At 36.3% G+C, this 72,089-nt stretch overlaps 1 protein-coding gene across 1 annotated transcript; it reads left to right on the plus strand.

Annotated features, from left to right (window-relative positions):
* The first annotated feature begins 13,555 nt into the window (after window positions 1-13,555).
* Window positions 13,556-46,376, plus strand: LOC149083964 (uncharacterized). Its single transcript, XM_089235434.1, has 3 exons — window positions 13,556-13,614; window positions 35,338-36,012; window positions 45,531-46,376. Exons 1-3 carry the CDS (start codon window positions 13,603-13,605, stop codon window positions 45,801-45,803), a joined length of 960 nt encoding a protein of 319 aa, XP_089091560.1. The 5' UTR covers window positions 13,556-13,602; the 3' UTR covers window positions 45,804-46,376.
* The last annotated feature ends 25,713 nt before the right edge of the window (window positions 46,377-72,089 follow it).

Here is a 72,089-nt window from a genome sequence, read left to right on the forward strand (position 1 = left end):
ATCTATACTTCGAACTATGAGTTGAAGTGTGATGATTGTACCGTTGCATATAGGGCTGTCTGCAAAAGCGTGAAAAAAGAAAGAAAAACCATTTTCATTTATTGTTTCTAAGGTTTTCAATTTTAATGGAGTAATTTCCTTTTCCAGAGCCCCTTTAGTTCAGTGATTCCCAACGTGGGCGTTAACGCCCCCTCGGGGGCGATGGAATGTTCTGGGGGCGGCAGAAGCTACGGGTTTAACATAGGATCCTATGGGTTAGATTGTGTTGGGGGCGATGGGAGAAAAAAAATTTCTGAGGAAGGGTCGATGGGACATAAAAGGTTGGGAAACTGTGCTCTAGTTACTAAGTTATTAGTTCTGTGCCTTATTTTTGACTAGTATAAGTGCGTACATGGATAATAAGAAACACAGCTAAAAGTTAAGGTGGATTTTAGGTTTGAAGTATTCACGTTGCGAAAGAATAATAAATAATTATTTTAAGACGTTTAAATTTTTTAAAATCTTTTATGATCCCCCTTAGCTCCTTTACGCAATCCCCAGGGGTTCTACAGTTTGGGAATCACGGGCGTAGAGGATCTGAAAAGCATATAGGTGGGTGAGAGGGACTTCAATCCAAGGTTACTCTTTAAGACCTTTTTTTCCCTCCCCCCTTTTTTGTCGGGAGTGGCTTAAATTCCAAGCCAACATTCGCTGAGCATAAAAGTCACTTACGACTCTACGTTCAATCGCAAAAATTTTCTGGCTTGGCGTATACTTCTGCGGTGGAGTACTGAGACACCCTGCACATAAAAACCGAAAGGAAATCAGTTTGGTCAGACTCTTACAAATCATCGATTGGTAAGGGACAATGCGAGGTTATGGTGTCTCAGGGAATTTTTCTCTAATAGGGTTGCTAATAAATGGAATTGCTTACCCCCGGAGGTAGTAAATTGTAACGCAATTGACACGTTCAAAAAGAAATACGATAAACATGTTGGGGTAAACCGAGAAGCTATTCATACTTAGAATAAGACAACTATAAGTATTCTTTATGGGCATTGTATAATATTTTATCATGTGTAGATATTGTTTATAATTTTTGTGATTGTGTTGTGTCTAAGGGTTAACCTTAGAAGCCGGATTTTCCAAATTAAATTAAAAAAAATATCAATGTGTTCATTGCAGTATAGCCAGATAAAGGGAAAAATAATAAAAAAAAATCACAATACATATTTTATACATTTATTTCGAAAAAAAAGCAGGTATCAATTTTGATACTTTAGGCCTGCGGTTCTGAACCGGTGCTCCGCGGAGCCCTTGGGGCTCCTCGTGCACTCTCCAGGGCTCCTCTCGAGGAAAATAAAAAAAAACCAGTATAATTAAAAAAAATAATTATAAATATTTTTAAATAGTAAAATTAAATAAGTAAGTTTGATGAATAATTAAAAAATTGGCCTACGGGGATCCACCATAGAATTCTTGAAAGGACTCCGCGAGTCAAAAAATGTTGAGAACCGCTGCTTTAGGCATTAAGGCCATAAATATGTCGCACTAACTGTTAATGTACTTAGGCATGAAAAAAATGCGAAACATTGGGGTTTTTTTTTGTTATCGCCTTACCGCAAGAAACCTTACACTTCTTGCAAATCCAAGAGGTAAGCTTTCTACACACAATTGTTATATTTATTTCTCGAAGATTTATTCCGCTAAACTTTTTCTAAAAATATGTCACTCGTTCAATGTGGCGGGAAAACAAAATGTCATGTTATTTGAAACAATTTTGACAGCTGACGTTTATTTCTTTAACTTCTGTTCAAAAGAACATTATGCAATGGTAACATACATACAGCCAAATATTAAAAACAAACCAATCGCAAGCGTACAATTCGATTAAAAAGTCCGGTATCAAATTTGAAACTTAGGGCATTTAAAGGTTAATTGGGTTGCTGTGCTGTATTTTTGAAATATATGCCATCCATATTTGTTATGGGCATCTTTCTCACAGCCAATTCGTATTGTATTGCATTTGTATTGTATTTGTATTGACGGGATTAAAGATAGAAAAAACAAAAAACATCTACCTCCCACAGACATGAACGGATGACTTTTTAACTGGGAGATCGGCCTGCATTTTCGCATCGAAGTTGGGAACTACGAAAAATCAACTTCAACCGACCGCCATTCTTTCGACGGCGCGGGGTTCGAACCCGAGTTCTCGTGATGCAAGTCAAGCTTTTGGGTGATAGTGGGATCGATTTGGCTGTCTTTGTCCTTGTGTAAGGAAGAGAAACGCCATCCACCAAAATGCCAAGAAGAGCGCACTGGAACGTGAGCACTGGTACGGACTTGTATTAATTAACTGCAATGTACACATTTCAGTTCCACTTGCGCATGCGTGGCTTGTACAATCGTGAATAATGAAAATTAGATCAATCTTCAAGTTTCTTGTACAATGAAAAAATGCTTGGGCAAGATTTCCCTACAGACGCTCAATCGTACGTGTGCAAAAAAAGATTCAACATGGGTGGTTGTTAAGCTTCCAGTATATCCAAGTTGAGCGCCAAATGAGTGCTTAAGTCTTCTACGCATTTCTGGGGACACGTCAACCTCCCACGCATTTTTTAGGGAGCAAGGAAGCCTGCTACATATCTCTCGGGGTTACTCATGGCACTTATGTATTTCTAGGGATACCCATGCCTCCTACGCATATCTAGGAATCGATAAATCACCTACGTTTTTTTAGGGAACCGCAAGACTTGTACGCATTTGCAGGTGAACGCAACTTATGTAAAAAATATGCCAAATATATGGAGCTTGGGTGATGATTCAGTCAATTTTGGCTACCTTTGTACAGACGAAAAACGCCAACAAAGAATATCAACACCAAGAAGATCTCACTGAAACGTGAGAACTTTGCTTGTACAAATTTGTACAAACTAACTGCATGGTATACACCTTCAGTTTCACTCGCGCATGCGGGGCTAGAACATGATTACGGATCACCAAGAAAAACATGAAAAGCACACGGATATATATATATATATATTACAGCAAATGATTTACACCTGGGAGAAAAATAAAGATATCACACAACCAGAAATAGTTTCTTTTTGTTCACTAAATGACCAATTAACTATATTATATTCTCTGTGTATGTGTGAGTGAGTGATCGAGGAAATTAGTCCAACATTCATCACGAAAATTGTTCTGAAGAGAGAGATCAGAAATCGAACTCACGTAGAAATAAAATTTCAATTACCCGGAAATTTTCATTTTTAGATAAATTTTTGTATAAATTACACTCAAAAAACTGTCTTTTATCGGTCGAAAAATAAATGTGATAAATATTTTTTCGTGTTGTGAAGTGACATTTTTGTTTTACAAGGGAAGTGATTGATCTTCATGGGCATCTCGATACAATTCGTATGATTCTGAACCAATGATTCCGTGACATCATTGACCAATCAGACGGAACGTCCGGGAAATAGCTCTGATGCTTGGACATTTAATTATCTTGCCCTTCTCAGTGAGAAACGTCTCCCCAAGTCATCAAATATTATCTTACACTAATTTGTTGTATTTTTAGAATCACCGCGTCCTTTTTTTTTTTATCATTTACTGTAGTTTCGTGTGTTTCCAATCAGCAACCGTTGATAGATAATGTTTGAATAGATAATACATAAGTGAGGCATTTGATTGATAATATCGGAACGAATTTTTCTCTTGAAAAAGTTGTGGATCTCAAATAATTGGATTGCCACAAATGACCTTATGTTGAGTGAAGGCGGCTACACGCGTTAACTGCAAGCTTAACAAGCACGCACGTTCAATCTTTTTTGCACACGCATGATTGAGCGTCCGTAGGGAAATCTTGCCCGAGCATTTTGATTGTTCAAGAGGATTGAAGATTGAACGAATTTTGATTATGCATGATTGTACAAGCCACGCGTGCGCGAGTGAAACTGAAGATGTGCACCATGCAGTTAGTTTGCACAAGTTTGTACAAGTCCGTGCCAGTCCCCATCACGTTTCAGAGATCTCTTCTTGGTGTTAGTATCATTTGTTGGTCTTTTTTCTCCCGTACACATGGATAAAAATAACCAAATCGAGGTGCATCATCTCTCTCTCTCACCCACGCTCCGCATTTTTTTACATAATTTGCGTTCGCCTAAAAAATGCGCACACGTCCTGTGGCGCCCTAAAAAATGTAGGACGTTTAACTGTTCCTAGAAATGCGTAGGAGCCACGAGAATAACGCCATAGAAATGCATAAGTGGTGTGAGTAACCCCCTTGAGATATGTACCAAGCTTGTTTGTGTGTGCTCCCAGAAATGCGTAGAAGGCTGGCGTGTCCCTAGAAATGCGGCTGATGCGTCCCTAAAAATGTATAGAAAGCTGACATGTCGCCAGAAATGCGTAGGAGGCTCGAGTACTCTTTCGACACTCAACGCGGCTACACTGGAAGCCTAACAAGCATCCATGCAATGTTGAATATTTCTGTGCCAGCTTGATGGGACATCTGTATGAGAATATTGCGCATTTTGATTGTACAAGTGACGTGAAAATTGAACGAATTTCGATTACACGTGACTGTACAAGCCAAGCATGCTCGAGTGAAATAAAAAAACAGATGTTGTGTAGGTAATAGTGTGCAAGGTAGTAGTCATGCAGGTAGTTTGTGCAAACCCGTACCAGTCCACACGTTTCAGTGACCTCTTTTTGTTTTAATACTCGTTTTTGACGTTTTTCTTTCTCACACAAGGACAAAGGCAGCTAAATCGTGTACATTATCTCCCAAGCCTCCCATATATTTATCATATTTTTATCATTAGTACCCCTAGAAATGTATAAGTGGTGTGAGTAAGCCCCTTGACATATGCAACAGGCTTGCTTGATTCCCTAGGAGGCGGACGTGTCCCTAGAAATGCGTAGGAAGCTGACACGACACCAGAAATGTGTAAGAGGCGTGATTACTCTTTCAGCACTCAAGGCAGCTACACTAAGAGCCTAACAATCATCCATGTTCAATCTTTTAGCACAAGCATGATTTAGCGTCTGTAGGGAAATCATGCCAAAAAAAATCGATTGTACAATGTTGAACAAATCTTGATTATATATGATTGTACAAGTCACGCATGCGCGAGGGAAACTGAAGGTGTGTACCATGTGCAGTTAGTTTATATAAGTTTGTACAAGCAGTTCTCACATTTCAGTGAGCTCTTCTTGGTGTTGATATTCTTTGTTGGCGTCTGTACACAAGGACAAAGGTAGCCAAAATCGACTGAATCATCGTCCAAGCTCCATATATTTGGTATATTTTTTACATAAGTTGCGTTCACCTGCAAATGTGTACAAGTCTTGCGGTTCCCTAAAAAAAAAAAAGGTGATTTATCGATTCCTAGAAAGGCGTAGGAGGCATGGGTACTCCTAGAAATACATAAGTGCCATGAGTAACCCCGAGAGTTATGTAACAGGCTTCCTTGCTCCCTAGAAAATGCGTGGGAGACTTAAGCACTCTTTCGGCGCTCAACGTGGATATACTGGAAGCCTAAAAACCACCCATGTTGAATCTTTTTTTGCACACGTACGATTGAGCGTCTGTAGGGAAATCTTGCCCAAGCATTTTTTGATTGTACAAGAAACTTGAAGATTGATCGAATTTTCATTATTCGTGACTGTACAAGACACGCATGCGCAAGTGGAACTGAAATGTGTACATTGCAGTTAATTAATACAAGTCCGTACCAGTCCTCACGTTCCAGTGCGCTCTTCTTGGCGTTTCTCTTCCTTACACAAGGACAAAGACAGCCAAATCGATCCTACTATCACCCAAAAGCTTGACTTGCATCACGAGAACTCGGGTTCGAACCCCGCACCGTCGAGAGAATGGCGGTCGGTTGAAGTTGATTTTTTGTAGTTCCCAACTTCGATGCGAAAATGCAGGCCGATCTCCCAGTCAAAAAGTTTCGCCACAGAGAGCAACAGGGCTACCCAACGACACACTTCATTCATAGTTAGAAGAAATTGATGCAGAAGGCACAACACTAGACATAAAAAACTTCTCGGAAACAAACTTCACACGTTAGGTTTATAACACGTGCATGCATTCCAACACATTTCCAGTAGCAATTCAGTAAAAGTTCCGCAGAGGAATATGGACGACGTGCACACAAACGTGTGGTTTAGCAGTAGTATCATTTAGTAAGGGAAACCGTTGTATTCTGCGATGTCTCTGGGAGTTTTTCCTCTAATAACGTTGTTAATAAATGGAATATCTTACCTCCGGGTGTCGCGTTAGGGCTTGGATTTTTATGACGTCATATTTATTTTTTATGACCAGCCATATTTTGGACATTTTTGAGGAATCAGTCATATATTAGAAATTTTCAAACAAGTGATCATATTTTCTTTGCAGATTTATGAAAAGTTTCAAAATGAAGCTCAAACGGCAAGATCAAGAAGGGAAAAAAAATCCCTTTTTTGCTTTCTTGATAGTTAGTACTTTATTCCTAGGGGAGGGGGGGGGGTGCGCAATTGCTATGCTTCTGTAGGGGAACCATGGATGGCACGCCAGCACTATTGAGAAAGATCTTAGTCATTTGGACGCATGGAAGCTTTGAGTTCAATATGTTTTTCTATCATAACTAAAGTCAGAGAAGAGTAAATGTTTCTTTCTTTCTTTTTTTTCAAGATGGGCTAACTTGTTTTTGCAGCCGCCCTCCCCTCGTTATGTGGTTGTGCGAGTATTGTAATGGACTTGTATTACGAGAACCCGGGTTCGAATCCCACTGACGGTATGGTGGTGATCGGCTGAAGTTGGTTATTTCCATCTTCAAGGCGAAAATGCAAGACGATCTCCAATTCAAAAAGTCTCTTCGCAGGGAGCAATCAGGCATATAACATTTGAAATTCACGTATACTGAAACAGGAAAAATAAATAGATAACAAAAATAAAATGAAAAGGCCGAGGTATTTGCTTCCGAAATCAGAAGCCAGATGACAGCACTTGCATAACATGCATTCCACAGAAAAAATCTTCACGTTAGGTTTGCAACACATACACGGAATATTCTGACATGAACCAATTTGTTAGAAATTCCTCAGAGGGATGTGCTTACGAGGAAGATCACTTTATTCCCCCCCCCCCCCCGCCGGTGATTTACAAACGCCAAATATCCCTGGGCTAAAAAACAAATGTATCTCCTAATAATTTCTAAACTCCGAAAACTTTTACACACTCGTGGTCCAGAGTATCACTTTGGGCACCCCCCCCCCCAATCCCGGTGATTCCTAAACGCCAAAATGTGAGACACACTTTTTTTCGGAAAATGCCGTAATTCTCGTGATAATACTTTTGTAGAAAAACAAATAATAATAACTTTTTTTTTAAATAAGTACCTCAGTGAACACAAAGCTTCGGGGGTGGGGGAATGGCGAATGCTGATTCGAGAAGCGTAGGGATGTGTACACATCCCTGACTTGGAGAGTAAATTAGTTGTAAGCGGCCTGGAAGATTCACTATTCCTCCGGTGATAAACGCGAAATAATTTACACGCCCCTGTCCTAGATCACTCAATTCCTTGATAATTTCCTAATGCCAAAAAAAAAAAAAAAAAATTTAGACACCGCTGGCATAAAACAGCACCTAATCCAGTGTCGTCGGAAGTTTTTCAGACCTGTAGGTGCTGATTATACTTTTATTTACGAAAAACCTCTTAGAGTGCTTAACACAGTGTCGAAACATATGAGCACCTACAACACCTTCGGTTCCAAAGCTGACTTGGCCGAAGTGCTGTGTTGCTGCGTATATATTTGAATATACAGGGTGATTATAAAAAAACTATCCCGACATATGGGCTCCTAACTATCATACCATTCACAGAAACTGAATGAAATTTTGGCATAAGGTATTTTGATGTATGCGCTCAAGAATGATATGGAAAACAACAGTGTCACTCTAACAGTTACGGTTACAGTGAGAAAATTTCGAAAATATCAAGTGGCAACACCAAGTTTTTTGTATTGGAATGTGATTTCCATTGTGAAAAACCCTAAATAGCGTTCGAACGGCAACTGTAGCATGAAAATCACCGGTGGTAGATAGGCTAAAAGTGAGGACAACCAATAAGGACAGAGAAGCAGCATAAAATAAAGCATTTTATTGTGTTTCACAAATTTTCCACATGACCTTGTGGAGGACTAATCAGGCCTTGTGGGATCTCAGCCGAAGAAACGGTGAGACGAATGAAACGAACATTAATGCTCTGGTGCACGGCAAAGTCCTTTTTCCTTGCCTAGCTCCGGGGATTTTCGTGCTACAGGTGCCATTCCAACGCTATTTAGTGTTTTTCAGTATGGAGATCGCATTCCAATACAAGAAACTTGGTGTTGCCATTTGATATTTTCGAAATTTTCTCACTGTAACAGTAATTGTTAGAGTGACACTGTTGTTTTCCATATCATTCTTGAGCGCATACCTCAATATACCTTATGCCAAAATTTCATTCAGTTTCTGTGAATGGTATGATAGTTAGGGGCCCATATGTCGGGATAGTTTTTTTATAATCACCCCGTATATTTGAATATACATGACAAATACATAGTAAAAAAGAACCTATTCCAACAATTTATTTTCTGAAAAAAAATTTTCAGTACAAAATACGACTTTATAAGTACAATACTTTTTATTAATCTATATAGAGCAACGTTTCTCAATCATTCTCTACCCAAAAGGGCCAGTAATATTTCTCAAACCATACGACGGACCACTAATAATTTGCAGCATGAGTGATCGCATATGTCCAGTATTTTACAAGATACGTATGTGGTTTCAGATACTTTTGGCTGTTTCGACCTTCTCTACACCGTTGTCCCGTTTTTCCAATGAAGCTTATCTGAATTTTTAATCTTTAATAAAATCGCGAATGGAGATAATTTTCATAAATTATGTTAATGATAATACATATAATTATTGCTATATATTATAAATATTCGTCACACGTATTTGTATTGCTCAACACATTTTTTGCAGCATTTAAATTCCAGAAACTCCTTCATTTCTTACCCATCGGCAATTTTCCAGCAGTTTTAGCAACTGGTGATTTTGCCAAGTTATGACAACGTCTTCGGTGACAATTGGCGATGTCCCGTTTTTTTTTCCTTCTTGTATTTATTCTTCTATTGTATGCATCTTTCAATAAAATATGGTCACTTCGTCACGATGAAGTTTTTCAATTGAAAGACAATTTTGTTTGTTTAGCCATTTGTATCAGCTCTTCATTACCCCGTGCTTTAGCAATAATTATCAAATTTTTTAAAAACTGCATTTTTTAGCTGCAATTTAGTTATTGAGGATAAGTTTCCAAAATAATTTCTCAATAAGATATTGTTGCAATAAGTATAGAGGTCTAATTTTAATTAGGAACCCATAAGTTATATATACACTCATTGCCATAAAAATTTGCGCACCGAAAAATAATTGTGGAATCGAAACGAAAGTTGGCCTGAAGGTACATGTCGGGCAGATATGCAAATGATTAGAAATGCAGCGTGATTGCGCATTGCGTAATGCCACTAGAGGGCGTTGAACTTCGTTCTCCTTGGAGTATAAAGCAGGTAAGCAGAGCTTGCTGGAGTGTATTTAATCGTTTGCAAAGGAAATGCTGTGGTAGACATGCCGTTACGCCGCCGTCGAAGACCATATGAGCAGTTGTCAGAGTTCGATAGGGGAAGAATCATCGGGATGATGAAAGCTGGGTGGTCAGCTCGGCGAGTAGCTCGTCAACTAGGCCGTTCTGATTTTACTGTGAGGAGGAGTTGGGACCAGTGGACAGAAGAGACGTCATTTACACAGCGACCAGGTCCAGGACGCCCTCGACAGACCAGTCGTCGAGAAGACCGTCACATCATCCGAAACGCACGCGTAGAGCCAACTGCCTCATTGGCCGCTATCCAGACACAGGCAGCAGCTTCACTACGGGCCCCTGTGTCTTCCCGAACCATCGCAAGGCGCCTGGCTGAAGGACATCTGGTATCGCGGCGCCCATTACGTGTGCTGCCAATGACACCCACCGCCCCCCCCCCAACGCCTCCGTTTGGAGTGGTGTCGAGCACGACGGGATTGGACTGCAACGGAATGGAACCAGGTCGTCTTCAGCGACGAATCGAGATTCAACTTGAGCAGTGATGACAATCGTGTTCGTGTGTGGAGGCCCCGTGGTGAACGCTTCAATCCTGCCTTCGCTTTACAGCGACACACCGCTCCCACAGCTGGTGTCATGGTATGGGGTGCCATTGCTTACGATACACGGTCACCCCTAATATTGATCCATGGCACAATGACAGCCCAGCGGTACGTCCATAACATCCTTCAGCCACATGTGTTGCCACTCATGGCAGGGCTCCCAGGAGCCATTTTTCAACAAGACAATGCTAGGCCACACACAGCAAGGATGTCACAAGACTGCCTCCGCCACATTACCACCCTTCCCTGGCCTGCTCTATCTCCAGATTTGTCACCAATCGAGCATATCTGGGATCATTTGGGACGGCAAGTTGGACACCCTACGAGGTTGGTCAAACTAGAGGCGCATTTACAGCAACTGTGGAACGAGATGTCTCAGGACATCATGCGGAACTTGTATGCCTCAATGCCCGCTCGTATCGCATCGTGCATTCGCGCTAAAGGGGGTCCAACAGAGTACTAAAACTTCTGTTCATCTGTACTTTTTTCTGCAATAAATGATCCCTTTTCTTGGATTTTCTAATCACTTACTTATATCAACGTAGTACTTACATAAGTAAAATTTCGTTTCATTTTGACGACTTCTTCTGGGTGCGCAAATTTTATGGCAATGAGTGTAACATAAATTATATAGAGCGTCCTGTACGTGCTAATGCGGCCTTTATCTCATAAACTTTCCGTCCTAGAGGTATGATTCCAATTTAAAAAATGCTCAAAAGTCATTCAAAAATTATCATGTACCAGTTTCGAGAGTGAAAATACAGTGTGTAACAAAATTAAGAATCTAATTTTCTATACGACTATACGGTCCCCCATCCACTAACTTCCAATCAAAAAGTTGTTGCCAGGTCTCTCCTGAGGTCAACAGAAAAAATTCCATGTTTCTGAGCGCAATATTCTTAAGATATTTGAATTCAAAAAGTCTGAGAAAAGTTATGAAAGAACCGAAAAACGAACCGACTCCTTTTCCCTCATTTATGCTGCTCTTTCCCAACTTTTCTCCGATTTTTGAATTCAAAAATATATCCGCAAATATTGCACTTAGAAACATGGAATTTTTCTGTTGGCCTCAGGGGATAAAGGGTAAAAACTTTCTAATTGGGAGTTAGAGGTATAAAAATTTCGATTTTTTTTTAAAAATTTTGTTACACACTGTATTTTCGCTCTCAAAACCGGTACAGGGTTACTTTTTGAACGCTTTTTGATCATTTTTTAAACCGGAATAATTTCTCTACGTCGGGCGGTTGATTAAATAAAGGCCGTAAAAACTCGCAGGACACCCTATATATACAGCAATTTACTATTGTTTCATTCAATCAGAACTATCAATTCTGATCATTCAATTCAGCTATCAAGTCTGCCTGCGGACCACCTGCGCCATCCTCGCGCACCGGACGTAGGTTGAGAAACGGTATTAGAGATTGTTTTTATGAATTTTTAAACTATTTACGAATCTATTCAACACCCACTGCTGTATGCATCTAGGGGAGGTACAGTAACACATGATTGATTATTGATTAGTATCGGACACCCTGTACATTTGTTTTTGCAGAATTTTTTTTTTCATTACATTTTTACGGGAGTGAACCGTAGAGGTTTAATATCATGTGATTTATAACAGTGGTACTCAACCACTTGAAGCCCGCGGCCCGGTTGAGTATTTTTTTTTTCGCGTTTAAGACCCGGTAAAAAATACGACTAATGGAAAATAAATGGGTAAGAATTAAAAGATGAATCACTCACGACTCAGCTTGACAGATGCGAGGGCCCGACGGTTGAGAAGCACTGATTTATATCAATCACACTTTGCGGAAGAAGCATACCAAAATTCTTATAGATCATACTTGTCTTTAACCGGGAATTGACATGCTGTTATGTTGCTATTTTGTAATCGAAACGTAACTATAAACGCGAAATTTTTTTTACCCACCACAAACTATGTCACTTTACGAGTCACTCTTTGGGAGCATCTTTAACATGATACATATATCATACATTGCGACATTTTATTCCACCAAGGTCAACATCACAATTAAAAATTTATGTAAGCGTCAGTAACATGAGAAAATTCAAATATATGAGCTGCAAACCGTACACCGTGCATTTTACAGGACTACGGTTTGCATATTTCCATTAATTTGATGCTAATTAATTAATTTGCTTAAGCTTTCTTTTCCACCTATATTAATAACCCAATATGGGTAATATTAAACTCTAAGTAGTTTAAAAATAAAACATATACAACCATGGCGAAAATCGAGTCCAGGATGGCTAAGACATGACTCAGGGGTATGCACTGTTTGCCAATTTCAGTCGGAACCCACAGGCCATAATGACATATTTAGGATTTAGGATTATTATTGTCATATTTGCCAAAGAAGTATTCAGAAATGAATATTCTTGTAGATCACATGTCTCTTAGTGTGCTCCGAACATCCACAGATGATAAGCGTAGTAGTTAGATCAATCATCCTGTGACGATTAGATAGGATTTTTTCAAGTTGAAATTCTCTAAACGACTTGTAGATGGCATACTATCCTCTGAAAGTTTTGCTTGACTGTGTGGGAGGCTGTTCATGCAATTGAGTAGTGGCAAAGTGTCTGGCTGCAATAATTAGCGTGTAAGTAATTTTGGGTACAGAAGATTGGTACCGCAGGAAGTTCCACAACGAGGGGTTAGCGCACCAACCTTGGTATAAAAGAAGGCAAAATGTCTATCGCGCTGTCGTTCGGAATCGGGGCTAAATTGTAGGTCCCGGTGTAATTAGCAGTTGCGTGCAGAAAACCATTATAGCGCGACGAAAATTACCAATGGTTTCGGGTTCGAACCCAGACTATTGCGTTTGCATCACCCCTATTTTTTCCCGTTTGAATTTGCAACGTCCGAATTCGATCGCCAGCCCTCTTTCACATAAGAAAACTGAAAAAAAGGAGGAATTTTTTTTCACGCTTCCGCAGTGGGAGAGGCATTTTCCCGACTATTTCCGCGGCCAGAGGTTAACCTGGAATCGGCATTCTATTACGTTATTTAAAAACGTAACTATGAACTTGAAATTTCCTTTTTCCTCATCATCCACCCCAAACTATGTCACTTAACCAGTCGCTCTTTAGGAGCATCTTCAACACGAAAAAAAAAAAGAAAAGAAAGAAGACAATGGAATCATTTCTCTTTCGTACAACGAACGACGAAGACGTTTTTATTGCGACGATCTTTCATGAAAATAATAATAATAATAATAAAGAGGAACGAGAGAGAGAGAGAGAGAGAAAAAACGTTTGAACGTTTTCTTCGGCCCACTTCAAACAAACATTTAGGGCAACGTTTGTTGTCTCGTATAAAAACGCTGAACTCGTATCAAAACCCACCCATTCCAATCAACATGCTTCTAAAGGTAAGTTCCGGCCGTTCCTCTCTATTTTTTTCATCTTCAGGCCAATCATCTATATTATTATCATTTTATTTTTATTGATAACAATCCATAACAATCTTTATTAATCCTCCCCAACCCCCCTCGGGTTACGATTCTCCTTTTTATAGCTTCAGGGGGTGAAACAGCCATTTCCGACTTGGGCACGAAATCCAATCTCGGAATGAAATTGAATCATTCATTTTATTTTTTTTTTCAATAATAATATTGAAACACACACATAACAATATTTATTCATAAATTATTCAGAACTGATGTATCATGATTATATAGTAAAAAAAAATGTGATCGTTTTTTTTTTATTTGTGATTATTGGAGATTGTTATGCGATGGAATATTTTATAAATTATTTGGTTGGTGCTTTTTATGACTGAAATGATTGGATCCGGAAAAGAAAGGGGAAAATAATTATTTAATGAGATATTTTTTGGAAAAAATAATTTAGCATCCGCATCGCAATAATAATTCAATATCCGAACTTATATAAAATAATAATTTAAAATTGGTGCTGAAATAATTTAATATCAGTACTGGAAAACAATAATTCAATATCAGTATTGTGAAAAATAATAATATATTATCAATACTGTATGAATCGCTACATAGTATTGGAAAATAATAATTCAATATCAGTATTGTGAGAAAAATATTAATGTATTACCAGTGCTGTGAAAAATGATGATGTGCTATCAGTAATGTGTGAAAACAGTAATTCAGAATCACACATAGTATTGGAAAATAATAATTCAATATCCGTACTGAAACTGAAAATAATAATTTCATATCAGCACTGAAAATAATAATTTTATATCAGTATAAACTACTGAAAATAATAATTTTATATCAGTATAAACTACTGAAAATAATAATTTTATATCAGTATAAACTACTGAAAATAATAATTTTATATCAGTATAAACTACTGAAAATAATAATTTTATATCAGTATAAACTACTGAAAATAATAATTTTATATCAGTACTGAAAATAGTAATTTTATATCAGTACTGAAAATAGTAATTTTATATCAGTACTGAAAGTAACAATTTTATATCCGTCTGAAAATAATTTTATCCGTACTGAAAATAATAATTTAGTATCAGTACTTAAAATAATAATTTAGTTATCAGTACTGAAAATAATAATTTGGCATCAGTACTGCAAATAATTATTTTATATCAGTACTGAAAATAATAATTTGGCATCAGTACTGCAAATAATTATTTTATATCAGTACTGAAAATAGTAATTTTATATCAGTACTGAAAATAGTAATTTTATATCAGTACTGAAAATAGTAATTTTATATCAGTACTGAAAACAGTAATTTTATATCCGTCTGAAAATAATTTTATCCGTACTGAAAATAATAATTTAGTATCAGTACTGAAAATAATAATTTAGTTATCAGTACTGAAAATAATAATTTGGCATCAGTACTGCAAATAATTATTTTATATCAGTACTGAAAATAGTAATTTGATATCAGTACTGAAAATAGTAATTTTATATCAGTACTGTAAATAGTAATTTTATATCAGTACTGAAAGTAACAATTTTATATCCGTCTGAAAATAATTTTATCTGTACTGAAAATAGTAATTTGATATCAGTACTGAAAATAATTATTTTATATCAGTACTGAAAATAGTAATTTTATATCAGTACTGATAATAGCAATTTTATATCAGTACTGATAATAGTAATTTTATCCGTACTGAAAATAAGAATTTAGTATCAGTACTAAAAATAATAATTTATTTGTTATAGATTTTATTGATAACAATCCATAACAATCTTTATTAATCTTCCCCAACCCCGAGGTTAGGAGATTTTCCTTTTGATACCTTCAGAAGATGAAATAGCCATTTCCGACTTCACAAAATCCAATCCCCAACCGAAATTGAAACATTCATTTTTTTTTATTGAAATTGCGACATAATATTTCTTCATAAATTATTCAAAATCGATGTATCATAATTATATCATAAAAAATGTTATAATTTTTTTTTATTTGTGAATATATTGGAAATTATTCATGCGAAGGAATATTTTATAAATTACTTGTTTTATTCTTTTACGGTGGAAATAATTGATTTAGAGCGAAAAAGAAAAATAATTATTGAATAATATTTTCAAGAAAAGTAGCTTCCAATCTAACGAAAATAAATTTAAAACTTTTAGATGACACTTGATTTGATGGATTTTGCCGGAATGGGACTTATTTTTGAATAACTCGAATTTATTTTTAACTGAATATAATGATGTTTAGTGAATTGTTTTCACTTCAAAGAATTTTTATGCATTAAAAAAGTCAAACATGTAAATCCACTATTATATTCGAAATAATCGACTTTCTATTAAATTCATATTATAGAATATTATGCTCCACGAAGTGTGCTTGAAAATAATAATAATAATAAATCTCTGATTGATTATAAGAATATCAAAATGTTATAGTACCATATATGGAGGGCTTAGACGATAATCAATGTAAGTCAATGAACATTGAAAAAGAGATAAAATGATTTTTATCCTTGAATCTCCATGAATTAAATAAGAGTATCTTCATGTTCAATGAGATAAATCATTTTCAAATACAGTGACTTGAGAATTTTGCAACTGAAAATTTTAACAATGAAGAGATTTCTGCAATGCGAATGTGTCATTTTTAGAAAAATTGAATTACGCTGATTGGTTTCTGAGCTCTAAATTTTAGAAGGAGTATCAAAAAATGAATTACAGTGGAATATCAAAAATGATCATCGAAGAAAAGAAGAAAAAAAAAATTTAGCTGTGAGATAGTATCGTTCCCGTGGAAAAATAATTGGGAAAATTTTAAAATACATTAAAATTTCTTTAAGACTCCGAATCAAAATTGTGTGTGTAGTGCTACAGTGAAACATCCCTAACCGACAGTCCCTGTTAACGGGCACTTCTCTGATCGCCGGTCCGGTGGAATAGGGCTTTAATGTATGTATTTTACTCCCCGTTAACGGACAGTAAAATTACGCACACACACACACACAAACTCTAATTTATTAACTTTTGGCCATAAACCGAGAATTTATCATATTCAACTAAGATTGTGTTTAATCCCAAGCTCGTGTTGGCAAATATGATAAATAGCCGATTAATTAATTAATTAACTGAACATAACTATGTTCCAGGATGGTGAATTTGAATGGTATTGTGTTGATTTTCTTTGTTGATGCGTGTGAAGAAAGCCAATATTACAGGATTGATAACGTTATGTTTTATCTTCACGCTTATTTTAATTTTTATTACAAAATATGTGAAGTGCACGTATTATATACGGATACAAATAATTAATTGGTTTAATTATGAAGAGAAGAAAGGTTATAAATTTTTCCATATTCAACAGACTTTCCAACTCTATTTCAGAAGTATGCATAATCGCCGGTGAAAGTAATAAATGTAGTGAAGTTCAATCAAATTTTCATTATACAGAGACGATTGGGAGATTACGCATAACCACCGCTGTATCACTTTTACACAGATACATTTTAACATTAATAATGTATAGGGATCAGTGGCGACCGTAGCCAAGCGTCGTATATCGTACCTTCTATTAGCGGACAAAATTTTTTGCCCCATATGTGTCCGTTATTTAGAGTTCTACTGCCTCTTTCAATGTATCGAAAGAGATTTATCATGTTTAATTTGAAAGAAAATTCTCCAAATATCGGTGATTAAATTGTAGATTGCCATTTTTACGTGCTAAAATAAATGTCTCAAAAGAGATTCAGGGATTGTCGTAAAAACTGAAAAAGTAAACATTTTAATTAATGATATATCGATGCATTTTTCGTTGTACGTTTCTGGATATATCTCTTTCGATACCATAGATAGAATTATTGAAAGATTATTTTTCAGAATCGTGAAAATTCAGAATTTCTGAAAATTCAGAATTGGGGAAGAGTCAATATTCAGAATCAATAAAGAAATAATTTAGAAATGAATGAAAGTTCACAGAATCAATGAAAGAAATAATTTCAGAATTAATGGAAGAAATAATTTCAGAATTAATGGAAGAAACAATTTCAGAATTAATGAACAAAAAATAATTTCAGAATTAATGAACAAAAAATAATTTCAGAATTAATGAACAAAAAATAATTTCAGAATTATTGAAAAAATGTATTTGAGAAATTTTGAAAAAAATAATTTGAGAATTGTAGAAAACTGAGAATTGAGGAAATCAAGAATTGTAATGAAACACATAATTTAGAAATGGATCAAAATTTAGAATGAATAAAAGAAATATCCTCAAAATCGTTGACAATTCAGAATTAATGGAAGAAGTATTTTAGAAATGAATGAAAACGTAGAATTGCTAATAGAAATAATTTAGAAATGAATTAAAATCAAGAATTGATGAAAAAATAATCTAGAAATGAATAAAAATTCAAAATTTCTGAAAGAAATCCTTCTAAAATTGCAAAAAAAAATATTTTACATTGCTACTCTTACTAATTTTGCATTATTTCTCTGATTAGTTTTAAGCTTGAACAATTCATATTGGTCTTATCAATTTTCATTAATTTCTCGCGATAATTTCCAATAATATATCTCATTGATTTTATGTTATTGTGCTCATTAATTTATTATGATTTCGCTCATTAATTTATTATTATTTCGCTCATTAATTTATTATTATTTCGCTCATTAGTTTTATATTATTGCTTTCATTAGTTTTATATTATTGCTTTCGTTAATTTCAGGTTATTGCTTTCATTAATTTCAGGTTATTGCTTTCATTAATTTCAGGTTATTCCTCTCATTAGTTTTATATTATTTCTCTCATTAAGCTCAAGTTATTGCTTTCTATAACTTTCAATAATTCCGCTCATTAATTCTGGAATACTTGCATTAATTACGGAATTATGCATTTCTTTCATTAATTTCAAATTATTATCAATTATGAGTCTTTGTTAATTTTTGTTTTGTGGTGAAAGGGTTCTGAACCAGGGGTCCCTAGAGACATTTTAGTGATTTTGTTAACTTGAATGAGAAAATAATTAACTTATGATTTTTAACATTGCTATAAATTGAATATTATTTTGTAAAGGAGTGTCAGTCCTTGGCCTTTATTTTATTTAGGAAGGGGGGGGGTTCGTGTTCGTGGACCACAAAAGGTTAAGAACCCTTTTGGTTCACCGAACTCGTGTTTTTTTATAAGTATTTTTCAGAATTCCTGTGCATTTTGTAATAAGTTTGTTTTTCATGCTGAATTTTTAGTAAAAATGTATAAAATCATAGCTCAAAAAAGACTGCCCTCCCCCCAAATAACTCTGGGTTTTTGTCCACAGGGCCGCAACTGGGGGGGAGCAGGCGGGTCTCGTGCTCCGGGCGCTGGACCCGAGGGGGCGCGAATTTCATTCTGAAACCTCTCCTTCAACATTACATTACGAGGGAGCGTCAAAATGCGCGCTTTCCCCGGGTGACCAACAAATGCATTTTATAAATGGATTGTATGTGTATTTGTACGACCCAGCTCAAGAAGCTCTTCCGATCCAGCCCATGGGTTGAAAACCCTCTTGTTAGTCCCTCTCCTTGTAAACGTCACGCTATCGTATAAAATCGACCTAAAACGCTTTTAGCTCGTTAATACAGGGTGAGTGGAAAGCCTTGGATGCATTTCATAAATTAACAAAAAAATCGACCGATTGACATGAAAAGGTACGATTTGCACTAAAATACAGTGTGATTATAATTAAAGTTCCCGTACCTCTGAGTAGTTTTTCTCAGAAACTGCTTATCCGAATACAGTCAAATTTTTAGGATATCTTAATGAGAGCATGGGAGAGAAATCTATGGGAGAGAATCTAAAGGTGAAAAAGTTGCATTTTTATCTCTTGAATTTTCTCTTTTCTTGTAGACCATATAGCGTATATATACATGAAGTGTTACAATGGAATACTATACATATACTATATATTCATCCAGAACGGGCGCTACATATGTCGAAGTAGTGTCAGTATACTGAAACTACTTAGACCTATGTGGTAGACGTATTCCATTGAAACTTGGTACAAGCTATATGGGCTATCGGAAAATGTAAAATGCAATCAAAAAGCACCACTTTTCACCTGGTGGTCGAAAATTGAACTATTTCTTTTAGTTCATAAATCTCTCTCCCATGACCTCATTAAGATATCATAAAAATTTGGTTCTATTCGGATAAGCAGTTTTTAAGAAAAACTACTCAGAGTACGGGAACTTTAAGTATAATCAACCTGTACTTATATGCTGTACTTATTACCTGCCTATATATTTATTTTTGATAAATTTATAAAATTTCTTCAAACTTTGACTCACGGGTAACAATGCATCACGGAAAAACTCGGCGTATGACATAGATTGCAACACAAACAGTGAATAATTATTGTTTTTTGACGCGATTTTTGAGTTACCTATTAATGCCACATTTCAACATGAGCACCCATTTCACTCGCTCAGATGTAGCGCGAGCTGCAAAGGGCGCTCACAATAAAATATACGGTAGTAGTTTTATGTAACGCAACGGTTCTCTCCCAAATAATTTTAGTCGTGGATCCCCCTTCCCCGGAAATAATATCGAGGTCTGCCATTAGACCCCAACTTTTATAGTCGTGGACCTCCGCAGATACTGATGTATGCCATGAACCCGCACCTTCCCCTATTTATAGCAGCAAAAACTACAGCGAGAATGTTCTCGGACAATGAAGGGCATTATATCCAGTACAAGTAAATATGATGCGAGATAGTAATATTATCTAATGTACTGCATAATAACTAAAACGACATTTCATACTTCTATCGCGAGATGTCGCCACAAGTAAAATTTTTGTCAAATCATAATATTATTACTACTGCAGTCTACCAACGTTGAAGCGGTGCTTTCGCACGTTAATTAAATTAAAACTTTTCATGTAATTTATTTATATTATCTATATTTTTTCAACTTGGCTTTGTTTTTTTTTTATAATTTTACTATTGGGCCGTAGGGACAACCACCTTAGCGATTTAGGCACTCCCAACTTGGAACCACTGATGTAACGCAAATCGTCATAAACATTAATAATACCTGCTTGTGTTGTATTTTGTTATGCGATTTTTTTAAGGTACATCGCCATCTGTGAATGAAAATCTTAACTATTTCTTAGATTTAAAAAAGAAAAAAAATCTGCGCCTTGATAAGTATTTTAGCACATACTGCACTTTTTTATATCAATTGTGGGTAATTTTTAAAATGTGTCCAGAATTTTTCGCTCAACCCTGTATTTCCAATTTTTTCCGCCATTTTTGACCGCTCCTCAAATTCATGACCTAATCGCACGATTTTTTTATGTATAGTAACTGTGGTTACTTATAAATAACGTATTTCAGAAGTTTCAAAAAATTGGATATAAATTTAGCATTTTTTTATTGTAGTTAATGCAAGTTTGGGATTAATAAACTTTTTAATTTATATCAATTAATTAACTTAATTTAAATAATTAATGATTACGACATTGCAAAACCTCATGTGTCATGCAACAAAAAAAAATTTAAAAGAAAATTTTTTCTTCTATTTTTAAGAAATTAATTTCTGTTCGTAGTTATGAAAGAAAAAAAAAATTCCAGACCGAAAATCAGGATAAAATTTCCAAAAATTTTTGAAAAAAGCCATAAAAAATTTAATTTCTTTGTAAAGAAATTCTAAAAATTACCCCATGGCACTCATTGAACCTTTTAATTTCCAAAAATGCCAGTTTCATACAAAAATTTAATCAAAAATTAATTGAAGACAAAAAAAAGAAATTTAACAAAGCGTTCCGCAAATACAACGTCAGTCAAAAACGGGTGCTCCGAGAAATACGCAAGCGTATATTGCAAAGAAATTTTCTTTACATGAATACCGTTCTTTCTGGTTGAACCAGTTTTCCTTGAGCATGCAAATTATGACATATGGGAAATAAATTCCGTCAAATTTCTGTATTGTCAGTTCCTCGATGTTTTTGGCAATAATGAATAACCGATTCGAAAAAAATCGAAATAATCTATTTTTAAGAATCCGAAAATAAATCCCATTCAACAACGACAATTCAGTAGTTATCAGTACCAACAAAAAAAACTGAATTACCCTCGAAATCATTCATGTCATTGACATGACCATAAAATACATTAAATCTATTTATTTATTACGAATAACAATAGGTCAATGACGGATAGAATGGTAAATAAGATTGGATGGGTTTTGAAATCATTGGGATATATAATGGTATTTCTCGAGCTGTAATAATCTTGGAATGAAGTGGTCATTAGATGGTAATCGTTTGGCACGTTTTACCGGGATATTATCGACTCAATAAACACTAACATCATCATCATCGTCACTTGGTGTCTGTCACTTAACCCTTTGAGCCTCACCCATTACTCATGTCTCTTTTCTTTCCCATGAGCAATATCATGAGTGACCTTTATATATCATTTTGAACCTTGACTTTTTTATGGTGTCTGATCGTTTTCTCTTGATGCAATGTTGCTCAATCCACATCACGACTCTAGCAGCCTGATACTTGTTAATTTTTTTTAATCGACTTGAAGTAAAAGTTGCTAGGCTGGGGCTTGAGATTTCCAGACCGCGTTGACTAAATTGGATTATTTTGCAAGATTATATACAGGGTGTCCTGTAAGCGCTGACGCGGCCTTTATCGCATCAACCGTCAGATCGTAGAGGTAGTCGTATCTGGGACCTCTTCCCTTCTCGTACTTTTCAGGTGATAGTGATAGGATAGTGATAGGAACCGAGAGACACCCAGGCTCTGTCACACTCAGTGATATAAGCACATTGTCCCTGGGGACTCGGGTGCCTCCGGGGAAACCTAACCATTTATTGATCTTGAGAAACATATATTACATACATGGGCAGGTGCCATTACGCACCTCGCCAGTAAACAAGTATAAAATTTGTAATCGAAAAATGGTGATTCTGTAAATAAATCACAATTGTAAATCACAGGTTATAAATCTCATAATAATCGTCATAATTGGGAATAGTTCTTGATAAAATTTGATCTGCTTCTCTTCAGGGATTTTCATTGGATCAGTGACTATCACATCAATGAAAGCTGTCAATCTACTGCTGGGTTGTGCTAATCGCTGCACCGTGTAGTTTGATTTGGTCCTCAGTAATTGCTGCCTGTATCCATCTTTTCGATAAGCCAGCGTGGATCAAACTATTCTCGACTACTCAGACTCCTCTTCTTCTTCCTCTTCTCTAAACAGATGTACGAGATCGCTGTCTGGGTGTAGTTGACGTCGTAGTCTAGTGGATCTCCTAACTGGCATAGGTGGCTCTCTATCTGGTTCTGGCTCCGGGACTGTAGTTCTGATATCCTCAGGGTGCTGCTCTAGAAAGCGGACCAGTTTACGTATTTTACTTTTCGAATCTTCCCGCTTCAGGATGCACTGAAGCCAAGGTATTCGCAGATGTTCAGCTGGCTCTCTGAAGTGGAAAGCCGTTGTCTTGGGGCATAGAATTGCGTAGTGAAGAGGCGTGCCTATGGCCAAACATGAGCATTTATCACTGGGGATTGATTTGAACCTATGAAGGTTAGCCGGAAATGGACCATGGCCCGTTACGAACATAATCATCTCACGTGACCATTTATGGTTCCGAGGCATTACATGTCGCAGGATCCTATGAGTTGATCGACCGGGCTCTGCGTTGTCATCCCACCTCTGTTGCCATTTATTCATTAGATCCTTCCATAGGATTGCTTTGGCGTGTGATGCGGGAAGCAGCAGATCACCTGTAATGATTTCGCATTCGGTAGCTTCCTTCGCCGTGGTATCCGCCAATTCATTACCCCATTGGCCTATACGTGCTTTTACCCAAGAGAGGCTTATTCTGGTGTGATTGCAGAGAAGCTTTCTTATTGTTCTAGCCATTTCATGACTAGACTGAATATTAGAGACCGCCAGTATGCTGGAGCGACTGTCAGATCTAATTAGGGCAGCTTTTCGATGTAAAGAAGCATCTAAGACTGCGTTGTAGATGGCGAAAAGCTCAGCCTGAAACACTGAGTTATCATCCTTTAGTTTGACCGACCATCGGGCTATTACGTGTTTACCTTTAGTCTTAACGTATGCCGCTCCAGTCCCTTTTTCCGACTTTGATCCATCCGTGTAGTATATAAGTGTGGATGACTGAAGCAGCTCACCGTACTTTTCAGGTGGGCTTTGCGGCGGATGCGTTGGGTTCCTGCGCCTAATGGGGTGCTCTGGGCCCCCGTGGGAGGTTTGACTTCTTTCCTACATGCTCCCTATACGTTAAAGGTTCCTGTTGGAATGTTAACGTGGGAGTATGTGTGTGTTTCCCAATCGTAGAGGTAGCATGATTTTGGTTTAAAAAAATGCTCGAAATTCGTTCAAAAATTGCCTTGTACCAATTTTGAAAGGAAGAATACAGTGAAGTGTTAGAATCGAAAAATAATAGTCACTGGTCACACGGACCAGTGAATACGGGAACCTACTGGTCCACAGATATCGTGACTGGTAAATTGAACGAAATCTGTTCTAAATAATAATAATTAGTTTTCTCAATTATATTAGAATTTAAAAGAGTGATATACCACCAAGGGGTTGCAAAAGAACTATAAGAAATCCACTGCGGATCGGTGATTCTCCCATGGGAGAGTTTTCTGCGATCAGTGTATCACCGCGTGGGGGGAGGGAGTTTATCACTACTGGTGTCGTGGACCAGATTGTTTAATCAGTTGTTTCGGACCACCAATCATTTCGAAGGGCTGCAGTGTGTCACAAAATAAAAAAAATCTACATTTTTATCCGTCACCCCGTCCTCTAACATCCAGTTAGAAAGTTGTTACCCTGTATCTCCTGAGGCCAACAGAAAAATATTCCACGTTTTCAAGTGCAATATTCGCTGAGATATTCGAATACACAGATCGGAGAAAAGTTGGAGCATAAAAAAGCACAGGATAACTGAGGGTAAAAGCGTTGTGTCCGTTAGTTTTCACTGTTCTTTCCATGACGTTTCTCCGAATTTTTTAATTCAAATATCTTAGCCAATATTGCATTTAGAAACACGGAATTCTTGTTGGCTTCAGTATATACAGGGCAACAACTTTCTAACTGGAAGCTAGAGGACGGAAGGGGTACCATATAAAAATTTGGATTTTTTTTTTCATTTTGTGGCACACTGTATTTTCAGTCTCAAAACTGGTACAGGGCAATTTTTGAACGCGTTTGGAGCATTTTTTTACTTTGAAATCATACCTCTACGACGAACGGTTGATGAGATAAAGACCACATCAGAACTTACCGGCCATCCTGTATATATATATATATATATATATATATACAGTCAAACCTCGTTAGTGCGTCACCCGGTTAACACGTCACTCTGCTTACCGGGTCACTTTTTGGAACTCCCAATTGGAATTGGCACAGCTATGGCTTACTCCGCTTAACGAGTCACTCCGCTTACTAAGTCATATTTTTGCGCTCCCAAGAGTGACTCTTAACGAGGTTTGACTGTATTGCGTTGAGCCTTCATTCGTATACCGGGGTGCCGTGGATGAGACTTCAACAGCTCATACCTCCTTCATCATCGCTCTGTCAATTAAATGCAGTTGTGCATTCAAGCCATGGTTGGTATATGACAATAGGGATGATGACAATTTAAGAGTCATCTCACACTATCTCTATGAGGAAAAATAAATCAGAAATGTGGCTCTGGAGAAGTACATCTTTACCCCATGAATTAATAGCCATATAGAGTCAGATCCCGTTTTAACGAATACCGTCATAGCTAAAATCTCGTTTTAACGAACACATTTCTAATTAACTCCCCTGGATGAATTTGCATAGGAACATTGCAAAAGCCTTGGAACTCCTTTATAACGAAGTGATTTATATTTTGATTCTTATTTTGGCGTATAATCTTCCTGATTGGCTCACAAATACCGCGTAGTGATTAGATGTGGAGGGGCATAGAAATCGCCAGTTCTGAGCCCGATCATTTCTTTTCCTCACAACGATGATACTGGCGCGAGCAGGAAATTTTTTTCCCCTGGATATTCTGAGAGGGAAAACGGACTACTTACTGACGTCACAAGCAGACTGCGGAGATCTTCTATCTCTTGGAGGTGCTGATTGTATGCCCATACAGAGTTGGTCTCTGACCTTGACACGCGAAGGGAGGGTTCATTTTCCAAGGAGGGGAAACGGGGGAAAAAAGGAAAGGAAAAACTAGCTAAAATAGCGCAAAAGACGCCAACGGAAAATACCAACCTGCTCCTTTTCCCTGTGAACATTTTACCGAAAGATGAATGAAATTGCCTATCGGGACGTTTCATGGCATACGCAGAGGACAACTCAGCGTGGGTGTACAATATCGGAAGCTCACCGATTCCGCTATGTTTTCTCCAACCTCTGTGATATTCTCTATGGTCTTTCTTTGTGAAGCATGAAGAGTCCATTCATTCTCATGAAAATTTGTCTTGAAGTGTCATGAAAATGACAAACTTAAAAAAGCTTAAAGAATTTTTTTTTTTGTACAATGAACTCGTTGTTCAAAGCGCATGCATGCTATTGACGAAACTGGAGAAATCGCGAGAAACCCAAGCTCTGTCGCGAGAAGCAACGTTAACACTTCCGCCCTCAGGGAGGACCCGGGCATCTCCAGTAAAACCAAAATTTATTGATATGTCAAAGATTACATATAGTTCATCATAATTAAAATTATGTGAATCGAAGTATCAAATGAATCAAGTGAAAGTCAAAGTGGCACCGATAATAAACGATTATAGAAAGTGTCGTAAAATCATATCGCAAAAAAAAGGCGCAATCAGAAGTTTGATCGATCAAGGATTCCATGGCAGAAGGGCGGAGCACCCCGTTCCGCTCAGACACTTCAGTCCACCCAGTCTAGTTCGCTCTTGAAGATCCTGAAAGTTTCTTCGGGGCTTCATTAGATCACGGATTCATCCTGATCCTCGCTTGCAAACAGTGCCACAAGCGCTTTGTCAGGGTGAAGACGTGGCGGTCTCTTTAACGGGGGCGCTGGTAATGTGCACCCAGTTGGCCTCTGGCTACGTCATGAAAAGTCACGAGGGGCGATTCCATTTATCTACTTTCGGTAAAAAAAAGTCGCAAGGAAAAGGAGCAGGTTGGTATTTTCCGTCGGCGCTATTTTAGCGAGTTCTTTTCCCTTTTTCCCCCGTTTCCCCTCCTTGGAAAATGAACTCCCCCTTTGCACGTCAAAGTGCAACGAGTTGGTGGCACGCGTGGGAACTTTCAATGTGGCCCCTGGTGCTTGAAAGGTTGAAGACCCCAGCCTTAGACCTTCGGGATAGCAGCAAATCTTCCAACTCAGTATTTAGTAGCGTTGGGAATCGATTCAAATTTTTAACTGGTTAATCAAAAAACTTAATCAATTAATCGAATTTTAATCGGATATTTTCAAATGCTATTCATTTATAGCAAAACATAGTGTTTGTAACTATATAATATTAATTGTTACATCCTGGAATTTCTTAACTTAAATCTTATTTTATTGTTAATCGAACAAAGCATTCTCAACCTTTTCAACAATTTAACAGATAGCATCACAAATTTTGAAATCATATATTCTTTCGTCCCGAAAGCTGTCAATTATAATCGAAATACTGAAAAAAAATTCAAAGATCGAAGCATTTTACGTTTTTACTTTTAATGTGAAAAATAGATGGCAGCACTTTCTGAGCAAGAAAATTTTCCCCGACGCAGATGCGTTTTCTGACAGACGTGTACACACACGTTCCTGCATTCGTTAAAAAATCCTCCAATGGATTTTACGAGACTATACCCTAAGGTGTGGTTGTAGCGGTTCTTTCAGAAGGGAAAGGCATATCTCATTGTGTTGTCTAAAGCATCCGCGGTACACCCTCTCATCGAAAAGCATTTTTTCAAACGCTAATTGGCTCGTCAGTCGTCCCTTGTCCGGGCCGAAACCTTTTTTTTTTTTTAAATTTGTATAACATTTACAATCAAACATGCCAACTGGTGAGAAAAATTTGAACTTATTCTTATTTGTTTTCAGAAATATTTCCCAAGTAGTCTTGATAGCCCAGGATCGGTTCGGACATTTTTCAAGTGTAATAATGTTTTGGTGATAACAAATAATCAGTTGGCGCGATCTGCGGCCGTGTAGTTCGCTGGATTCAAGATCCGACCCTGTGATAGCCTTACGAACAGGGCCGTAACTACGCAGGTGCAACAGGTGCACCCACAGAGGACCCACTTGGAAGGGGGCCCAGAATGGGCCTAAATAAGCAGAAGGGGCTTAAATTCAAATTATTGCACAGAGCACAGAAATGGCTAGCTATGGCCCTGCTTACGAATAATAAGTTAAAAAAAAGATTAGTTTGAATCATTTTCCCTACGGGTGGGGGGGGGGGGTTCTAGCTCTGTGGTATATTTCATGATCAGAGACGGATTTTTGTAGCCTGTGGGCTACACGAATTTTGCTGCCCTACTTCCATTCTAGACTAATATTCTTGACCACTCGTTCTTCTAATTCACTGCCCCGTGCTATATAACCCACTCGCCCCCCCCCATTCCTACAAACATGCCTCTCTCTCTCTCTCTCTCTCTCTCTAAGTCACTCATTTGGTTACTAACATGCTTTTCTGGTAACGCTTTTGGTCATTCACATGCTTACACACGTTCTAGGTCTCTCTTTTGTTCACTATCGTGCTCATACTCTCTCTACGTCACTCTTTTGGTCACTCACTGACCTACCACCTTTCTTTCAAGGTCACTCTTTTGGTTGCTCCCTGGTCTGTTACCTTTCTTTCTAGGTTACTCCTTTTATCATTCACATTCTCGCACAAGCTCTAGCTACTTCTCTTTTAGTCATTAACATGCTTGCATATTCTCTAGTCACTCTTTCGGTGATTCTGTCACCCACATGCTTGCACATGCTCTAGTCTAGATCATGCTTTTGATTCACTGACCTGGTCTCTCGCTCTCTAGGTAATCCCTCTTTTGTTCACTCGCATGCTTGTAAACTCTGTTAAGGTCACTCGTTTTGCCACTCACTGCCCTGGACCCTCAGCCTCTCTAGGCAGAGATGTATTTATGATTATGCTACCCTGTTCCCATTTTATCAACTTCCTCAGGCACTCATTCTTCAAATTTGCCACCCCTTCGAGAACTTGCTCCCATGCATTTCCAAGAGTACATACGCGAGAGTACAGCACGAAATTCTCCTCTGCATATCTACGAGTTCAGCGCGTCATAATAAGGCCTAGGAGTAACCATGTCTCTCATAGTATCTGAAGATGCGCAATGCACGCCTATTACGCATTCATAGTAGCCCGCATCACACGCCTCTCACTCATTTCTAACGGTACACGAGCCTCCTCAACATTTCTAAGGGGATACGCTTATTTTTACGTACCTTTAATTATGCATAAGATGTATATTTAAAGGTACGTAAGTCTCTCATGGATATTGACAGGTACGTAAGCCTCTAATCAATATTGAGAGGTGCGCAAACCTTTCACGCATTTCCAGGGATACAGAAGCTTTTTACGCATTTGCAGAGGTACTTGAGCATTTTATACATATTAAGTGATACTCGTGATTTTTATGCATCTCCTTTTTTATCTCAAACATCGTACATACGCATGTCTATGGGTAGACAAGATTCCTAAACATGCCTAGCGAAATGATACGCAAGTTTCTCACGCCTTTTTAGCAAGCGTTCCACGCATTTCTACGCATATTCAAGCATTTCTAAGGGTATCCAAGCTTTCTATGCATTTCTATTGCTATTCAATTTTGATATTGCTATTCAGTTCTAGGTGTAGGCCTACACAAAATGCACGGCTCTTACTCATTTCTAGGAACACACCAAGAGGTGTCTTCTAGGGGCATGTAAATCTTTCAAGCATGTCTAAAGGCACAAGCGTCTTGTACACATACACTGCTCAAAACAATTAGGGGAGCAAGCAAAAAAGTGAAGAAAACCGTGCGAGACAGCCACGTGTTGGCATACAATGGATAGTACACGCGTATCAATGCGCAATACAGAAAAAAGACGTAAAAAAATTTGGAATTAAGCTTTAATTCTTTGAAAATATGGAAAAAGCATGAAAAGATGATTTAGGGCAACAATTTGGTTACATTTAAACGATAAAAAAAGTACTGTTTAGACATGATGCATGAGTTTTAATAGGGCGTGTGGTCTCCTCGAACAACTAAGACTGCTGCACACCTGTTTGCCATGGATGCGATGAGGTTATTGATCAGACTTTGGGGAATACTGTTCCACTCCTCAAGAAGTGCAATCTGCAAGTCTCGGACAGTAACAGGCGGCCTTGGTCGCGCAGCAATGCGTCGTCCTTCATTGGACCTGTCGGATTCAGGTCAGGAGAGCACGCTGGCCATTCCATACGCTGTATTGTTTCAGCTTCAAGCATGTTCTCCACCAGACGAGCTCTATGCGGTCGGGCATTATCATCCTGGAAAACAAAGGAATCTCCAATGGCTCCAGCGTAAGCGATGACATGAGGTCGCAGTATCTCGTCTGCATACCTTCGGGCCGTCAAAGTGCTATTCCGAATGATATGCAGGTCCGTACGTCCGCCTATGCTGATTCCACCCCATACCATCCAACCAGCTCGTCTGTATTGTGACCTTTCACGAACGAATGCGGGGTTATTTCGAGTGCCCCTGTCCCTCCATACCAGAACACGTCGGGTGTCACACTCCAGACTGAATCGGGACTCGTCTGTAAACAGCACTTGGCTCCAATCATGTTGCTATCAATCTCGATGTTCAGCAGCCCATCTTCTTCGGGCCGCACGGTGGCGTGGGGTCAACGGAATGCAGACCATTGGCCTACGTGCATAGAGCCCTCCCTCATGAAGCCGATTACGTACTGTTTGGCTGGACACCCTTCGTCCTGTTGCCAAGAGCAACCGTCTTTGCAGCTGCGTAGCATTCCCAGTTCTGTTTCGACGGGCTGTTAACCGTACATACCGGTCATCAGCTGCTGCAGTGGCGCGTGGCCGACCTTGCCCTGGTCGACGTCTAACATTTCCTGTTTCTTGGAATCGATTCCACAGTCTTGCAACAACACTTCTGGCGACTCCAACAGCGTCCGCGACACTACGTTGTGTTTGCTCGGATTCCAGTCTGCCTATAACACGCCATGCCATGGATTCCGGTAAATCACGTTGTTGAGACATCCTCAAGTCACCTTGTCTCAAAAAAAAATACTGCGCAATCGAATTTCACAGTTACGGCAGTAAAACAGACGTTTCTGCAACATCCCGATTTCTGCCCTTATCTCCCTTTTTCTGGTTTTTGACGTCATGAACTTTGATTTGCATATGAAGTTTTCATCTTCCGTTTCCTGCTAGACTTTAAATTATGGATGGTTCATTTTATGTTACTTATCGGTATACATCTTTGCGTAATTTTGTTAAAACCATGTGCTCCTCTAATTGTTTTGAGCAGTGTAGTTTAAGAGTGCATAACTCACGCTAGTCATGCATTACAAGTCTCTCGCACATTTCTAGGAATACATATCCCACATTTCTCACGCATTTTTAGGAGTACATATCTTGCATTTCTCATGCACTGCTAGTGGTAAGCCAGCCTCCAAGCATTTCTAGTGATAAACAAGGCCCCCAACCGCATTTCTAGTGATAAACAAGGCCCCCCCAACCGCATTTCTAGTGGCATACACGCCTCCCATGCATCTGTAGTAATGAACAAGCCCCCTACGCATTCATAGTAATGAACAAGGCTCCTTACACATTGCAAGTGGCAAGTGAGCCTATTACGCGTTTCGTTTGGAGTACAGAGATTTGTGCGTTTACGCTTTCTTCTTAAAGCTTTCTAATTTATTGTCTTATATTCTTTTCTTACGCTTTTTTCTTTTACGCTTTTCTTCAACTCATGCTTCTTACGCATTTCTAGATGGAAACAAATCTCCTACGCATCTCTAACGGGTATGAAAGCCTGTAGCTCTCATCAAAGAGTACCGTAGTACCTTTCTATGGTTACTAAAAGCCCAGAATTAGGAAGTACTTGAAGCATTGGGGGTCGCAAACCACCAGCCTTAAAGGTTAGAACCACTGTCCTAATGTTTAGATAGCGCATAGACTCATAACTCCCACGAAAGAGATTTCATAATAAAAGTCTTGTGAAATTGTCTATATACGGCCTTGCATATATACACCTTAATATCTTATCTAATAAAAACAAAACAAAACAGGAAGCTCAAAATACATTGAAGGAAGACATCACGTGAGCTACCCCAACCAATAACAACGATATTATCATTCAATGCCAAGTATTATAAATGTCATTGCACAATATCGGCATAACATAATGGCTAAGTAGCTCCCCAGTATCGACCAGTTTCCACAAGAGAAAAAAACGTGCTCCTCACATAAACCGGCCATCGCATAACCCATCTAGTCCATCTATAATCTCGAAGGAGAAAAAAAAAACAAGAAGTAATAATGGCCATGGAAATGAAATCGGAAATAGGGCAAATACACGTGTATAAAAAGAGCATTGTATATATATATAATCCACGTGTCTCAATTCTGGCATATTTTCCGAGACCGTTCTCAGAATCGAGAGCGTTATACAGCGGTTTGCTTCTGCCCCAGATAGGACGCATCCTTTTTTAACGTCTTATACGAGGTATTTTATGTATAATCACGAAAGGGAGGGAAGAAACAATACTAGGGAATGTAAAATGAATTACGACATGTGTCCACTCTCAAAAAAGCCGATAGAAATATATTATTAAGGTTCTTCCGTTGAGTATGGCTTGCGTAATACGTTTAAAGCATAAATGGATATATATATTTTTTTTTTTCTTTCGTTCTTTATCCGAAGAAAGGGTGGAGCATTTAAAAAGGCGGTCTAAACGATGCTCTAACTGATTTTGTTTTTTTACGTGATTTTAAATTGCAAATTACTGGTCTGGAAGCATTTAACAGAAAAGAAGAAAAAGTACGAAATAGGTCGGTAATTTTCTCATTCGCGGGCAGTTTGTTTCAGACCGAGATAGTGAATTACACCTTCATGTCCCAATTCGGTCATTTATAAAGGACACATTTTTATTATATTTTACTTGTTTACTTTTTCTGGAGCAGTGATTTCGGATGTTACCTATGAGTATCTTTTCGTTTTTTTTTGTTTCCCTTTGCGTTTGATGAATGACAGGAGAGAGAGAGAGAGAGAGAGAGAGTTAATGCATGGGTTGTGATGTAATTTTTTTCAAGATTTCGGCTTTTGTTTCTGTTCAGCGAAATTTGAATGTTTAATGAGGTGGGCGGTGGGGAAAAAAAGTAATGTTTCAAAAGATGTGATGTGATGTGTGTGTGTGTGACGTAAGGGGTGTAAGCTCATCTCAATTAGCGTGTCGGTTATCGGTGGCGTTTCGCTTGTGTTATTGCGCGGATATTACGAAAGCTTGGCGATGTTTGATTTTGGCCTCAGGGATGATGATAACGATCTGTTACGAGAGTGTTGGAATATGTCTGCATGCATTAGGGTTACCGGTGGGATGGTTAGTATGGGGCGTTGTGCGTTTTGGTCTAATCCAGGTATGGGTCGAATCCGACCAATGACCCGCGGGGTAAATGTGGCCCTTGGAGTCAACTGATGTGACCCGCGACCTCAAACCTCATTTTGTAAAAATGACCTCAGCAGCACATTTATAGATCACTTAAATAATCCGACATTTACGGATTACTCGAGTGACTCGTGGCACATTAACAGATCACTCGAGTGACTCGTGGCACATTAACAGATCACTCGAGTGACTCGTGGCACATTAACAGATCACTCGAGTGACTCGTGGCACATTAACAGATCACTCAAGTGACCCGTGACACTTCGGGTAGTTCACAGAATCGGGTAGGATTCCTGCCTAGACAAGCTCAAGAGTTTTGCGTATCACTAGAAATGCTTGAGACGCATGAACTCAACAATCCTATACAAGACTTGTGTATCCCAATAAATGCGCAGGAGTGCCCGTTATACTCCCTAGAAATGCATAGGTGTCTTGCTTACTCCTGGCACGAGTAAGAGCTTGCATACTACTAGGGTATGCAAGCTCTTCGAACATCCATAGCACACCTCTGTATCGTTCCAATTTTAGTATACGTACTACTGAAACGAGTCTACTGAAGCGAGTACATCCCATAATACACCTGGCTCCTACGCGTATTCGTAATTTCTAGACTAGGAGCCAGGTGTATTATGGGATGTACTCGCTTCAGTAGTACGTATACTAAAATTGGAACGATACAGAGGTGTGCTATGGATGCTCGAGCATTCGCAATATTTTAGCATGGGCCAGACTACCAAATCGAATTAGTTCTGAAACAAAAATTTTATATGCAAAGCTTGAGGCTAGAATCCACGGGTCTGAAATACTTCGGACGAACCTACTTGAGTTTCATTAGAAGTTCTCGAGATTGGTGCGTTGAGTGCCCCTGGAAATGAGTACTGAGTGCGTAACTTGGGAATGCGTAAATGGTACTTGCTTACCCCTGTCAAGTTAAGCAAGTGCGTTTAATAATCCTAGACGTGTGTAAGAGCCCTAGATATGATCAAGACACGCGTGTTTCGTAATCTTAGATATGTTCAAGACACACGTGCGTTTAGTAATTCTAGAAATGCTCGGGGCACATGTGTATAGTAATCCCAAAAATGCTCTAGACACGTGCGTTTAGTAATTCTAGAAATAAATACACACAAGGCTTGCGTACTCCGCAAGAAATGCATCCAATGCTTGCGTACTCCGCAAGAAATGCATCCAATGCTTGCGCGTACCTCCTAGAAATGCCCCTTAAATTGTAAAATGTTTTGTTTAGTACCCCTTACGCTTACGTAGAAAAAAACCCCTAGAAATGTAAACATGCTTTCTGTACTCCTAGAAAGACATACAAGCCTTGCGTAACCCCACCCCGGAAGTGCATACAAGCCTTGCGTATCCCCTAGAAAGGCGTAGGAACTTTGTCATGCCTTACACCCTCCTAAAAATGTGCATGTGTTTTGTTTACATTTTAACATGCCTAGGTGCTTCCGCATCATTAGAAATTAGTGGTATATAGACTTTCTAAAATGCGTATTTCTAAAAATGCGTATTCTTAAGCGGATGACATTCCGTTGATGATTTCTACATGACTAGACTATACTACTCTTTATAGTAAGCAGAGGTGGACCTGAAGAACTAGGGCTGTTAGGAGTTAACTTAGCTAGCCCTCTCACTCCCTTTTTGGCAATTTAGCAAAAAAAAAAATAACCAAAAAAAAAACGTTCATCTTTTACTTGTTTAACGGAATTCGACTTTAGAAAATAGAAAAGTATTGAAATAGTGAGGTTCGAATGTTTGCACAGGGCCGTAACTAATCTGGGGCAACCGGTGCCCCGAGGCAAATAAGGGACACCAAAAAATTTACACTTATTTTGCATAATAACCCTTTCAAGAAGGCCTCCAAGGAAAAGTCTGCCCCGGGCCCCCCCGAAAAGGCACACTACGGCCTTGCGTTTCCATGTCACGTAATCCTATTGATATAAATGTTTTTTATTTATGTTCATGTAATGATTAATTCATAATCAGTCCGCTAATTTTTCATTGATTTTTATCATCAGGTAAGTGTCGTTCTGCTCCTCGCTGTAGCCGCAGCCACAGCAGCACCCGTGAGTGAACACGATGACGAAGACATTCCAGTTTACACAGAAAAAGTAGTGCCTAGTTCTCCTACAAAGGCTCCTCCGAAGGCCTCTTCACCAGCACCTCCGAAACGTCTGAACCCGAAGAGGTCTCACGCTTCACCGAAAGCCCAGCCGTCACCGATATTCTCGGCTCACGAAAATGATGGAATCAACGAGAAGAGGCTGTCGAAGGTCGTTCCCGAAAAACCTTCTTACAAGCCCCTACCGAAAAAGAGGACGAGGGACATCAAGAGGTTAGCAGGACCCAAGCATAGCCTCAGAGGCGAATACGCAGTCTCCAACCCAGTGTACACTGCTGTTCCTAAACCGTCATCACACGTGCCTGGGCCGCCTCCGCGGGTTATTTACGATGACGTTCCGGCAGCTTACGATGCAGATGAGCCGGAGATACCGTATGCAGCCAGGGAACCACTTAATTACGGGGCACCCTCAGTTCCTTCACACGTTGACAGCACACCACATGCTCCTAAGTATTCCGCACCAGCAACTGGTCCTCACATCGGATACGCCGCGGCTCCCGTGCAGCGATACGTGCCAGCACCACAACCGGCGGGACAAAGTTACAAACCACAATACGTTGACGACGAATATGTAAGTGGCTCTCTATACAAATTTAACATTAATTTTTTTAAACCGTCTCACTTATAGGAAGTGCGGGCAGGGCCGTCTTAAGAACATCATGGGCCCCCGGGCTAAGTGATCTTTCTGAGGCCCAACCTGGAAAATTCTGGAAAAATTCAACTAGTTTTCGTTTTTCTGAGGCCCCCTCTTCTCTTGAGGCCCCCGGGCGGGGGGCGTTAAGACGGCCCTGAGTGCGGGGATTATGCAATTATACAGGAGAGTCTCGAAAATTTGAGGTTTCGGAAAATCCGAGGTACTGGAATTTGCCGTAATTACTTCTCAAACCTCTCGTTCAATATGCCGAGAATGTGTACTTGCTACTATTCATTATTACCATTTCATTTTGTTCCAACGAATGCGAGTAAGTTTTGAGCCCTAGGCTAGGATTTCTGGTAGACCGCCCCTCCCTCCCCAGGTCAGGGTTTTCCGCAGTCCTCCCTCTATAGCAAATATACAGTGTAAAAAAAAATCATAGGTTCCCAGGGCTGGAGCCCCCCGTCAGGCTCGCTTATAATATGATCATGCATAACACAAATCAGGACAGCCCTGATCTGTAATAAATTAAGTTGATGAATTAAGAACCAAACAGGAGAGAATAAGTACGAATTCAAAAGTCTCATTTTTGTGCGGCACCCTTCTTCTCTTGAGGCCCCCAGGCCGTGTCCGGGCGGGTCGATGCTTTAAGATGGCACTGCCCTTCCAAACAGTGAGGATTACAGCTTTGTAGTAAAGCGAGCTTCCGTGACTGACAGACAGGGCCGCAAGTGGGGGAAACAGATGAGTCTGATGCCCCGGGCACTGGACTGGGGGAGACAGACGAGTCTGATGCCCCGGGCACTGGACTGGGGGAGACACCTTGTACATTTTACGGAGGTGGAAAAATGCGGGCTTGCGCAGGTGTACTGAGTACCTAGTTTCGACCTGGATGACAGAACTTATCAGCAAGAGGCTTATAGTAGAAAAATAAAAAAACCCGTAGCCCCTACGACCCCCGGACCATTATTGCTCACTTTGGGAAACATTGATGAGTTAATGTACAGTAATAGTGCAATTGCTGTGTAACCTTTTCATCGGTCTACATTGGCTACGAACGATGTCTAAGAATATGTTACGAATATTAAAACTAATTTATAAAATTTAAAGAATTATAATTTTATATTTAATAAAAAATTATTAAAAACCTTGTAGGAATAATTTATGAAAGAATTCTAGAATAAATTATCGGATTGTATGATAAATCATTGAAATAATTCTAGAATAAATTAATGAAGGAATTATAGAATAAATTAATGAAGGAATTCTAGAATAAATTAATGAAGGAATTCTAGAATAAATTAATGAAGGAATTCTAGAATAAATTAATGAAGGAATTCTAGAATAAATTAATGAAGGAATTCTAGAATAAATTAATGAAGGAATTCTAGAATAAATCATTGAAATAATTCTAGAATAAATTAATGAAGGAATTCTAGAATAAACTAATGAAGGAATTCTAGAATAAACTAATGAAGGAAGAATTCTAGAATAAATTAATGAAGGAATTCTAGAATAAATTAATGAAGGAATTCTAGAATAAATTAATGAAATAATTCTAGAATAAATTAATGAAGGAATTCTAGAATAAATTAATGAAGGAATTCTAGAATAAGTTAATGAAGGAATTCTAGAATAAGTTAATGAAGGAATTCTAGAATAAATTAATGAAGGAATTCTAGAATAAATTAATGAAGGAATTCTAGAATAAATTAATGAAGGAATTCTAGAATAAATTAATGAAGGAATTCTAGAATAAATTAATGAAGGAATTCTAGAATAAATTAATGAAGGAATTCTAGAATAAATTAATGAAATAATTCTAGAATAAATTAATGAAGGAATTCTAGAATAAATTAATGAAGGAATTCTAGAATAAGTTAATGAAGGAATTCTAGAATAAGTTAATGAAGGAATTCTAGAATAAATTAATGAAGGAATTCTAGAATAAATTAATGAAGGAATTCTAGAATAAATTAATGAAGGAATTCTAGAATAAATTAATGAAGGAATTCTAGAATAAGTTAATGAAGGAATTCTAGAATAAATTAATGAAGGAATTCTAGAATAAATTAATGAAGGAATTCTAGAATAAATTAATGAAGGAATTCTAGAATAAATCATTGAAATAATTCTAGAATAAATTAATGAAGGAATTCTAGAATAAACTAATGAAGGAATTCTAGAATAAATTATCGGATTGTATGATAAATCATTGAAATAATTCTAGAATAAATTATCGGATTGTATGATAAATCATTGAAATAATTCTAGAATAAATTAATGAAGGAATTCTAGAATAAATTAATGAAGGAATTCTAGAATAAATTAATGAAGGAATTCTAGAATAAATCATTGAAATAATTCTAGAATAAATTAATGAAGGAATTCTAGAATAAATTAATGAAGGAATTCTAGAATAAATTAATGAAGGAATTCTAGAATAAGTTAATGAAGGAATTCTAGAATAAATTAATGAAGGAATTCTAGAATAAATTAATGAAGGAATTCTAGAATAAATCATTGAAATAATTCTAGAATAAATTAATGAAGGAATTCTAGAATAAACTAATGAAGGAATTCTAGAATAAATTAATGAAGGAATTCTAGAATAAATTAATGAAGGAATTCTAGAATAAATCATTGAAATAATTCTAGAATAAATTAATGAAGGAATTCTAGAATAAACTAATGAAGGAATTCTAGAATAAATTAATGAAGGAATTCTAGAATAAATTAATGAAGGAATACTAGTATAAATGAAAGAAATAATTCCAGAGCAAATCAATGAAAATTCAGAATTAATGAGAATAAAAAAACTCCAGAATCGATGAAAATAATGATTATAGATTTAATGAAAGAAATTATTTCCAGAATTGATGAAAATTATTTTGGAACTGAAAAAATACTTGAGAATTTTTGAAACAGCTAATTCCAGAATTAGTGAAAAAATAACTTATAAATCAATGGGAGAAAAATAATTTCGCACTTTCTGATAGAAATTATTTCACAATCAATATAAAGGATAATTGCATAATTACTGCATTATATAAAAGAAATGATTTCAAGTTATATTGAAAGTAAATTTAATTTCAGAACCAAAGAAATAAATAGCCGAAGACTCATTTAAAGTGGTTTCGGATTAAAATTAATCTCAGAATTAACTAAATTAATCAGCAAAACTTTTTCAGAATTAGTGAAAAAAATAATTTCAGAACTAACCATAATTGATAATTAATAAAAATAAATAATTTCATAACACATAACAGTTTTCAGTTTAACTCAGTGCCCAATCGGCTTCTTCAGTTAAGATGTCACTAAATTACGTGAGTTGGTGGCCCGCGGGCTTCGTGATTCTCCCGCAGTGTGTGAAAGTTTGGAGACCCCCCTGGGTAAAATCTTGTTTTTGATCAATTTTAATTAGTTTTATTAACTTGGAACCCGTTATTCCATATTAACCTCCAAATGCTATTTTTAAATCTCTTTTTCCCTTCGGACGTGATATTTTTAGATACATACCATGTATTCGTAAATGCTATAACAAGAAACCAAATTTTACAAATGTACCAGTTTCAGGTTCCTATCACCTTTAAAATTAGAATAATAATTTAAAAAAATTAATTAATTAATAAAAATTGTATTCCATAATTCCCGCATTTCCTATATTAGCCCTACCTTAAGGATATGGGCTCGAATCTCAATGAGTGTAGCTGTTACGGTAAATGTGATAAATCCGGTTATTATGTATAACTGCCAAGCATTTTGGTAAGTTTGATAAATTTCCCTAAATCTATCACTTTTACCCCGGCAATTACGCATAGTCTATCCACAAGCGTCGTTGGTAAATTTAATAAGTATAAAAAAATTATCACTTTTTACAGGGGATAATGCATAGTACCCGAACGCCGCATCGTTTCTAAAAACATAATAAATCGTACTATATTATATTCTATACATGATTACATGATAATTCACTCATGTACCATTATATCGGGGTACGATCGTAAAATGTTTTGTATCATTATATCGAGGTATGATCGCAAAATTTATCATTTTGTCAGAGGCTCCGACTATATTCATCACACATACTAGACTCAATTGTAATTTTTTCATGCATATCAAATTCACCAATTACACTGGGAAATTATGCATAATTACAGATAAAGGTGATTAATTTCAAGTATTAATCAAATTTACCAACGACTCTTGGTTATCATGCATAATCGCCTTAAAACTGATAATGTTTTCAGTACTTAAGAAATTTACAAGAGAGAGACGCTTGAGTATTATGCATATTAGCTGTTAAAAGTGATAAATTTATCAAATTTACCAAGACGATTGGTTATTATGCATAGTAACCGATTTATCGCATCTACCATAATAACATAGCCATTAGGAATTAGCTCCAAACCGTGTTTCCGTCTATATTATTATCATATCTCAGCTTATAAAAATGACCTTTGAGTGAAGAATTAATTTGCCATATATTTATTTTGTCATTTATATACGTGTAAATGAGCACCCTAGGTCCTAGAAGCTGTGAATGTCGTCACGATTACCATTACAATCTTTATGTAACCCTAGAATTAATGAAGTGTTGGTGCTGGTAATGGGAGAATATGCAAGTGACATGTGTAATTAGGACATTATCGCAGTTTAGCGGCATAAAATCGAAATTCTTGTGCCGTGTCATAGAATTTGGACATAGACAGTAGCGAAGAGATTCATATTGAATATAATTCTCATAGCAACCAATTATCATAATTTGGAAATTAATATTCGGTAACAATTTCACTGGTTTCGATAGAGGAAAGTGGAAAAGATGCAAATGCACGAGATGAGGTCAAGGTTTTTCCCCGAAAGGCAATTTTATGATCAAATCTTGCTCTTTTTGTTCTTTTTCGGAGGAATATGCTCCATCCCTCAACCTTGATAAATAATCTGTGATGATTTACAGCACCTCTAATTCAGATTTTGATAACGATCAGCAAATCTGCTGCGCCTAGGAGAAAGAAAAAAATTGCTGAATTCCAATCTGCAGGTAACGACCCTGTACAGTTTTTCGGCCATGAACAGAAATTTTAATCCTTGCCCTGGAATATGTTGGACCTCTGGGATGACAATGAGACTAAGAGCAAAATATTTCAAGGATAATCCTGTTATCGATCACTCGTATACACAAGGCAACTTACTGATTTTTTTTTTCAATTTATTCTTTTTATGTGAATGAATTTCTTCATTAATTACAAGAATATTTTACGTTCTACGGGATTGTTCCAAAATGTAGTAAACAAAAAGACAATCTATGGATGATTTTTCTAAAATTATCAGTAGAAAATGAAGAGAAGAGGGGGGGGGGAGATATTATTTGACAACTTGAGAAATTTATTTTGAAATATACAGAAAAAATTTGCAGGCCAAAAAAGCTAAAGGGTAATTTGTAAAAATATGTGTCGTACGCATCATTTGGTGTATCAAAAGATCCTAGGCATTTCTAGCGGGCACGCAAGCTTTATTTGAGTTTCTAGGGATATGCAAGTCTTATTATGCATTTCTAAGATTACTAAACGGGCTTCTAATAAACATTTCTAGGATTAATGAACGCTGGGGTGACCATACGTCTCTTATTTCTCAGGAGAAACAGTCCCGTTTTTTTTTTGTTTTTTGGCTGTCTCGACTTTTTTGCAGAAGTTTCCGGTTTTTCACGTATTTTCAGCGAAGCCAACCCGACTTTTTTTTTCTTCATTTTATTCTTTATAAACCACCTATTAAAATTATCTTCCCTAATCAGAAATTACACTACGATAATCACGAATACAAATAAGAATACCAATCTCGCATATTTATGTCATGAGTTTTCTAATTTAATGCAATTTGCAGTAACTCTTCATTTCCCGCGAATAGCGACTTTTCTGTGATTTTAGCTGGAGGCTTGGCAATTAAAAAGCTTTTAGCATCATTTTTTGGCGATAATTGGTAATGTCCCGTGTTTTGCCGTATTTCGAAGCCCGATTTCCCGTATTTTCTCGAGCAAATATGGTCAGCCTACCAAACGCACGTGCCATAAATATTTATAGAATTACTGAACGCATATGCTATGAGTATTTATAGGATAACTAAACGCAGGTATCATAAACATTTCTAGGATTACTTAAACGGACGTGACTTGAGCATTACTAAGATTATTAGAAATTACTAGATCTCGAGAATTTCTAGGGCTACTAAACGCATGTGTACTGAGCATTTCTAGGGACACGTAAAGCTCTTACGCACGTCTAGACGTAAAAGTCACATTCCTTAGAATTAATGAGGATATTACGAATTAATATAATTCTACGAATTATAATAATTTCTACGAATTATAATAATTTCTACGAATTATAATAATTTCTACGAATTATAATAATTTCTACGAATTATAATAATTTCTACGAATTAATAATTACACGCAAGTTCTACGCGCATTTCCAGGAGCATTCCTAATAATTGGACGGGTTAAATTTACGATGGTGTGAGCCATATACTGGCAAAGTCCAGAAATGCACTCTAGAAGTGCTCAACTGTTGGGGGAAAAAATTAACCAATTTTCACAGCTTCAATAGTTTGTCACTATCTTGCGAAGAAACAAAAACGGACTTGCCCCCAAATAACGGGCCTGGGCCTCCCAAAACGAGGGAACCCGTGTGACCTCACCAGTCGCACACCCTCTAAAGGCCTCTAAGGGCGGGCAGCTCTGAGAATAACAGAAAAGCGCAAATTTTCCTTATTATTCAGGGGCGTTATAAAGTTTTAAACTTTTATATTTTGACCTTACTATAAGTTGTTACGCAATTATTTCATTTTAACTTTTAGAATCAATCACAGAATTTTCATAAATATATATTTTCTTTGATAAGGAAGGTTTCAGTAGGAGGTTGCGAATCAACGATACTTGACCCAAGTATACGTATTTGAAATGCTCTTATTTCATGTATGAGCCATGTATTCTTCGACAATGTGCCGAACTTTTCTCTGGATGGGCCAAATATCCCTAGGCATAAAGTCAAGTGTCTTGAAAGTGACGTCAGACATCATCACAGATTTAAAGAATCATAAATACATACTTCATTTTGAATTTGTAATTAATTTTATGTATATTACATAATCGCTTTGCTATCAACGATCTATTGAATTTAAATGAGAGGCACTTTGGTGCACATTAATAATTCCGGAAATCACAGCTGCAACGTAAATTTCTCTCCAATTTTAAAATTTTTGCGATCGTTTATCAACGTTCCAAATTGGATGTGTACAGTCTGGGACTGCCTATATAAAAAATTTAGTTTTGCACGTACATGAAAATTTTCACTTTTGACGGTCAATATAGACCACTAAACCGGACATGCACCGGAATTCCTCTGCGGAACTTCTAACGAATTGGTACATGTTGGAATGTGTGTGTGTGTGCGTGCGTGTAGTGAATCTTCCGTGAAGTTAGTTTCTGTGTAGTGCTGCCATCTGCAATCAATTTTTCTAACCATGCATGAAGGGTAATGATTGAATAGTATACCTGCGGCGAGACATTTTTAACGGGGAGATCGGCTCACATTTGTGCCTGGAAGTTGGGAACCACAAAAAAATCAACTTCAGCCGAATCTATCCTTCTGTAACATTCATACGATTTCTTAAACTAAAATTGCGAATGATAATGATTTATATATAACTCATAAATTGTATAATATTATTTTATTTCATTCTTTAATAATTAAATCTTAAAGAATACAGGGGGTTATTTATCACGCTTATGTTGAAAAAAAAATTTTTTTTTTTTTCTTCTTCACGTCCATATGCCATTTATAAATTTTCTTAAAAAAAAGGATTTTTTCACAAATTCGTGTTCATAAATTTATTTCTATTTCAGCCTTTAAGAAGAAAAAGCTGCAGGAAAAAACGCTGCGGTATTATAATCCACAATAAGAAACAGTCTACAGATTATACGCAAGAAAATACTTGATTTCGCGACCAATTTTTTCATATATAATAAAAAACTATGGAGATGCTTCGTTTTATCGGTAAAACTCTGACGATAGCCTAATATTTTCACATACGTTGAGGCAGTGTTGTGCGAAAAAATAATTTTGAATAGTAATGTCACTCCACTCAAAAATTTTAAGGGGTGATTTTGTAATAAGAGGGGTATTTTTTTTTTCATCAGTGACAAATAACTCTTTTAAAAAGTTTTACCTACAAAATTTGAAGGAGTATTTTCACTCCTCGATGAAATTTCGAGTGGTAAAACTGAATTTTGATGCGTGAATCACTCATCTAGAAGCGTATTGGCGAACACTGCACGAACAACTATCTGCTAATTCGTGCGTGTATTAATACATGCTAATTCCACTGGGGAAAATACAGAGTGGCCCATAAATTCGTAACTAGTATTCATGAAAATTGATGGAATTTGAGAAATTAAACGCGGTTTAAGAAAAAGTTATTCTCATGGAGGGGGAAATTTTTTGGTACAGGAAAAAAATCTACTTCAAATTTTTGTCGATAGAGAGCGCTGAACGCCAGTCCGGCAGGATTGATTGGACCTGAATCGTTCTTCAATCTCTTCTATGTTCGAAACGTTCGTAAAGCTTCAGCCGTCGATTCGTGGCTGAATTAAAACAACTTCACCAGTGGTGCTTCATCTTCGAATGCCAACATCGCAATGAAAATCTCATGTAAGCGAAAGTAACAGGAAAATTCAGAAATAAGAGCTGTTAATCGTACGCCCTGCATTATACGTATGACTCTAATTTGCATATTTCAAATGATTTGCTTTCTTGTGGCACCCTCTATCGACAGAAATTTGAACTAATTTTTGTTTCTGTGTCGAAAAGAAAAATTCCCCTCCTCTTGAGAATAAGTTTTTCGCAAACCGCATTCGAAAATACAAATTTTGCATATTTTTTGACTTTTTTAAACTATTTATGGGACAACCTGTATGTAAAAGACCTCTATGTACAAGGGGACACCAGTATCGATTGGTGAGGGACAATGCAAGGTTATGGTGTCGCAGGGAATTTTTCTCTAATAGGGTTGTTAATAAATGGAATAGCTTACCCCCGGAGGTAGTAAATTGTAACACAATTGACACGTTTAAAAAGAAATACGATAAACATGTTGGGATAAATCGAGAAGCCAATCCATACTTAGTATAAGACAACCATAAGTATTCTTTATGGGGATCGTATCATGTGTATATATTGTTTATAATTTTTGTGATTGTGCTTTTAATGGGGTTGCTGTATTTTTGAAATATATGACATCCATATTCGTATGGGCATCTTTTTATCAGCCACCTCGTTGGGCATTTTGCCTGTTGTGGCGTTGTATTTGTATTTGTATTTGTATTTGTATAAAAATTAACAAAACCATGTAATCCTTTCATAGTGTAGAAAAGATGACTATGTGTTATTTTATCGTTACAGGACAGCGATCCCCAGCCCTATAGTTTCGGATACGAGCTTAAAGACGCCGATGGTGCGACACAGACGCGACAGGAAGTGGACGACGGATACGGCAACAAGAAAGGATCCTACGGATACACCGACGGATACGGCATCTACCGTCGAGTCGAGTACATCGCAGACAAGAACGGATTCCGCGCCACCATCAAGACGAACGAACCAGGCACGTCGAATGATGATCCAGCGGATGTCGAAATTCATTCGGATGCGTCCGAGCAGAGCCTAGGATATTAATCGACGCGGTCATAAATTTCGTCTGGAAATTGGGCGACGTGCATTGAAAATATCCTCTTTCTACCGTATTTTTGGTTTCACACGAAATGTAAATATACCATGATTCCATGATGTACCTATAGGTGGCAGGTTCCTCGGGGGGATTCCTTGATCAGAGTCAGGAATGTTTTTCTATTTTTTCTTTTATACATAAAAATCAGATCTAAATTTTTAAATAATAACGAAAAAAAATTTAAAATTTTCAAATTAGTTTAAAATTTTATTATCAAACTATTTTTTTGCTTATGAATGATATCTTTTACTATTTTTTAGATGTAAAGATTCGAATTTGTTTTGGAACTATGAATTACTTTTAAATTTATTTGAACATGTAAATACACTATGAAAACTTTCATGATCCTATTTATTTCCTTGGGATTTATTGCTATGTGACTTCTCTTCTTCATTTTCATTATGTGTCTTAATTTATTTCGTGCCACATTTTTTTTATGCCACTTTTAGAAGGACAATAAAAATATATTATTGTTGTTATATAGAAGAAATGTTTTTATATAAAAATAAAATATATTGTACAACAGTTGTGAGAAAAATTTACTTCGACCTTTTTCTTTTGTTTAATTTTGTTTTAAGATTTTATATTTTAAGCATTATATTTTTTACCTTAAATATATTGCATATTTAAATTTTAATAACGAAAATTTCAACGCAGTCTGTTATTGAATTAATTTAATAACTTGTATATGAAAGTAAAAAAAGCTGAAGTTTTCGCAGATGAAATTTTAGAAATTATAATTTTTTTTCATCTTTAATTTATACTTAATGCAAGTTTTTAACTGAATTAATTATAGATATTTGAATTTTTTCTAATAGTTTTTTAATTCAAAAATTTTTAATTACTAATTTCAATTAAAAAATTTAATTTTTTTTTTCATATAATTTTTTTGATTAAAAGATTTCAAATCAATTTAAAAAATTAAATTTTTCCAAATAATTTTAAATTAATTTTTTTCAGTTTTTTAATGTAAGTTTTTCAATTCAATCTCAAAATTTTAAATTTGATACAAAATTTGAAACGTATTCTTAAATCTTGAACTTTTTAACAACAATTGAAAAATTTTCCAGCAATTTCTAAAATAATTTTTAACTGAAATTTTTATATTTTAATATTAATTTTAAAATTTTTATTCCTTGTTTTTGAAAGAACGAATAATAATAAAAAAATAATAATTTTTGACGTTGATTTTATTCTTATTCATATAAAAAATTTCTAGTTTATTGTTTAATAATTCTTCCAATCACTGGGAAAAAAATATCTCTAAAAATAAAATTTGAGATCTTTTTTTACAAATAGGATAATAATCAATTTAGGTGAATTCTGAAAGCAAAATTACAGTAGATACACTAAGATATTAAAAAACAGAAGTAAATAGATTTTTATATTTGTCAAATAAAAAGAAAAATGACATTTTTGTACATTTTGAAATTATGTGAGTTTTTTTCCAAAATATAAATTTGATATTTTTATGCTACATAATGCATTATATGCTTCTCAGTTCATATATGCATTGCTTTATCTTTAATACAATTAATTTCTTGGGCTCCTCAATTGACATAAAATGCGTAAATTAGAGTGAAATTCTTGCACAGATTTAATGATCAAATAGCGACAAGGAAATAGCTTATTAAGGCTCATGATAAAGAGAAAAGTAGTAAATAACTCATGAATACATGAAAAATATGGACTGAATCTTTATATATTATTTTATTATCAACATTACAGAGCGTGATACATACTGCATGGTTTTTCTATGACACATTGAGTGCACTATGACACAGAGATTTCACAGTGGATATGGATTCCCAAGCCACTGTGACACACACTATCAAGGAATCTCCCAGTCTTTTTACTATGTTTAGTACAGTTTTATTACAAAAATATTTCTCTACACCCGTTACCAATCTCATAGAAGCCTTGGACACTACGGTGCACCCTTTGGTTTGGGAATCACTACTATAACTCTTATTGTTCTCTCTATAACGTTATTGTTCTGAATGTTTATAAAAACGCTGCGCATACCAAAAAACGAATAATTGAAAAAAAATTTATGAAAAAAATCAGTAAAGAACAGTAAGAAGATAAAAAAACAAGTAAAAAAACTCATAAATACGATTAAAAAAAGAATTCAAATCAATATTTGAAGTAGACCGATAAGTGAAAAATAAGTAAACTTTAATGAAAACTATATAATTTTGTAACTAATGGAAATAAAAAATATGAAACTAGGAAATAAGCATTTCTTTATGTAAAAAATGTATAAAATGTATTATGGATGATATTTTGTTCAATACATAAGACAATTAACTTAAAAAAAATACAGAATAAAAAAGAAGGATAGATTCGCAAGTTGAAATTTATAATTCTATGGTAAATATAACGCAATAAAGTATTCCTAAAGTAATGCGAATTTTTATATGCTACAACTCTTTTTAAAGAATATAAATATATAAGTGCTATAAATTTTTATCTGATGTGTTTAAATCTAATTATTTAAAATATAATACGTTTTTAACATATATGATCCATATTTTAAATTATATAAATTTTTAAGTGTTAATATAATTTTGTATTTTTAAATAGTATCATTCTCTCATTTTCACACGATGTATAATTTTCAAATAACAGAGTAATAATACAATCTTTAAATTATACTTAAAAAAAATAAAATTTTGTAGTTTCTCAAATAATGTCAATACTAATGTCACTAACTGTTTAAAACTATTTTTCATTATCAGAATTTTCTGAAGTTCTAACTTTTAAAATGATATAAGGAATCTAATTTTAAAGTAATTGTCAATCAAAAGTTCCAATTGCAAAAAGGCGTGAATTTCTATCCGAATGTGATATGATAATTGTAAAAAAAAAATAGCTTTAACTGATTATTGACAGAACTTCCCAGTCCGGCATATTACAGCAATTCCAAAATTTTCTTATCAAATGATTAATCAAATAATTACTTTTCTTTACTTCATTCATTTGAAGAAGTCGTGAATCCCTTTCCGTATGATTCTTTTGATTTCTAGAATTTTCATCTCACGTTAATGTCAGTCAAAAATGTTCACGCAAAAAAAGTGAAGCAATTATAATGATAATGATTGAAAAAAAATTAAAATAGAGAGAGACATCGATTAGGAAGTTTACGCCCAACCAATAATCAGCCTGATGAGGGATATAGTGAGAGTGAAAAGATATTTTCGAATCAGTTTTACAGATCGCAATGGTGTATATCACAAAAGAGGCTTGTGTTGAGGGTTTGCAGCAATAAGTCAAAATAACGACTTCTTTGTTCTCATTTTCGTTACATTTCGTATATATATTCCATTTTCACATAAATAATATAATTTTTTATCCTCAAAAAATAGTTTCTACTTTGAAAATATTAAATTTTTTTGTTTCCAAGTAAAATAATATTTAATACCATTTTTTGTTATTAAAATTTAATAACGATCCAATTTTTTAAATGATAGAAAATAATAATTAAAATAATTTTTAACATAAATTGAGAGTAAAAATGCATTAATTAAAAGAACTGCATGAGTTTGTTTTTAGATGTGACATGATCATTATAAAAAAAAGAAATACAGTAAAACCCCTCTTAACTGACACCCCTCAGATGCGGCCACCCCCATCTTAAGGCCAAATAATAATTTCCCCTCGTACAATAAAAGTATGCACCCTCTGATTAACGGTCACCTCTCTTTTACGGGTTCATTTTTTTGTCCCGCCGGTGACCGCAAAAGAGAGGTTCTACTGTAGATAACTTATAAGCGACGGAACTTTCCAGTCTGACACATTGCAGCAATCCCATTCGCTCATCAATGATTAATTAAATAATTACTTTTTTTTCCTTTGATTCTTTCTTTTGAAGAAGTCATGAATCACTTCTGGCATTAATTTTTTTTTAATTTGTAACATTTTCTCTACAAATTAATGTCAGTCAAAATTATTTACGCAAATAAAAAGTCAAGTAATAATAGTAACAATATAACGTAAAAAATAAAATTAGGAAGTTTACACCCAACGAATAATCAGCTTGATGAGAGTGAAAAGAAAGTTTCTTAAAATCAATTTTTCAGATCTGCAATGGTGTATATCACAAGTGAGGATGTGTTGAGGGTTTGCAGCAACAAGTCGAAATAGCGTTTTCCTTACAACAGCGGTTCTCAAACTTTTTTGACCCACGGAGCCCTTTCCGGTATGTGATTTCTATGGCGGAGCCCGGACGCCTAGTTTTTATTTATTCATCTAAGTTTCTGACTTATTTTTATTATTCAAAAATATTAATAATTATTATTATTTTTTCAAATTTACTGGTTTTTTTTTATTTTCCTCGAGTCCCTGGTAGTTCACACGGAGCCCTAGGGGCACCGCGGAGCACCGGTTGAGAACCGCTGCTTTACAACAAATGATATACTACATGTATAGACATGTAATTTTTTATCTTTGAATATAGCATAATTCTATATGTTTAAGTATAACATAATTCTATATGTTTAAGTATAACATAATTCTATATGTTTAAGTATAACATAATTCTATATGTTTAATTATAACATAATTCAATATGTTTAATTATAACATAATTCTATATGTTTAATTATAACATAATTCTATATGTTTAATTATAACATAATTCAATATGTTTAATTATAACATAATTCTATACATTTAAGTATAACATAATTCTATATGTTTAAGTACAACATAATTCTATGTGTTTAGGTATAACATAATTCTATATGTTTAATTATAACATAATTCTATATATTTAAGTATAACATAATTCTACATGCTTAAGTATAACATAATTCTATATGTTTAATTATAACATAATTCTATGTGTTTAAGTATAACATAATTCTATATGTTTAAGTATAACATAATTCTACATGTTTAAAAAATATAGTTTCATATTTGGAAAAAAAAATTAAATTTTGTTTCTAAGTAATATAATTTTTAACACGGTTTTTTATTATTGAAATTTCCTAACGATCTAATTTTTTAAATGATATAAAATAAGAATTAAAAAATAACAATTTTTAATATAAAATCGAGAATAAAATGCATTAATTAAAAAAGAACCACGTGAGTTTGTTTTTGGGATGCGACATGATAATTATATAAAAAAAAGAAATAGATAACTTATAAACGACAGAAGAGTATCCAGCACGACACATTACAGCCATTCCATTCGCTCATCAATCATTAATTAAATAATTACTTTTTCTTTTTTACTTGATTCTTTTTAAGAAGACATGACTCACACTTCTGACAATACTTTCTCTAATTTGTAACATTTTCCCTTCAAATTAATGTCAGTCAAAAATATTTACGCAAAAAAAAATAATCAAGTAATAATAATAATAATAATAATGATAATAATGTAAAAAATAAAATTAGAGGGAGACGTCGATTAGGAAGTTTACGCCCAACGAATAATCAGCCTGATGAGAGTGAAAAGAGATTTTTTTTTTTTTTAATCAGTTTTACAGATCGCAATGGTGTATATCACAAGGGAGGCTTGTTGAGGGTTTGCAGCAACAAGTCGAAATAACGTTTTCGAACCTCACGGCGACCCATTTACCTAAATAAGATAACGTAGTGTATTGCAGTGAAAGGGAAAGTGTGAGAGAAACTAGTACATTTCTATGAGTAGTTAAAAAGTTGCTCTGATGATGATGGCGAAATCGAACCGCAGAGAAAGAAATTTATATCCACTATATAATATCGGAAAGATCTCTCTTTCGAGTAAATGATGATATAAAAATATATACATGGAAAAAAAATATCACACCATAAATATAGATGACATTTTCCTGGTAGTTGATTACTTAACAATGAAAAGTAACTTTTCTTTGTTGTTGTTTTCACAAATATAATCAGCTAGGTTTCTCTATATAAAACAGAGATCGATCGAAATAGTGAAAAAATAATAGCTCTGATAATATTGCAATTTCACCAAGACTATAAGGAAGTGGTTTCCGCGTTTATACCAAAATATATTCGATAAATTAAATTTATATATATGTTTAATTCATAAAAGTATGATTGATCAGTTTTTTTCGCGTTATTCGGAATTTACTTTTTTGATAAAAATATATTTTTTCATTTTTGTTTTAATCAAATTTTTTGAATATATTATTGATGGGAGTCACCTCACAAAAATGATCATGATGTTTTTCAATGGATTATGGAGAATTATTTTTAATCATTTATAGAAATTTGAATTTTTCCTCGTTGGAAATAATGGTATATCAGGAAGTCTTATATTGTGTCTTGGTGGGTTTGATTTCCGTATTTGATGTATGCAAAATTAGGTATGATGATGAGGGAAGGGCTCTTGTATTGAATGTTTTTTTGTCCTTTGACCGGATCAGTCTCCATGGGAATGTATGAATCAGCTAAAGGTTGTCGTTTTTGCGACATCGTTAAACCATGAGTCTTGGTCACAAAAAATTATTTTTGAATAGTGGAGAGAAATAAAAGAGTTCAGGATATCACACTAGACAGTGGCGTATTTACAGGGGGACTTAGCGGGCTATAGCAGGGGGACGGTGGCAAGTTCAGGGGGCACGCAAATTTGACGAATGAGTAGACAAGAAAGTTAGTAGAATGGGAGAAATGCGGAAAAATTTGTATGAATCTCGATTAATATGCCTCTACCCAGACAGTACGGGACTAGGTCAGTGAGTGACCTAGAGAGTTTGCAAGCACGTGAGTGAGTAAAAGGGCGACCCAGAGAGTGATCTAGAGCATGTGCAAGCTTGCGAATGACCGAAACAATGACCTAGAGCGCCTGCAACCATGTGAAAGACCTACAGCAGGTGCAAAATTGTAAATGATAAAAAGAGGAACCCATGAAACAAGGGAAACCATGTCAGTGAGCGCCGAAAAGAGTGACCCTATGAAGCAAGGAAACCACGTCAATAAGAGTGCAGAAGAGTGACCTAAAGCGCCTGCAAGCATGTGAATGACCTAGAGCAGGGGTGGCTAACTTTTTTATGTCTTTCTGTTCGAGGGTCAACATAAAGGTTTGCTATGGCATCGCGGGCCATAAACATTTTGACTGGATTTATTAACTAATTAACTAAACTCTTCATTTAATTAAATAGTAATTATAAATGCTAATTAGTAATGAATTAACAACTGAACCCTTCATTTAAAGAGTATTTATGTGTTCTAGACAGTGAGATCAGCGCAGAAAGAAACTGTGGCGTGGACTACAATTTCTTACCAGACCAGACTCATGTTAGCCCCATGCCTAGCTCTCAGGGCCGATGGTGTTATTACAGAAAGGCTAGTAAACAGCCTAGGAAGGTGTATTTAATGTACGTCAATAAGTACAGACGGTCAGTAAGTGATAAGTAAGACGTTGCTTCCGCACCACTGTGGATAGAATTTTTCCTGAGTTTTTGTCCAAGTCGGGGAAGATGCGGTCCACAAGTCCACAAAACTGGATAAAAATTTTTGGGGTTGACATTATCAGATTTTTTTCCAAATTTCTCGGCAACTCAGAAACCAGCAACTCAGATTCATTAGATTCTTTAAGTACGTGCGGTCTTGGAAAAATTTCCACTGGTGATTGGATTCTGGACTTTGCTTTCTTCATGGTTGCGAAACTTTTCCCAAGCACTTCGCGATAGAAATGTGGTGATGGTGTATCTTCTCTCCGATTTTTCAATCGTGGTGATCTTAATGTTCTCCTGAGATTTTTCTGGAATTTTAGCCCTCGAGTTGATGTTGTCAGTTGCTCGCAGCTCGGGCTAAATCTTTTTTGTGTGCCTCGGGTACTTTTTCTTTTTACTTTTACTTACTTAAAAAGAAAATTTTTGAGGGAAATTTTGCTCGCCGAGATTACCATCACTGACAACCGATGATTTCGCAAGAAAATCTGATACTGTTGCTTCCGTAATTCCCACCGTAGGTTTTGAAATTAATCATGTGACTTGTGTGTTTAAAGATGTTTTGTTTTCGCATGTTGAAAATACAATTTCTTTTTTTTTTTAACTGGAATTTTTTTCAACATTTTAAACGCTATTTCGTTAATTGAAACTAATATCAAAAATATAATAGTTTTTCATCTTATCGCGAGCCGCACAAAATCAACTCACAGGCCGCATGTGGAACGCGCGCCAGCTGTTGGCCACCCCTGATCTATAACATATGCACGTGTAAATGATCAGAAGAGTGACCTATGAAGCAAGGAACCGTGTCAGTGGACCACCAAAAGAGTGACGTAGAACGTGTGCAATCATATGAGTGACCTAGAACGTGTGCAATCATATGAGTGACCTAGAACGTGTGCAATCATATGAGTGACCTAGAACGTGTGCAATCATATGAGTGACCAAACGAGTGACTTAGAGACACAGATGTACTTGTGGGGGGGGGGGTGGAAAAGCGAGTATAGCACTGGGTGGCGAATTCGAGGAAAGAGTAGTCAGGAAAATTAGCAATTTAGAACTAGAATGGGAGGAAAGGCGGAAAAATTCGTGCAGCTCTCACAGGCGGAAAAACCATAAATGCGCCTCTGCAAATACAGTAGATGCAACTTAACGTCCCTAACGTCACCTGTAGGTGACACTAAACCGCAATTTGAAGGGGAAAAAATCCACCTAGCTAAATGAAATACTCACTGAGACTTCAAAATTAGTTCTAGATGTTGCAAAGATTCGATATATAGTGACATGTTCATATTCATCTCTGTCGGCAGAAATTAATTTTAGGCAGTTTCACGCAATCAAAAATATAAACGTAAAATTCAAAATGACCTTAAAGACCGGAGAGGTCATAAACCATACTTAGACCAATAATTTGATGTGAGAACATTTTTTAGCACCTACTGTACCTCGAGCAACACTCACAAACGAAGTTAATTTTAGTCCATGGTAGTGTCGCGATGTGTATGTCTTCAGAGGCCAGAGTTTCCTAACCTGAGGTTCATGGACTTCCTTTGGAGGGCCTTTGGAAAGATTTTAGGGTGGACCGTGAGTTTAGATAAGAAAACAACTCATTGTGTTTTTACAAAATTATATGCCGAATAATATTTTTTGTTAGGGGGTCTGTGGCATTCATTTTGATGGATAAGAGGATGGCTTTCGTCTCGTTGTCACAAAGTGTCAGTAGATCACAAACGGTTGAAAACCCCTGGTCTAAGATGTTTCTTTAACGATCCCCTAATCATTGTGAACGATTACGGATGACCACGTGACCCATATTTTATAGTAAATCCCAGTATTTTCCCGTAGTTTTGGCCTTCCCGCCTCTTTTGTACAAGTCTTTCTTTTTCCCGTATTTTAAATGGTTCTTACTCACTTTTAGATTTATATTCTTCATTAAAATCAACGAAGAAAGTTATTTCCATACCTTATAATAAAAATCATGATGATTATGACTATAAATACAAATGTTAACATCGCACATTTTCCATGTTTTTTTTTTTCGACGTTTTTCCGTGCAATATACAGTCGAACCCCGATATATATAGCGTCAGAAATTTCCACTTATTAAAATCTTTCATGTATGAAGATTACAAGAGTTCAACCGTGATTCGATACAACGCCATAATTGCGCGAAATAAAATAGCGACGTTAAATCTGGGATTCGACTGTATTTTAATACGCTGCAGTTTGCAGCAGCCCTCTGTTTTCCTCCCCACATAAGCAATTTATTAGAATTTCTCTCACGCTTGGCGACTTTTTTTGGCGAAAATTGCCTATAACTCGAATTTTCTCGTATTTGGGACCCCTATTTCCCATTCTTTTCTCGATGAAATATGGTCAGCCTACAAATGGCCACAAATATGAGGAATGATAAAACCGCAACAAGAAAGAACTTAGATTGCGTTGACCTTGAAGATTTCACCAGTTACTCTATTTAAAATTGCATTATTCCCGTGGCCCAAAGAGAGAGATCTCAAATGTAATAAAGGTGCCCTCATTCCTTCATATGCAAAAGGTGTCTCAATTTTAAATGCATTGTGCACGCCTAGTACTGTTTAACTGTAGACGAGTCTAGCCACGGGCCTCATTCGTATTCCTCTCCAGTACCGACCACGGTTATGGTCCTGTGGAGAGAAATCGCATCTTCTAATTAAAGTTCTTTCATAGGAAAAAAAGCTAGACTTAACTTGTTATTCACAGACATCTTTAGGTTTCGTGTGTTGCCATCGTTCCATGATTTCGCGGTGAACCTTATAATCTGCAATTTACATCTTCATTTTTGTTAACTAAAGGGTGTTTAATTTCAGAAAATATATCGCAATGTATATTCAAATCGTGTGGATCGGGGCTCTCCACCCAGGGATAAAATAAATCCGCCGTAAAATTCGCAAGACTTCGCGAAACCATACAATACTATTCATTTATGGAAACTAATTTTATGGAGATAGAATGTAAATCTTGATAATTTGATTATCGTGATCGTTAAAAAGCGCTGATGGCATTTGACACCAAAAACTATTAATCACATTCCTTTGCTGACGTAGAAAGTTTTTAGTTGAGCACGCTGTTAGGACTCATATGCTGATAGATTGAGCGTCCTAACAATAGCATATTTTAGCATGATACAAGTTATTAAATCTTTGTTCCCAGTTTATGCGTGGGGAATAACGTACAGGGTGGCCATGAAATAACTTTGCCGATATACGAGCCCCTAGCGTACGCAAAAATCAACGAATTCTGATCACACGTGTTTCTCTGAGTACGCGCTCGAGGATGTGAGGGGGAGAAAAAAAGAAACTCCGGCCCTTGCAGTTACGGCCACAGCGAAAAATTTCGAAAAATTAGAATGGCAACACCCACTTTTAAGCATTTCAAAATAATCAATGTATCAAAAAAAAACATAAATGGCATTAGAACGGCACCTGCAGCGATATAGATGCAGGTGCAGGACGCAGACAAAGAAAGATCGCACCAAGGGGTTAGTGCACTAGATGCTCAGTCGGGGAATTTATTCAAATCCGCGAAGTCCCTGACGCTGGCGTTTAGTGGGTCCCTTGTGAGAAGTCCCTGACCCAATCCCTTGTGATATTTTCCTTTATATGTGTCCTGCGCTCCCATTTATGGTGCCACCCATATTATGGTGCTACCTAAGTGACTCGCAGCACATTCACAGATCACCTAAGTGACCCTCAGGCGCATCTATAAATCACTCAAGCGGCCCATGATACAATTCCTGATCACTTTACCGGCTTGCGGAACATTTACAGATCAATTAAGTGACCCATGACATATTCACTGTTCACTTAAATGGCCCGCGACACGTTTTCAAACCAATAAAGTGTTTATGTCCCACACTCTCCTACTGTCCAAAAGGTTAAGCACCCCTTGCCGTAAGGGGGTGCTCTCTGTTTAATGATAAGCATTGTCAGTGCTCACTACTCGAGAAACGTTGAAGATCCCCCCCCCCTTCTGCAGTACTTGATTTCCCGCCAAGAGTTATTCATACGCAATAATTGGCGATTTTGTGGACAATAGTGAGGATTTTTTCATAGAATTGGTTCTGTCCCGATTTTCTGATCGCAATTTCCCGAATTTTTCTCGATAAAATATGGTCACTCTAATGATACTAAAATAACAGCTTCTCTTTTGTGTGTGGAATTTGATCGCATCCGATAATACTTTCTCGTCCTTAAAAAGGTCATGAAAATTTCAACCTTGGTTGTAATGGCACCTCGGATATAACGATAAAAATTTTATGGAATCTTCAGTGTCATGTTTTATTGGATTTTATTTTTTCAATAAATAAATGAATTCATGTGTGTTCCCACATAAATGACTATTTTTCGCGATGCATAATAATATTCATAAATTCTACCAATCAGTATTCTAAATAAATCAATACAATATGGCCTAGAGCTAAAAAAAGTGAGAGCCGAGGCCTGATCCACATCTTCTAATCCATTCTGGTCACTCGTGAACCATCTGATGGTCTAGATTAATAAAGGATGAGTTAAGGTCACAAATCCATAACCGAAAGGGATAAACGACCACGCTATAACGCGCGTATATGATCTATAACTACGAATAAATCAATTAATATACGATACGAAATCATTTTCTTAACAAGGTGGAAAAACAAAACCCCAACACAACAAGAATTTCTTTCGCAACGTTTTCGTAATGAAAAATACACACAGATATTTCTCATTAGCATCAACCTGACAGGCCTTATTATATCAGTGATAAATCTGATCTCTCGAGATACTCGATATATAACAATACTGTGAGATCAAATTGGCTGTTATCGAATAATGATGATGATGATAATCTAAAATTCAATCGTGGACCCTCCTCGAGGCGGTCAAGAAAATCGTAATATTCCTCCCTTCCATATTGAAATAAATAATGATGTGTGACTTGCGAAATATGTCAGTTTTTTCGTGGAATAATGTTCCCACAATACGGGACGGAATAATGATAATAATAATGAAATTGAAATGGTTTTTTTTTTTAAAAAGTTGTTCGATTTGTTCTACTTTTCTTTTATGTTCTTCTATTTATCCTTGAACGGTTCGATCTGAATTATTTGGGGCAAACTTCCCGTTATAAAATGAACTTATAGTTTTGTTGGAATCTCTTTCCGCGATATTGTTTTGCGAGGAAAATGGCGCTTCTTTTCACTGTGATGTGTTTGAGATTTGCCATTTCTTTTCTTTTTCTCTGATTTTTAGAATGTGGCAGTCGATATACATATTTGGACTTCAATGTCTATGCAATTAGCTTGTCAAATAAATGGGGAATTTTCAAAGAAAAACGTCAATATAAATTGTCAGCTAAATAACGTGGATTCTTCAATGGCTTTTCAAACTTAAACGCTCGATTGGGTGAGAAGAAAAGTGTTTCTTTCATTCTTATTTGTAGTGGGGAGTATGTTTGTGAGAGGGGGGAATAAAAAGGTGTCTTTAATGAGAAAAGGTTTTATATACGTATTTCTCTAAATGGATTCTCTTAAAATGCCGTTTCGCAGAATTTTCAATTGGAATTATTCTTTGCTAAACGCTATTACACACCAAATAACGATAAAAAAAAAATTTCCTTTGGTGAAATAAATTAAATATTGGTGAATAAGACCACTCGCTTTATTTGGAGAATTCAATGTCTCCAAACAGTGTGTCAATTGGCTTACAAAATTTCTACAATCGCCGTATTTCCTGGCCAAACCACAGCGGTGCTTGCTTACTTTTAGAAACATAGTTATGGAGTCTTGTGGCACTTACACCAATGTGTACAATAGCAAGTCATTCTTTTCAAAGACTACGAAAATCATTGAAAAACATTCAAATTTAATTAAAATAGTTTTTTCCTCGTTGTATTTATTAGTCTTCCGTTATTTAGCCTTCGGGGTTGTGGGACAATATAGATAAATTTTCTCTAGAAATATATTTTGCGTTCGTTTTTGATCAATCATCAGCAATCACGGCACCCATCTTGCACAAAGCTGTTTAATTTCCAATTACTCATGCAAAATATCGTGAGCCCATTCCAATGAGATGCCCAAAACATCAGCAATCTCAAGCACATCACATTCATGAGAATATTATGGACTTTTTCAATCATTTCCAGCAGGACTGTACAAATATATCGCCCGATATGCCCTGGGCATGTGAAAATTTTTACCGGACGTGTATTTTTTTCGACCACATGCCCGATGCGGGTAGTTGAAAAAAAAAAAAATCAACACTCGTATTTTTAATTTTTTTTCATCGACGATGGCACTAGTGTTCTCACAAACATGAGTGAAATTATACGGAAGTGCTTTCTTTAGCGGCCATAATGCAAATGTATGTATTACTGTCAACGTATCTTAACATATTTTTACTGTCCTAATATTTAGCAGCCGTATAAATTTGTCGATTCAAAAGTAAATGTTCTTTTAATGATAGTGCAGAGTGCCATGAACTTGGTATTATTTTCGAAAAACGCGATCTTCACTTATTCCCAAGAGATCATCAGTATGTCCAGGGAATTTGCTACACACACACACACACCCCTTCCCGAACCGTCACAGTCCGAGACTAGCTCCCTAACCACTCGACTACCACAGGCGATAAGTTTTGATATGGGCAGCTTCCATCTTCTTTAGGTAAAACTTTTTTTTTTCTCGCTCTGTGAGGCATTTGAAACCTCCATTTCCAAAGTAAATGCTTAGAACTTGGAACAACGCCAAAAAATAAACCGTAAAGATCTTTATGCTCACAAACTTGTAACGATCGTGCAGCTATTTCATAGAGATTTACCTTATTTATCAAACGACCCTCGTATGTATCAATCTCATTAAAGTATAAATGCATTATCAAATCTTTATTTTTTCTTGGACGTGCGCAGTTTTAATGCACCCATAAACAATAATTAATCACCTTCCATCCCAGTATTATATCATATTACACATTTTCTTCTCCACTAAATAAATTCAAACGAATGTGACTATCACCACAAGTGTCCTTCAAGTTCCGCATCAACGGCTGACTATTGTTGTTATGCGTTTGTTATCGTATAGGTACCTCGGGCATAACAAGATAAGCATCAACAATGAGTTGTGTTCAGTAATTGATATTTGAAGCGGTAATGATAATTACAATGGCTCAGTTAATTAGTCACTGCCACGGTCAATTAAACCCGAGATACGTCTCGTACAAACACACACACACGCACGCACAAAATGTTATCAGTCCACTCTTTAACGAACTGACCTGTGTGGACGCCTTTTTGCTGATAAGAAATGTGATGTAATGAAACACTATTTTATGTGCACGATCGACAAGGAAAGTTGGTGAACTATAAAATGAGAGAGGATATATGAACTGCGCAATTTAGGTTTACCAGACGTTCGTATTTAGCACTGAAATTACATATTTTAAAGGTCCTGTCGATGTTCATACTGAAATGTAACCTCGTTTGGCCATCCGTCCTTCGTTTAGGTCAATTATTAGTACTTGGCACGATACGTTTTGAATTTCATAATTTCCCGATGATCAACTTATTGCTATGCGATCATAAGCTGTAATTCGCTGGATGTCCCGTTTTAATATCAGAAAAATGTGGTCAGTTATCCATGTCCGTTATTAGGGAAATGAAAATTTGGTAACCCAATTATTATTCACTTAATGAATTTAAATTGAAGGTTCCAGAATTTCTTTTTTTTTTTCTAAATTTTTATACGTTTTACGCTGGAAATAAGTTAATAATGACAGACTGACCGAATTTAATTTTTCTCGTCGCTGCCCTGCCCGAAGGGGCTGCCTGGTGACTTACAGACTGCCCTTGCTGACTATGAAGGGGGTTTATAGACAAGTTTGTGTAGATGTGAAGTGCTTTGTAAGTTAAAACAGAAAGAAGAAAAGAAAAAAAACCATACGGTCCGGTAAATGCTCTCATCAGAATACTACAATACCAAGATCAGTCATGTACAATTCACCAAAATGCAATAGAGTTGATCAGAAAAATAAATAGTTGTAAAATCAATAGTAAAAAAAAGAAACATTATGCGATAAATGCGAGTAATATAATGGATATATAGAACCGCTCACAACACGGTCTGATGCAAAGCACCTTATTTCCGTTACCTCAGAAGAGGCAGAGTTATGTCGAAAAAAGTTAGCAAAGATTTATAGTAGTAGCACCCCCCTGCTCGCAACTATCGGATCACTCGCGTCGTTCTCCCCATGAAAACAGCCATCAACTCCATGCAACGCACAAGCCAATAATGGGTACAAAAATGAAATAACTTATATGTACAATTCACCAAAATGTTACATAATGCGTTAGTGAAAGGAAAAAAAAAATCGAACATGCAAAATAAGTGATAGAAAAACAAGTGTGTTAGCCGAGATTATATACTAATTGGTACAATGCAAGAGATCAGAAGTGTACACTTAACCACAATGTTAGTCTATGCAATAGAGTTGATCAATAAATTCGATGGCAAGGAAAAAAGTACAAAAATATTATAATAGATAGGCAAAGATTATAAAGATCAGTAATTCAGACTCTAACGTACTGACCATGGCATGTGAGACCTGAGAAATTTTAGTTTTTGACGTGGGTTGTAATCGACCAGCTCTCTCAGATGCTCGTATTCTGAGTTCCTCATCAAGGTGATCCTCTGAAATTTGTTGTATGCAGCTGAGGATGATTGGAATCTTCAGGTCTTTTCTAATGTCAGCCGCTCTGATGTACTTTGGGCGCGCACAAGGGTTCTCAGTATTTTATTCTGTTGACTTTGCAGACGCTGCATGTTGCTCTTTGAAACATGAGCCCTTACTGGGGTGGCGTAGGTCATTATAGGTTTAATGATCGATTTAAACAATACGACTTTGTTTTTAAGAGTTAATCTCGCACTTGGGAATGTAATGCGTGACGTCATTTTTACGTGGCAATATTTAAGAAGGTTTTTAAATTTAAATAATTTAATTTATGTTATCGCATCTAAAACTTTTTAATATATTAAGTGCTTTATAAATTCCTAAATAATTCAAAAATTTATAAAAATCAAAGGCATGGGTTTATTTGATTGTTGTTTGCGAAAAAAATTATTCTAACCAAAAAACAGGGAAATTCTTTCTTTCCTTTTTTTATACAGAAAAAAAGTTGTTCAAATTTTTGTCGATAGAGAATGCTGCACGAAAACAAATCCCGAAAAATATGCTAATCAGAGTTCTATAAAAAAGCAGGGTGTACAATTAACAGCTCATTTCTGAATTTTACGGTTACTGGAGCTGACATAAAATTTTCATTGTGATTCTGATATAAATCACTATTGGTGAAGCTGTTTTACCGCAGCCGTGAATCACCGGTTGAACTCATCCATTCGGTCCACAAATTCCTCAAGTAATCTTTGAGAGGCTTGTTGATGTTCACATCTGAAGGCTGTACAATCGACGTTAGCCCACCTGGTACCAAAGTCAATGATTTCTTTACCTCGGCTTTGACATTATTGGTTCTGTGGGGTTTGAACATAATGCCGGTTTCTCGAACACTGCTACAAAAATGACTACTGATTACGGGGGGGGGGGGGGTCGATATTTACTCATCAAAAACTGACCCGAGTGTAAGCCGGACCCCCCCACCCCCTTCCTTGAGGAACGAATTTTTCCACAAAAAAACTCGGCTTATATACGAGTATATACGGTAAATAACGATTGCTTTTCAGGCAAAACACGTCATGCAAAAAAATTTCAATTTCGTTTTGAAGCATATTTTTAATTATGTCCTGTGTTGCTTCAGTAAATACCACAAATCCCGTTATTATGTATAATAAACGGTTAGTGTGCATAATCGCCGAGCATTTTAGTAAGTTTGATAAATTTCCCTAAATGTATATTTTTTACCAGCGATTATGCAAATTATTACCGAAGCGTTGTTGGTAAATTGTATGTATTAAAAAATTATCACTCTTACCGGCGATTATGCATAATACCCAAGCACCGCGTCATTGGTAAACATGATAAATCGTACTATATGATATAATATACAAAATAACTCAATTGGACAATACAATCAAATGCAATTGTGCAATACAATCAAAATACAATTGTGCAATACAATCAAAATACAATTGTGCAATACAATCAAAATACAATTGTGCAATACAATCAAAATACAATTGTGCAATACAATCAAAATACAATTATACAAATACAAATACAAATACAAATACAACGCCACAACAGGCAAAATGCCCAACGAGGTGGCTGATAAAAAGATGCCCATAAAAATATGGTTGTCATATGTTTCAAAAATACAGCAACCCAATTAAAAATGCAATTAACACAAATTACAAACAATATATACACATGATAAAATATTATACAATGCCCATAAAGAATACTTATGGTTGTCTTATTCTAAGAATGGATAGCTTCTCGATTTACCCCAACATGTTTATCGTATTTCTTTTTAAACGTGTCAATTGTGTTACAATTTACTACCTCCGGGGGTAAGCTATTCCATTTATTAACAACCCTATTGGAGAAAAATTCCCTGCGACACCATAACCTTGCATTGTCCCTCACCAATCGATACTGGTGTCCCCTTGTAAAAGCAGTCGATTGGCGGTGTACTAAAAGTTCATGGTCCATCCTATCCATCCCATTGAAAATTTTGAACACTTCGATCATATCTCCTCGACACCTGCGTTCATCCAGTGTAAACATATTCAAAAAATGAAGTCTCTCTTCATACCTCAAGCCCCGTGTGCCAATAAGGACACGCGTAGCTCTTCTCTGCACCCCTTCAACCAAGTCTATGTCCCTCTGTAGGTATGGTCTCCAAAACCTTACAGCATACTCCAGTCCAGGACGAACTAAGCCTCGAAAAAGCGGAAGAATGACTTTAGGAGAACGCGAAGAGACCTTTTTGAAAATGAGACCAAGCATTCTATTCGATTTTTTGACAACCGCTGAACAATGTTCAGAAAACTTCAGTCGCTCATCAATGAGAATTCCCAAATCGGTGACTCTAGTTGCATCCGGGATAGTGACACCATTCAACTCGTAAGAGAACCGTGGGTTGTTCGAACCAAAATGAGCGACCATGCACTTATCTACGCTAAACGTCATGCTCCATTCATTTGCCCATGCTGCAATCTTGTTTAAGTTGGTCTGGAGCAACTCCCTATCGCTTTCATTCCCGATTACCCCCATTAGCTTCACATCATCTGCGAATTTGCTAGTAATTCCATCGATACCCTGATCGAGTTTATCGATAAAAAGTGAAAAAAGTATGGGGCCAAGGACACTTCCCTGAGGAACTCCACTTGTGACGTCTGTCCAACCAGAGAATTCCCCGTTCACCATAACTCGTTGCGACCTATCTCTTAACCACGATTCTATCCAATTCAGCAAGTTGCCCCCTATTCCAATCTCGTGTAAACGCTTCAAGAGTTTGCCATGTTGGACCCGATCGAATGCCTTCTGGAAATCAAGGTAAACAACGTCGACATTTTTGCTCTTACCCAAAGCCTTAGTCACGTAATCATAGAAGCAAAGGAGGTTAGTTACACATGACTTCCCCTTCCTGAACCCATGCTGATTATCCGACAATACATTATTCTCGTCTATCCACTTCACAAACTGCCTTTTGATGATAATTTCCAAAATTTTCGAGAGGGAGCTCGTCAAACTCACTGGACGATAATTAGACACCACTTCTCTACTACCCTTCTTAAATATCGGAACAACGTTAGCCAGTTTCCAATCTCTCGGGACGATACCCTCAGCAACACTACTCCTGTATATCTGTGCGACTGGCCCCAACAATTCATTAGCACCTTCCCTGAGAACCCTGGGATAGATATCATCTGGTCCTGGTGCTTTGCTTGCACATACATTTCTTAGAAGATTTAGGACCTCCACGTCTTCCACTTGAATATCGTTGAGCGTTTTATTACCCCATGCAACACCCGTATATCTAATATCATTATCTCCATTAAAAACCGACGCGAAAAAGTCATTGAAAGCACTACACATGCCTACATTGCTCTCTACTTTTGAGCCTCCTATCGAGAGGGGGCCAACTGTCCCCTTACATCCATTATTGACGTATCGAAAAAATGATTTTGGGTCAGAGCCAATGTTAACTGCCAACCTAGATTCAACTTGCTTTTTACTATCCCTTATCGCTTTCTTCAACAGTCTTCTTTTATCAGTAAACAATGATAGGTCACCTCGTCTACTTTTATACTCTCTGAATGCTCTTTTCTTTTCAAGATAAAGGTTCCGCACGCTATCCGTGAACCATAGAGGGTGTGATGTACAAACACGCTTTTTTCGAACAAAGGGTATGACGTCGTGCAAAACAGAGGACAGCTTCGTACTAAATTCTTCCCATTGACTTACCACCCCTACTGATTCCAACCGGTCTTTGAAAACTTCCGCTAACCTTCTTCGCAAAACATCAAAGTTAGTTCTCCGAAAACAAGGAACCAGTCTTTTGTTATCAACCTTACCCGAGGAAAAGTTACAGAGAAATCTGACGATACGATGATCACTGGAAGAAAACTCTTCCCCCACCGAAACATGTTCAACTAGATCCTCAGAACTAGTAAGAACTAAATCCAAAATAGCAGTACCCCTAGTGGCTTCTGATACATGCTGATACAAAAAATTTTCGAGCACCAACTTAAGAAAGTCTCTTTCATACTGATTTCCAGATGAAAGGTTCTCCCAATCAATACCCGGGTAATTGAAATCCCCTAGTATGAGAACCCTCTTTCGCTTACACATGTAGGAAATTTCATCATGCATTTTGGCGATATAGTTTTGATCCCTATTCGGTGGATTGTAACAAACCCCAACAATAAGCTTATGACGTCTTTTGTTCTCAAGTTCAACCCATATGGTTTCAATATCACTTCTCTGCACGTTACACTCTCTAGCCTTCAAACATGATTTCACGTATATCAACACTCCACCCCCTTTCCTATCAGATCTATTTCTCAAAAAAGTATCGTATCCGGAGATGTGTAAGAAAGATTCATCCCCATCGTTTGCCCAAGATTCTGTAATGGCTATAAGATCCAAGTCCTCCACAACTATCATAGTTTCTAAAAAATCTTTCTTGTTACCCAAGCTCCTGGCATTTATTAACACACATTTTAATTTGCCCGGTGGTTTGTTGTCAATCGAGAAGCCATCCAAGTCAGAGGTGGGTAATTCCCCGTCAGTACTGTTGTGATTATCATTAACTAACCCGCATTCCCGACTACGTGGTCTGGGAGTAAAAAACCTGACCTAAGACTATCGTAAACCTCCCAGACCCCTCTCTTATTTAGATGGATCCCATCCGAACGAAGCCACCTATCGGTAAATGCGGGAAGCTCCAAGAACGTGACCCCAAGTTGTGCAATACAATCAAAATACAATTGTGCAATACAATCAAAATACAATTGTGCAATACAATCAAAATACAATTGTGCAATACAATCAAAATACAATTGTGCAATACAATCAAAATACAATTGTGCAATACAATCAAAATATAATTGATGCAATACGTGCATTGCATCATTATATCTTTGTACGATCATAAATTTTTTTATCATATTATCGGGGTCCGGCGATATTCACCATACATACCAGAGACTCGTTTGAATTTTTTTTTTCATATTTATAAAATTCACCAATTATAGATTATGCATAATCACAGATAAAGACGATAAATTTCAAGTATTTATCAAATTTACCAACGATGCTTGTGTGTGGGCATTGTCAAAGCCTCCTAGAAGTACCTAGAGTACCTAGAGAAGTACCTCCCAGAAGCCTGCTAGTAGTATCTAGGAGGCTTTGGCATTGTGCATGATCTTTTGTAAAAGTTAATTTTAATTTACTAAGACGATCGCTAAATATGTATAATAACCGATTTACATTATTTATCGTAACAGATATATAGGAAAATATAGATTTACAGGATATATAGGGGCCTATTTAAGGAAATATATGTATGAAATATATTCATGTCAAATATATGTATATCGAGATATATAGGGGCCCAGAGAAAGCCCGAAATTCGGACAACCCGGTCATTTCGCGAACCGGATAATTTCAGTCTACATCTACGATGGCGTAAATGCATTAATAATTACATTAAAAAGAATTGCTCTATGAGCAATACTCAATTTCATGCTCAAATATTTTTTAATAATGGAAAATAACTTGAAAGCAAATTATTTCGATATTTATTTCTACAGAAGTCTAGCATTTCATCATAGCCACGCGTGTTAAATTACATTTTATCAAATCTCCAGATGAGTGTCTTGAACCGCAATGACTATTACGGTCCATACCCACCCATTTTTTTTTCTCATGAAAGGCCGAGGGAAATGAGTCTACGCCCAAAACCATGATCCCGATATGCTAATAGGAAATATTTGTAAATGCAGTCAACCCTAGATTGTGAATAGGGGGAAAAAACACAATTTTCCATGAGAAAGCATTTAAATTTTTCTCCGCAAAAAAAACACGAATTCATCGGGCGCGGGCCCTTCAATCGTCAAAATTAAATGACCGCAGAATTCCACGGATTCCGGGTCATTCCCATGGCCGTATGTACGAAACGTTCGTAACACAATAATAACAGGTATTTTTCCTCGTGGAATGAAATTATCCGAAATAATTTGCTTTAACAAGTTTTCTAAAGAGTTGAATATTAAGTTGTGTTGTTGCATCGCTTGCTTTAATGAAAAAAATATATATGATTATGTGCTTCCATGAAAGGTTGACAGATTTTAATTTGATCATCACTATTACAGAATATTTCATCTCGTTCGTAGCTACTGAATACAAATTGTGTGTTTTAATTATCGGTTGCGTATTCAACCGAGAATTCATGCATAGCTGATGAGGGAACTTTTCTAAAAGACTCATCAACTACTCTTACCTTTCCTTGTATTGATATTCAAATTAGTTTATGAATAACTCAATTTAGATATTTCAGAAAAAATAATAGTATTTAAACATTTTTATTTTTTTTTAATTATTAATGACCCAATACAGAATAATTGTTGTCCAATATTTTGAAATAGCTGAAAAAGATAGCAATCGGCATCTTTGAGAGTATTAGTAACATCTCAGATGTTACTAACGTAATGCAATACCCTTTTTGGCCTATGGTAGATTGTTCTCTGTAATGGGTCGTAATCCACTATCTCATTGAGATGGCCATATTCAGAGTTCTGTAGTTTGTCATAGTGGGTCTTAGATAGCTCCTTGATGAAGTCTAGTATAAGGGGTATACCCAGATCTTTCCTGATGTCAGCTCCCCGTATAAATGTAGGTGCCCTCACAAGAGACCTTAGGATCTTGCTTTGCTGAGATTGTAGTTTTTGCATGTTGCTATGACTTGCGTAGGCCCAGACCGGGGCTGCACATGTCATAATTGGTCGAAGTATAGATTTATATAGTATGACTTTATTCTTTAAGGAGAGATGAGCTTGAGGAAATGGCATTTTGGAGAGCATGCCTAGGGCTTGAGTGGCCTTGTTCCTGACATAGTCAATCTGCGGACCAAAAGTCATTGGCCGGTCCAGAATGCAGCCTAGGTATTTTACTTTTCTCACTGGTTCCACGGCCGCTCCACCGATATAAATGGGAGCGTTTCCTGGGTCCGTTTTTCTTGTGAACCAAATAAATTGACACTCGCTGTGGTTCAGCTCAATGGCGACGATCTTTTGCTACCAGATGTGCAGGAATGTTGTTAATATGGAGTAATTTAATAGAAAAAAAGTGATATAATTTTCTTCTTTTAAGGAAAATGAAATTTTATGTACAAGGGGCTCCATGAATTCTTATATAGTTCAAATATCTATACAAACTAAAAAATTAGTTTTTTTAATGGAATTTGTGAAAAAAAGTTATTTTCACGAAGGAGGATTTTTATACGGGAAAACAATTTAGTTAAAATGTTTGCGGATAGAGGACGGTGCTATTCAGTCAAGTAGGAGTTATTGAATCTGAACCTTTTTTTCACTCTCTTCTATGTCTGAAACGTTCGTAAAGCTTCAGTCGTTAGCTGAGGTAAAACAACTTGGCAATAGTGGTTCATCTACCAATGCCATCACTAATGTAAGCGCCAGTACCTGGAGAATTCAGAAGTGAGCTGTATATCATGCGTTATGCATTTTTGAGGATTATGATTTGCATATTTGCAGCGATTTGCTTCCGTGTGGTGCTCTCTTTCGACAAAAAATTTGGACTAATTTTTTTTTTCTGTACTGCGGAGAAATAGCTTTTTCGTGAACCGCATTCGAAAATACAAATTTCTTTAATTTTTATACATTTTTAAACTATTTAGGGATTTATGGGATACCCTGTATTTTCGAATTATAAAATTTCTATATTTAGTTCCGTTTTTAAACTTTCTTATGTATATCTAAAAGTCAAAATAGAATTTTTTCGAGATTGTAGAAAATTTTCCGTGAATGCGAAATTTCGTTAAATTTTTGTTATTTAATAAATATTTCGTAATGAATAACTTAACATTTCGTTAAATGAGAAATTGTAGTTTTTTTAGCAATTCGTTGATTTGGTGTTTTATTGAGAATTTAACAAGGTATTTAATTAATTTCTCAATTAGATATTTTATTAATTAGAGTAGAATTTTATGAATTGTCAAAGTAGAACTTCATTAGATTCCGAAAATCATGTTTTATGATATTTTGAAAAGCTGTTTTTTCATGAATGTGCATGAATTTCGGAATTGGTGGTGAATCATTTGTTGTGTATGGAAGGTGTGCGTACTTCTGAAATCCGTAGGAGGTTAGCGTGTGCCTAGAATTACAATATATGGGAATTTTGCGTACACCTGGAAATGTTTAATATGCTTGTGTGCGTACACCTAGGAAATACTTACAAGCTTTGCGTACTGATTAAAATGCATGGGATGTTTTTCTTCCTCTAGAAATGAAAAAAAAAAAACCTTCGTGGTGTGCGTGTATATATGTATAAATGCTTAAAAGTCTTGTGGGCGCGGTAGCCCGGTCGATACGAAGCTCGCCTAAAGTACCAAAGGGTGTTAGAGGTGTCGCGAGTTCGATACCCGGTTCGTCCTTGTCAGAAAACTTTCCTGACGCAGGGGTACAACAAAAAACGGCGACTTGACCGCAGCAAGAAATTGCTACCGCAGGGAGTCCCCCATCGAGGGGTTAGCGCACCAACCTCTCGATGAGTATAAAAAAAAAACAAGCCTGCCGTTCAGAATCGGCAATAAATTGTAGGTCCCTGTCTAATTTGCCCTCGTGTGCAGAAAATGACCGTGGTGCGACAAAAATGATCAAATTAAAAGTCTCGTGTACTCCTAGAAATGCATAAAAAGCTTGCGTAGCCCCTTCGTAATGAGTAAGCTTTTCTCTAAGAACGCGTAGCAGGCTTTCGTTCCTTTCGTTTGTGTAGGAGATCTGCGTACACCTTGAAGTGCGTGAAGTGCTTGTGTACCCCTGGAAGAGCGTAAAATGCTTGCGTACCGCTTAGAAATGCGTACAGTCTTTCTTACCTCTAGGAATACATAGTAGGCTTTGTTTCCTCCTTTCTACCAGATATAAGTGGGAATCGAGCATATCTCTTGATATGTGTAAAAAAAATTATTACCTCTCGGAAAAATGTGTTAGAGGGGTGCGTACTCTTATAAATGCACAGGCAGCTTATGCGCCTCTTTTTATAAATATATTGTGCCATATAACTAATATTTTCTTTACTATTTTTCATCATTTTATTATTTTTTTTCCCGCCAATGCTGATTATTTCTTGTGTACACATCAAACACCCCATCGCGTACCCATTGGGCAGTGGTTCTCAACTTTTGCCACCCGTGGCTACTTTACCCGTGGTTTAACAACGTTTTACACGGTTCCCTTGCCCTGACAACATTTATCTGTGGCTCTTCAGGATAGTATAAAAAAAGAACCACTTCAAAGTGCTAAATATGCAATCACTGATTACGAAAGCTCACCGCGACGCCCTTAGAAGCCACGAAACACACTTTGAGAAACGCTGTCCTGGGAGGTACACATACCACAGGTCACGAACATCTGTTCTATGAGGTAATATTTTGTTGAACAATCTAGCAATAATTCTAATTAATTATCCTGTCCGTTAAGCGTTACCTTAGCATACGCAAACTTTCCAATGATACCCAATATCATACATTACTTGATTAAAACATCTTTTATTGCAGAAATATATTAAAATTATATGTGAAAAAAATTTATTTTTTTGCAATAATGTAATTCCATAGAATAATAATAATAATAGTAATTACATTTTATTGCCTTTTAGACATCAACCCAGATTGAGACATTTTGAAACACTCAATGGACAAAAAAAGTGTGAAAAAAATCAGCTAGTGGCGGCGATGGCCATACTATTATATCATATGAAATATGACCATCGCCACTAGCTGAATTTTTCATATTTTTTCGTCCATTGAGAGTGTAACTTGAAATACATTTTATCTATATTACACGGCCTTGCTTGTACAAGATATAATTTTTTGAAGGTGACAAATCTACGCTAAAGAACATGACAGTTATAGTCACCGCAATCTATTTTACCTGATTTTTATTTCTTATTTTGTCCATCATGTTACATACGTGTCGTCACCATCTAGAAAAAAAAAAACCACTTTAAGATTGGAATCTGGCATTATATTTTTCTGGGCTAAACAGAAATAACGGAATACCTGAGGAGACTGATAGATATACAGATTAGCTCCTGGAAGGTTTTTCTTCGCCCTGAG

Source organism: Pholcus phalangioides, unplaced genomic scaffold (genome assembly GCF_987345545.1).
Source record: "Pholcus phalangioides strain wild (caught in Gottingen) unplaced genomic scaffold, Ppha-v1.0 ptg000008l_1, whole genome shotgun sequence".
Classification (NCBI taxonomy): Eukaryota; Metazoa; Arthropoda; class Arachnida; order Araneae; family Pholcidae; genus Pholcus; species Pholcus phalangioides.

Bases quoted from the DNA above. Each gene is read 5' to 3' on its own strand.
- LOC149083964 (XM_089235434.1), top strand. The intron at 36,013-45,530 runs GTAAGTGGCTCT...TTATCGTTACAG, and splicing joins AATACGTTGACGACGAATAT to GACAGCGATCCCCAGCCCTA.